General features: G+C 40.1%; 3 protein-coding genes across 13 annotated transcripts; all 3 read right to left on the bottom strand.

Annotated features, from left to right (window-relative positions):
* Window positions 1-25254: 25254 nt before the first annotated feature.
* Window positions 25255-31371, bottom strand: LOC141643390 (UDP-rhamnose/UDP-galactose transporter 6-like). Of its 5 annotated transcripts, none has more exons than XM_074452539.1 (6): window positions 31058-31371; window positions 29678-29915; window positions 28219-28403; window positions 27785-27985; window positions 27536-27697; window positions 25255-25955 (listed from the first exon to the last, which is right to left on the bottom strand). In XM_074452539.1, the coding sequence occupies exons 2-6, from the start codon at window positions 29805-29807 to the stop codon at window positions 25623-25625; spliced, it is 1011 nt and encodes a 336-aa protein (XP_074308640.1). In that variant the 5' UTR covers window positions 29808-29915; window positions 31058-31371; the 3' UTR covers window positions 25255-25622. The 5 variants fall into 5 exon arrangements, with proteins under 5 accessions (XP_074308640.1, XP_074308642.1, XP_074308641.1 ...); XM_074452541.1 differs by lacking the exon at window positions 31058-31371 and adding an exon at window positions 30001-30305 and having other exon boundaries at window positions 29678-29927; XM_074452540.1 differs by lacking the exon at window positions 31058-31371 and adding an exon at window positions 30001-30305.
* Window positions 31372-48555: 17184 nt separating this feature from the next.
* LOC141643389 (uncharacterized) lies at window positions 48556-58235 on the bottom strand. 7 transcript variants are annotated; one of them, XM_074452531.1, is made up of 13 exons: window positions 57838-58234; window positions 56825-57244; window positions 56524-56597; window positions 56062-56205; window positions 55829-55982; window positions 55636-55745; window positions 55292-55467; window positions 54511-54574; window positions 54179-54297; window positions 53281-53370; window positions 52931-53111; window positions 52268-52481; window positions 48556-49183 (listed from the first exon to the last, which is right to left on the bottom strand). In XM_074452531.1, the coding sequence occupies exons 1-12, from the start codon at window positions 58115-58117 to the stop codon at window positions 52302-52304; spliced, it is 1992 nt and encodes a 663-aa protein (XP_074308632.1). In that variant the 5' UTR covers window positions 58118-58234; the 3' UTR covers window positions 48556-49183; window positions 52268-52301. The 7 variants fall into 7 exon arrangements, with proteins under 7 accessions (XP_074308632.1, XP_074308636.1, XP_074308633.1 ...); XM_074452535.1 differs by having other exon boundaries at window positions 52997-53111; window positions 57838-58233; XM_074452532.1 differs by having other exon boundaries at window positions 56539-56597; window positions 57838-58233.
* Window positions 58236-58986: 751 nt separating this feature from the next.
* LOC141643388 (uncharacterized) lies at window positions 58987-64096 on the bottom strand. Its single transcript, XM_074452530.1, has 6 exons — window positions 63567-64096; window positions 63416-63442; window positions 63191-63253; window positions 60295-60373; window positions 60162-60207; window positions 58987-59295 (listed from the first exon to the last, which is right to left on the bottom strand). The coding sequence occupies exons 1-6, from the start codon at window positions 63606-63608 to the stop codon at window positions 59286-59288; spliced, it is 267 nt and encodes an 88-aa protein (XP_074308631.1). The 5' UTR covers window positions 63609-64096; the 3' UTR covers window positions 58987-59285.
* Window positions 64097-72089: the final 7993 nt, after the last annotated feature.

Raw genomic sequence — 72089 nt, 5'->3', positions numbered from 1 at the left:
GACGATCTAGCAGCTTGTCTCAAAACCTCTCCTTTACAAATCCTTCTCCTATCACATAATCACATAATCACAATCTAACCTTAACAAATCACAAAAACCCCCAATCCCAAAATTAGGGTTTAAACAAAGTCAACCAAACGCTATAAAATTGGTATGTAGGACTTACCCTTGACGCAAGGAACACTATGATGCCAAGAACAATGAAATCCGACACCCCTAGCTCCGGGATTTGTCAACAATGCGATTAGGATTAAGAACAAACTTGCCTTCTCTCTTAAACAGTAAATTAGGTTTTTGCAAAAGTGATTTAGAAACAATGACGGAAGGTTATATATCTTAATCGCATAATTAACAAAACCCGAGAAAAACTCCCCGTAAACCGGCTACTCGATCGAGTACCCAAGGCTACTCGATCGATTACCCCCTTACTCGATCGAGTACCCTAGTTACTCGATCGAGTACCCAACAGGTCAGAAACTATTTTATTTCGCAAAACTCCCTTACTCGACAGAGTAAGGCCTACTCGATAGAGTACCCCAAGACTAATAAATACGGAGTATTACAGTCTTCCCTCCTTAAAAAGAACTTCGTCCCCGAAGTTCAACCCATACATAAAAACAACCATACTAGCTCGACTAAGACACAACAACATAACTAAGAACTCAAGAACTCGACCAAACATAAAACATGAACTTTTAACACCCACTCCACCAACTATGTTTACTTCCCTAACATGACTCACGATATCGTATCCACCACATATATATCTCTCACGACACCCACTCCATACATAACCAACTACCATCCTCTAACGCTGCTAGCTCCATAATATCATCCACTATCAAATCCAAAATCAAGACACTCATCATAGACATCGAACGGAATGTTACATTCTACCACCCTTAAAAGGAACTTCGTCCTCGAAGTTTACTCACACTCATAATCTCATCACCCAACCAAACACTATCGAAGTATTCTCGCATTCCTAACATCAAACTACTACAAGCATGTCCGTGACCTTTTAACACTATCAACCACAACATATACAAATCCATATCTTATGCTACACCAACACTCTACTTCCAAATATACTACCATATGAACAATCATCAAATCATCAAAATCTCTTTTATCGCATCCTACTCCTCTTAAGATAAATGTTACGTCCTCGTAACCTACTAATACTATATCCTTAGTTATATCTTCTCATTATTCTCATCATCATCACATGTCATAGATAACCACCTATACTCTAAACACTCGTCATGCATATATCCAAGGCTCTCTTACTTAAACAATTCTCGTACTTCAATTCACTCGTCACACCACCTAACCTATACCTCAAAATCTTTATCTTAACCCAAAACTTCAACTCTCCACATTACCGCAACATGACATACCTCTCTATATAAACTCTATGAAACTCCCATCATCAAAAGCATAACTCACGATCCACACTTGTTATGTACACTCACACTAGATCCTCAAGTTCTTTCATTCATTACCGCAAGACTCATACATAACGTAACACGACACTTATTATTCAACACCCTACACTCACTGTTTCAACAAAGGATTATGAACCACCTGCATCTTTCGGGTCATTACCACACATGTTCTACGACTCACTTGCCATTACCATGTCTACTGAAACCTTAACTAGAACAAGATCATAATTATTGTAACAACCTCTCACAACCGTGTCCCATTAACAGAATGTCACTATACTATGAGTCTATGACAACAACGAAAACATATACAACTCTATGTATATCATACTCTACCCTCATTCCCAACTTAACCAGGTAAAGAAAACATCAATAAACAAGACAACTCGTCTATCTCGCACAAACCGAAACTCGCAGGGAGCAACATCAAACAAAACAACAATCTATGTATAACTGGTATGCACTTTCGAAAACTCGTATCATAATCATCCCGCCTACTCCACCACAACCGGTGACGGCATCACAACACCGCCACCAACAGCCACACCGTAGTGCGAAAATACCCGCATCACAACACTATGTACCGTGCCCGGATCACCACCCGAGGCACCTCAACCACACCGATAGACATCACAACTGCATACGATTCCCATAAACACTGACTGAGCATAACTTCTCAGACAAGAAAAACTTACTCAAATCCACTTTATTAAATCACCACGCAACATATTATATGGATAAACAGATAAGCATCTCATGAACATCATCTCTACCATTTCACGGAATACACATGTGTTATTAATACACATAAAATTATAACTAGCCATGTCAAATTAATCAAATTATTACCCTTTTTAAACATCATTCCATTACGTTCTCGTATCCAACATGTATATTACAGAACATTCATGAAACAACTTTATAATTATCACACCATACCACTTCTTGTGAGGTCAGAACCTCACACAAACATTTACACAAATCATAGACCCGTAATCACAACCAACTAGTCAATCCTGACCACGTAAGTTACCACTCGATAAAGGTTACCTGTCGCCCGAGTTTAACTCATATGCCCCTCATAACATATTCCCCATTCGCACAACCATCACTTCCTGCCAAATATAACCATACCTTTACTATTCAACTATTAGCATCTGCCTCATCTAACCACATCTTATACCCTCTCACAATCATACACAACAATCAGGTCCCTACCAAATCAACCTCTTTAGAATTGCTACCTTTCTAATATACCATCACTCTTAACCACTAGTGACAACACCACAATACCACCACTGCTCGTATATCAAACCTCTTACACTCATATCAAAATAACACGGTTTTTCTCCTATCTTTGGTTATCATTCCAAATAACGAATATCAAACCCATCCACAAAATTACCTCAACATTATTCCCAATACTATCTTACTTGTGTTGTCATCCAACTCTCCACCAAATACCTCGTATCGTGCCAATACTCCACCAACTTCTTGCTCCCTTAATTCCTCGAAACTCATTATCAATCATGTTATCCTGAAACTCCTATATAACCTTTAGCTAACATCCTCGTGACGCTATCACACATTTCAATGATTCCTTACCTTTATATCACATAACTCCGGTGAATATTTTCCTCAGCTTACTTTTATCCTTCTTTTCTCTTTACACTCAATAATACCAATTAATAGTTCAACCCCTTATTCCTTCTAGCTAACTCTTTAGAAATCCAGTTACCCCTTCGTTGCTCAAAAACTCAAATTCCATTATTTTCTACCGACATCATCTCACTCTTTCTTACCATGGATCTTCTCTTATTATGCTATCACTCACACTTGCCACTAATCTATCCATAAAATCCACGTTCACTGTTTAAACAATTGCATCTCCTTTTTACATCTCTAGAAATCAAAATTCTCTTTTTATACCGTTAATTGCCCAAGGAAATCACACATTAGTTTCGTCGCTCGGTGACACAAATTTCCAAACTCAGTCACTATCTGCAAATCCACGTCGCGACATGTCCCATTAAGTTCGCTATATACCACTATTTCCAAACGACCTTTCATTACATATGTTCTTACTCAACACTATTTCTAGCCATCTCCCTCCATAATTTATTATACATCTCAGGTTGCTACTATCCACATCCTTTCTTTCAATCTTTTCATTCTCACGTTCCTTAAACTTACATCATGCCTTGCCCACATTCACTTACATTTTCATTACTCAACATACAAACATGTCACTCATCTCGTCTCACAAAACATGCTCTATGCCTCAATTAAGTCTTACCAATCCCAACACATATAAATCATGTCCTCCCCACCGAACTCATACTCATCATAGGTGTCACTCTTTACACCACAAAATTGGGTAACTTACGCGTCAAGACCAACATACATGTAAAACAATGCATAAAGAAGCAATGTAACAACTTTGAATTAAACAAAATATGCAACGAATTCAAAAGATAAGCATATGACCCAAAATAGGGGTCACTAGATCGAGTACAGGCCACTCGATCGAGTAAGGGACTTACTCGATCGAGTAGGTGAAGATCGAAGCACGTAAAACAAATTACCAGGGGACACTCGATCGAGTAATCGACGTACTCGATCGAGTACCCCCATACTCGATCGAGTACCAAGGCTACTCGATCGAGTACCTACGCATTTCTCAAGACCTTTGTCCGGTTTTTCGTAAAAAGCCATAACTCACTCATTTCTTGGTCGCTTTGGGCGTGTGACCTATCGTTAGAATCGTAAAAGAACAAGATATCACCTCCAATTGGAATCATATTAAAATCATTTAAGCATCTCAAGTTATAACAGTTTAAAGACAACTTTGCTGTAGTCAGACGACATAACTATTCGATTTTCTCTTTCAAACAACTTAAACATCAACAAAGCGAATAAAAGCGACTCAATACTTGTAAAACCACTATCCCTAACCACATGTTACGACCTACAAAAAGCCAAACAATAACATTTATCATGCACATAATTCATTTAACTTGCCAATCATGGCTTCCCACATGCTTTTATTCTCTCACTTTTCGTAAACAAAATCGCAAATACATGACATCAAGTCCCCTATTCACATGTTACTAGCATAATAACATTATAAAATAACTTTCATTATAAAAATCATATTATCATACAACGATTATTCATCTTTTTCCACTAATTCATCCATCATGCCACATATTTATCCACCACATTCGTTCAACATATTCACCCAACACATGTTCAATTCACACTCCCAACTTTCTGTACTCTTACACAAAACGACAACAACAACATGTATACTTACGCATTGCTTTATATGTATATAAACAGAACACTTTCCCTTACATAATTATAACATGCCAAATTACATGTATCAATCATTATACTTTCATGCTTTACAATCAACCAACATACGATTCACGCCATCATCATCAATTCATGCAACATACTACTACATAGATACACACAGCACACAATATGCACATAACGATCCCGACACATATCCCATGGTGACCGGTTCAAAATTGTAGGGCGAGTTCGCGACTTTAGGACGTCTCCCAAGTCTTTGCATTAGCTCCTACAACCTTTACCCCGGGTTCATTTTAATTGACTCCCTATTTTCATTGGATTTATTGGTTACAGGTTTCAGGATCGTCGCTCTGATACCATTTGTAACACCCCCATACTCCAAGTGCCTTACCAGGACCACTCAGGTATAAGGATGCTACCATCTCGGTTACCCGAGGCATGATAATCATAAGACAATGAAGAAACATACTTTATTAAATAAATTTAAGTGATTACATTACCAAACCAACTGTAAGCAAAATACAACTGTTCTCAAACTATAAACCAACTGAAAGGAACTGTTCTAATAAATACAGCGGAAGACTAAAGACTCTGATATGTGATGACTCCATCCCCAGCTAGATCCCACGCGTATCCAAGATATACCTGCCAAGCAACTGCTCACCACCCCCGAATGGATCACCACAGTTTTTAAAACATTTAAACGGGGTCAGTACTAATCACACAATTTATATATATATATCAACAGTAAGATACACAGACAGCTTAACCGTCACAGATACACACAATTACTCTAATCCCATCAATCTCAATCACCGATCGTCCACTGGACCCAGCCACCTGGGGGACCGCAGCCGTTCCCACCTAAGCCCCGCTCATCATACCGAGCGATAACCCTGTCCCATTAATGTGCACATCCCCTTCCGTGGCGGGTTCCACGAAGGGCGAAACTAGGGCGTGAAGCCACTCCCGCAAGTGACTCCACTCAGCCGAGAACGCATCTCGAGAACAAGAGACAACAATCACAATCACAACCGTCACAACACAATTACGATATTAATCAATAATCACAATCAACCACCGTCACAACACAATTACGATATTAAACAATCAATCTCAACACATCAACAATCATCCCATTATGGGACTAATACGAGTAGGAAATCCTACCCGAAAGCAACACAATCATCGACGATCTAGCAAATTTGTCTCAAAACCTCTCCTTTACAAATCCTTCTCCTATCACATAATCACATAATCACAATCTAACCTTAACAAATCACAAAAACCCCCAATCCCAAAATTAGGGTTTAAACAAAGTCAACCAAACGCTATAAAATTGGTATGTAGGACTTACCCTTGACGCAAGGAACACTATGATGCCAAGAACAATGAAATCCGACACCCCTAGCTCCGGGATTTGTCAACAATGCGATTAGGATTAAGAAAAAACTTGCCTTCTCTCTTAAACAGTAAATTAGGTTTTTGCAAAAGTGATTTAGAAACAATGACGGAAGGTTATATATCTTAATCGCATAATTAACAAAACCCGAGAAAAACTCCCCGTAAACCGGCTACTTGATCGAGTACCCAAGGCTACTCGATCGAGTACCCCCTTACTCGATCGAGTACCCTAGTTACTCGATCGAGTACCCAACAGGTCAGAAACTATTTTATTTCGCAAAACTCCCTTACTCGACAGAGTAAGGCCTACTCGATAGAGTACCCCAAGACTCATAAATACGGAGTATTACAACAACGTGCTTACCATGGAGACGGATATGATTTGCATCGATTGTGGGCTCACCGAACACCGCATTGGTGTTAACAAACGAGGAACTGCCTGCTGCACCGGAGGCTCCACCAGAGCGAGGCTCACGTCCTTCGGGATACCCGTATTTCTCCCAGCAGTGTGACTCACTGTGACCAGGCTTTTTGCAATGAGAGCACTTGAGACGTGGCCTCCCTGCTTAGCACCGGACCCCTGCCCACCGCCTTGAACAGCAAGAGCCATGGCCGTGGTACGCTCCTGGGTAAGATTACACACCTCCTCCTCCAGGACAATGTAACACCCTCATACTCCAAGTGCCTTACCAGGACCACTCAAGTATAAAGATGTTACCATCTCGGTTCCCCGAGGCAATGATAATCATAAGACAATAACGAAATAGTATTTAAATAGTATAAAGTTAAGTGAAAGATTACAATCCGGAAACCAAACTGATAAAATGTGAATACATGTGCTCCAAAAACCAAATGTCTAAAAGCTAAACATAATGTCTGACAACAGCGGAAGACTCTTCTAACTGTAGTGATGACTCATCCCAGCCACCCCATGTATCTCTACTCATACCTGCTCAACAACTGTTCACCATCCCCGAATGGATCACCACAGTTTTTAAAACAATAAACGGGGTCAGTACTAATCACACAATTTAAATAATCCAACAACACAACAAACAACACAGCTCAATCGTCACATATGTACTCCGAACTCCATCACCAACTCCACAATACTGACTACACACTAAAGTGTGTAGCCCTGCCAGAGTGCCCATCGCAACAGGTCACTCCACGCCGCCAGTGGGGGACCGCAGCCGTTCCCACCTAATCCCTTCTCATCTCCGTCGACCGATAAACTCAAATCCATTAATGTGCACATCCCTTCTGTGGCGGGTTCCACAAAAGGCGAATAATGGGCCTGAAGCCACTCCTGCAAGTGACTCCACTCAGCCAGGGACGCGCCCTGAAGAACACAGACAGATACAAACAATCACAACTACTAAACAGCAATCAAAACCAACAACCGTCTCAATACTCGTATGATAACAATCAACAAACACAAATCACCACCAACATATTATGGAACTAATACTGAGTAGGGAAACCCTACCTGGAATACAATACAGTCAGGCGATCTCAACAGCTGATATCAAAAGGCCTCTTCTACGAATCATCCTCCTAACATACGATCATACAATTACTACCAATCAAGAAAGACAACAAAACCCCCCAAATCCCCAAATTAGGGTTTAACTAACTTTACCAAAATACCATTAAAACAGTACGTAGATCTTACCCTCGATGCAAAGATCACAAAGATGTAAAGAAAGATGAATTCTGACCTTCCAAGCTCCGGGATTTGCCAATAATGCAATGAATGCGAAGTACGTAGATTGATTTCTCTTTTGAAAGTAATTAGGTTTGTAAAAGTGTATTATGAAAGTGACAGAAGTGTTTAAATATTAATTCGCATTATTAACAAAACCCGACAAATCATCCCCCCGTAAACCGGCTACTCGATCGAGTAACTGACGTACTCGATCGAGTGCCGCCTACTCGATCGAGTATCAAGGCTACTCGATCGAGTACCCAACAGGTCAGAAACTATTTTAAATCGCAACACACCCTTACTCGACAGAGTAAGGCCCACTCGATAGAGTACCCAGAGACTCATAAAACCGTAGTATTATAGTCTTCCCTCCTTAAAAGAACTTCGTCTCCGAAGTTCAAACCACAACAAAACAAAGACACACACTACTACACTCCCAACTCAACAACCAAAACAAAACTCAACATAAAACATGTTACTAACCCAAACTCAACCTGACTCAACCACAACAAACATACCGACACAACACAAAAAAGGTATAAAAGCTATTAAAAACTCTTTGCGATCATCTCTACCCCCCTAAAAGAAACAAGGTTACGTCGCCGTAACCATACATACCTGATCAAAAAGGAAAGGGTAACGCTCTCTCATAGCCTCATCTGCCTCCCATGTAGCTTCCTCAGTCTCGTGGTTAGACCAAAGGATTTTGAGCAAAACTGTCTCTCCACTCTTAGTCTTCTTAACCTTCCGGTCAAGAATCTGCTTAGGCACCTCAAGGTATGACAAAGACTCATCTAGCTCTAAGCTCTATGCCTCTAATATATGTGACGGATCACTCACATACTTCCGCAGCTGAGATACATGAAACACATTATGCACCCTCTCTAACGCAGCTGGCAAAGCCAAACGATAAGCAACTTCTCCAACCCGCTCTAAGATCTCATAAGGCCCAATGAACTTCTGACTCAGCTTGCCTTTCTCCCCAAATCTCATAACCCCACGCATAGGAGACACTTTCAGAAGAACCTTGTCCCCAACCTGAAACTCTATATCCCGGTGATGTAGATCTGCATAACTCTTTTGCCTACCCTAAGCCGCTCTCATTCCTTCCCTGATCATCTTAATCTGCTCAACCATCTCATGTACCATCTCTGGTCCTAGAACCATTTGCCTCAAGACAAAGATCTTTGTCGTCCCAACAAATCGGACTCCTACATCTCCTCCCATATAAGGCCTCAAACGGTGCCATGCCAATACTAGTGTGATAGCTATTGTTGTAAGAAAACTCTATCAAATCCAACCTCTATTCCCAGCTACCACCAAAGTCCATCACATAAGCTCGTAACATATCCTCAAGAGTCTTGATCGTTCTCTCGGTCCGTCGATGCCGCGGGATGAAATCTTTGTACTTATCTTCAACGTCGTTCCCAAAGATTCCTGCAACTCTTTCCAAAACCTTGAGATAAATCTCGCATCTCTGTCAGATACTATGTCCTTAAGGACTCCATGCAACTTTAGCACATTCTTTCGATAAGCCATAGCTAATTGTGCCTTAGTCCATGTATCTTTCATTGGCACAAAATGAGCCGACTTGGTCAGTCGATTCACTATTACCCATATCATGTTGTTACCCTGTTGACTCTTCGGCAAACCCACGATAAAATCCATGGAAATGGATTCCCACTTCCACTCAGGTACCTCTAAAGACTGAATCTTACCTTGTGGTCGTCGTTGTTCCCCTTTAACTCTCTGGCATGTCAAACAACGGGCCACAAACTCAGCTGTCTCTTTCTTCATCCCAGGCCACCAGAACGTGTTCTTTAAATCCTTGTATAGCTTGTCACCACCTGGATGTACTGAATATGGTGTACAATGTGCCTCTGTCATGATTGTCTTTTTCAGCTTCTCATCATTAGGGACACACCACCTACCATCAAACCTCAAACTACCATCTGAATGAATAGAGAATCGAGACACTGTCCCTTTCTCTACTCCAGCTCTCCACTCAACTATCTTAGGATCCAACACATGTTTACCTCGAATATCATCATAAAGATCAGGCTGCACTGTCAAATCTCCCATGGCATCCCCTCTCTGCATCATATGTATCCCAAACTTCCCCACCTCATCTCTCAACCTCATCAAAGATAAAGTTGTACACAAGGAATGTACACTCTTCCTACTCAAAGCATCTGCAACAATATTGGCTTTCCCTTCATGGTAGATAATATCCATGTCATAATCGTCAATCAGCTCCATCCACCTCCTCTGTCTCATGTTCAACTCCTTTTGAGTGAAGATGTACTTGAGACTCTTGTGATCAGAAAATACCTTAAAGGTCGCCCCATAAAGGTAATGTCTCCAAGTCTTGAGAGCAAACACCACTGCACCCAACTCTAGATCGTGTGTAGGATAGTTCTCCTCATAAGGCTTCAATTGCATAGAAGCATAGACAATCACTTTACCGTTCTGCATCAACACACATCCCAACCCATTCTTTGAGGCATCTGTATAAACCTCAAAGTTCTCAATCCCTTTAGGCAATGCTAAGATGGGAGTTGTGGTCAGGCGCTCCTTTAATGTTTGGAACGCCGTCTCACAACTCTTATCCCAACGAAACCTGTTCTGTTTCCTCATCAAAGCTGCCATAGGTCTAGAAATCTTGGAGAAATCCTTCACGAACCGTCTGTAGTATCCAGCTAAACCCAAGAAACTCCTGATCTCAACAACATTCTTTGGTGCTTCCCACTTTGTCACTGCCTCAATCTTTGCCGGATCCATAGCTAACCCATCCTTAGAGATCACATGTCCCAGAAAAGCAACTCTCTCTAACCAGAACTCACACTTGGACAGCTTAGCATATAACTCATGCTCCCTCAAGGTCTACAATATAATCCTCAGATGCTCCTCCTTAGTCTTGGAGTAGACTAAGATGTCGTCGATAAACACCACCACAAACTTGTCCAAAAACTATCTGAAGATTCTGTTCATCAAATCCATAAACACAGCCGGTGCATTAGATAACCCAAAAGGCATCACCACATACTCATAATGGCCATACCTAGACGTGAAAGCTGTCTTTGGTATGTCCACCTCTCTAATCTTCACCTGATGGTACCCCGACCTCAAATCAATCTTGGAAAAGACTGATGCACCACTCAACTGATCAAACAGGTCATCTATCCTTGGAAAAGGATACTTGTTCTTCACCGTCACTCGGTTCAGCTCCCTGTAGTCTATGCACAACCTCAAGCTCCCATCTTTCTTCTTCACAAAAAGAACCGGTGCTTCCCACAGTGATACACTAGGTCTAATGTATCCCTTCTCTATCAGATCATCCAACTGTTTCCTGAGCTCCTCCATCTCTTTAGGACCCATCCGGTACGGTGCCTTAGAGATTGGCCCCGTCCCCGGTTTCAACTCAACCGTGAAATCTATCTCCCTCTTCGGTGGCAACCCCGGAATCTCCTCTGGAAAGACATCTGCAAACTCACCCACCACTGGTATCTGATCAACTGTCGGACTCTCCATCCGGTCATCTCTCACATGGCACAAGATCAAAGGACATCCCTTTCTCAGATAGGACTTTAAGGTCACAACTGCAATCAACTTAACTTTGGGTTTGACCACAAACCCACGATAAGACACACTAACGCCCTTAGGACCTCTCAAAGACACTTTTTTTTATGACAGACTATCTTAGCTTTGTACTTTCCCAACCAATCCATCCCGACTATCATCTCAAAACCGTCTAAGGGAAACTCTAGCAAATCCACAGGTAGATCAACTTGCCCAACTATCATAGAGACATCCCTATACAACCTCCCACATGATACAGACTCACCTGAAGGTATAAAAACTTTCTCACTTACAGACTCATATACCCTCAAACCCAACCGTTTAACATGACTCGAAGATACAAACGACTGAGACGCCCCCGAATCAAACAAAACAAAGGTATGAATACCGTTAACAAGAAAAGTACCAGTGATAACATGTGCATCGTCCTCAATTTGCTTTCTTGTCCATCATGAACAGACTTTCCACATCGGTCTTCTCCACCTCCTGGACAACGATCTTGGTGAAGTGGTCGGCTTAGCACCGACCCACGATTGTTGTTGTTGTTCGCAGCTGGTTTCGATAAGAATTACGCCATTGCGGTTACCTCCACCCCGGTTGCTCGACCTCCCGGTTAGACCATGACCCACCGGTGATGCATTACTCGCATAACTCGTGCCGGTCCCGAGAATAGCTCCCCGAGCCGATCTCTGCGAAAAGCTCCAAGTACACTCGTGCACTCATGTCTCTTGTGGCCTACATCATTCACCCATAGCAGTCATCCCCAACCGCCACTACCACTCACACGGCCACACCCAAAGGAAGCCCCAAAGATCAACCACGAACCGGAAGAAAACGCTCTGCTTTGATTGTGGTTGCCTTTCTTATAGTTAGATTGGCCACCACCTTCACTCTCAGTCTTTCTTTTCTCACCTACTCTCTCCCGAGCCATCTCCACCAACCTCTCAGCTCTCACAGCCCTCTCATAAGCTTCCTTAACATCAGTAAGGACTCCCACGGGTAACTTATCCATGAACTTGGGGGTCAACCCCCTCTCAAATCTCAGCGCTAGGTTCTCCTCACTCAAACCCATGTCCTCAGCATACCTAGACTTCTTATTAAACTGCTTGTAGTACTCAGCAACTGACATATCAGATGTCATCCTAAACCAATCAAACTCCTCCCTCAGCTTACTCCTCACATGCTCAGGTACAAACTCTTTCCTCATAGCCCTCCGAAACTCTTCCCAAGGTATAGCAGGTAAGCCCTGCTTCGTATACATCTCTCTAGAACTCGCTTTCACCTTGTCCCACCACTCACCAGCTGCCTCCCTCAAGTAGAACGCAGCTTGTTCTACTTTCATCTCATCAGGATAGTGTACCAGGTCCAGTATGTTCTCCATCTCATGATGCCAATTGTCAAGAAGAATTGGCTCCCCGGTCTCCTTGTACTCTTTTGGGTTAAACCTCGCTATATAAAGGCTGATCTTAGAGTGATCAACCTCCTTATCCTTTCCCACTCTCTTTAGGGCCTCCGTAAGAGCATCCTGATGCTCCAACATCTTAACTATATCGTCGATGTTTATGCTCTCAGCTCTCGCATACAAGGCGGTTTTCTTTGGCGGCATCTTGAAACTATATAAGAAAAGGTTAGATATAAACATACGCACTATAACCCCAAAACACGAAAATGGACTGCCCAGAACACACTCGATCGAGTGCCTAAACCTACTCGATCGAGTAGCAGCTACTCGATCGAGTGCCCACCATACTCGATCGAGTGCCCCGACTTCAGACCCAAAATAGACCTTCTGATCTCTAACATACTCGACCGAGTAGCACCGCCACTCGATCGAGTGACCCCCTACTCGATCGAGTGACCCCCTACTCGATCGAATGACCCCCTACTCGATCGAGTGCCCTATATACTCAATCGAGTACCCAAAAACACGATTCTGGTTATAAAACGTCAAAACACCCACTCGATCGAGTACCTCACCCACTCGACCGAGTACCCCCTACTCGATCGAGTCATGCTGACTCATACATACTACCCGCATGTTATCTCTCATAACCTAACATACTATGTAACTTTATAAACTCAACATTATCATATGACTAAGCATGCAATTCTACACAATTCCTCATACCTTCAACAAAACAAACTATTTCATGTTATCAAATGCCACATAGTAAACATCCATCATGCTTCTTTATGCAACCAACATACAAACACACCCCACCAAATTTTTCAATCTCTACTCCCAACATCCAACAATTCATAACATATATCGTCACATCACATACAAACTAGTAAACACCACATACAACTTTGAAATATACCCCCCATGTGACCGGTTCAAAATTGTAGGGCGAGTTCACGACTTTAGGACGTCTCCCAAGCCTTTGCATTAGCTCCAACAACCTTTACCCCGGATTCATTTTAATTGACTCCCTATATTCATTAGATTCATTGGTTAAAGGTTTCAGGATCGTCGCTCTGATACCATTTTGTAACACCCCCATACTCCAAGTGCCTTACCAGGACCACTCAGGTATAAAGATGTTACCATCTCGGTTCCCCGAGGCAATGATAATCATAAGACAATAACGAAACAGTATTTAAATAGTATAAAGTTAAGTGAAAGATTACAATCCGGAAACCAAACTGATAAAATGTGAATACATGTTCACCAAAAACCACATGTCTAAAAGCTAAACATAATGTCTGACAACAGCGGAAGACTCTTCTAACTGCAATGATAACTCATCCCAGCCAACCCATGTATCTCTACTCATACCTGCTCAACAACTGCTCACCATCCCCGAATGGATCACCACAATTTTTAAAACAATAAACGGGGTTAGTACTAATCACACAATTTATATAATCCAACAAACAACACAGCTCAATCGTCACAGATGTACTCCGAACTCCATCACCAAGTCTACAATACTGACTACACACTAAAGTGTGTAGTCCTGCCAGAGTGCCCATCGCAACAGGTCACTCCACACCGCCAGTGGGAGACCGCAGCCGTTCCCACCTAATCCCCGCTCATCTCCGTCGAGCGATAAACCCAAATCCATTAATGTGCACATCCCTTCTGTGGCGGGTTCCACAGAAGGCAAATAATGGGCGTGAAGCCACTCCCGCAAGTGACTACACTCAGGCAGGGATGCGCCCCGAAGAACACAGACAGATACAAACAATCACAACTACTAAGCAGCAATCAAAACCAACAACCGTCTCAATACTCATATGATAACAATCAACAAACACAAATCACCACCAACACATTATGGAACTAATACTGAGAAGGGAAACCCTACCTGGAATGCAATACAGTCAGACGATCTCAACAGCTGATATCAAAAGGCCTCTTCTACGAATCCTCCTCCTAACATACGATCATACAATTACTACCAATCAAGAAAGACAACAAAACCCCCAAATCCCCAAATTAGGGTTTAACTAACTTTAACAAAATACCATAAAAATAGTACGTAGATCTTACCCTCGACGCAAGGATCACAAAGATGTAAAGAAAGATGAATTTCGACCTTCCAAGCTCCGGGATTTGCCAATAATGCGATGAATGCGAAGTACGTAGATTGATTTCTCTTTTGAAAGTAATTAGGTAATTTAAAAGTGTATTATGAAAGTGACGGAAGTGTTTAAATATTAATTCGCATTATTAACAAAACCCGACAAATCATCCCCCCGTAAACCGGCTACTCGATCGAGTAACTGACGTACTCGATCGAGTGTCGCCTATTCGATCGAGTATCAAGGCTACTCGATCGATTACCCAACAGGTCAGAAACTATTTTAAATTGAAACACACCCTTACTCGACAGCGTAAGGCCCACTCGATAAAGTACCCAGAGACTCATAAAACCGTAGTATTACAGACAATGCGGGAATACACGGAATCTAAAGAGGGTAAAGGATCAGTACCCAAAATGCTAGAACGCGTAGTAGCATAGAACGAAATAAGACCCATTATGATTTGACGGGTCTGCCGAGTCTCACGACGCTGCCGCAGTTTCACATAAATATTGCACCGGCAACCGGAGCAATCACGAGTAGGAAGGGCGTCATAATCGTTGACGTCATCCCAAAACTTCTTTAAACGGCCATAAAAATCCATCACGGTCTTTTCGTCTTTTTGCTTACAGTCTGCAATCTCCGACTCCAAGTGATAGACCTTAATGCCATTACCACGAGAAAAACGAGTACGAATGTCGTCCCATAATTCGACAGCCGTGTCTCGATATGAGATCGATGATCGAACTGTGGGATCAATTGTATTGAAAATCCATGCGATCACCGTGTAATTGGTCATAGACCAATCATCCAGATCCTCCGAATCAGCCTGGGGCTTCTTGAGAGAACCATCAACGAAATCGAGCTTCCTTTTTGCCCCCAAACCATTGCGAAAAACCTTGGACCATTCCGCATAATTAGAGCCTTTCAGCACTACGTGAGTAATTTTGGCTGAGACCCCATCTCGGAATTGGAAAGAGCATAGACAGGTTTGGTGGTATGCGGCGTGGAGGAAGACAGTATGAGTTCATTGCCTGGCATGATTTAGGGTTCGTGATTTCGAAACCGCTCTGATACCATAAAGAATTTGACAAACGTTATTATGAATATGATTTTTGTGTGTCTTGTATTGCACAAATTAGTTGTCAATATATACAACCTAGCCAAGATTATTGCGCGGAATCAATTCTGATTGTTTCCGTCATATGCACATTATCTATTCCTAAAATACAGGATTTACAAACTAATTTTATCCTATGTGATGATTTTGTGCCAACTAATAAGATTGCAATATTCCGAGAATATTGCCTCCAACACACGCTTTACAATCAAAGTAGAAAGGGGCACTACAAAAAGAATTAAAACAGGCGACTGATTTTGGCGACTGAAATCAGTCGCTAAAATCAATTTGGCGACTGATTTCAGTCGCCAAACGTCAGTCGCAGACTTTAGTAGCCTTTTCTAACTTTGGCGACTAATGACGGTCGCCAAATTTGGCGACTGACAAATCAGTCGCCAAATGACAAAAATAGCGACTGAAACGGTAGTCGCCAAAATGGCGACTGATTTGAGGTAGTCGCCAAATTGGCGACTGAGTTTCAGTCGCTAAATGTGGTATTAGTCGCCAAATTTGGGTGACGTAGCCAATATCACTGAGCAAATTTGGCGACTGAATAAGGGATTTGGCGACTGAAGTTCAGTCGCCATTTTGGCGACTACTCCTAATCAGTCGCCAATTTGGCAACTGAATTTCAGTCGCCAAAGCCACTGTATGTTTTGGTGGTTTTTTTCGTTTTCATTGCTAGCCAAATATTTACAACCTGCATACAAACCGATGTTCCACAGCGCCATACATCCCAAATTTCAACACACACAACACCATACATTTCAACCCAACACCTCCCATTTTCTCAAACTTCATTTCATATATTGAAAATGAAAGTTTTACAAGCTAAGCTATTCTAATGTTCAAGTCTAAAGTTCAAGTTTTACAAGCTTACATGCTAAAATCATCTTACTTGGAAGCCAACACCGGCTCCACTCCCCCCTTGTGGACCATGCGGATCATTTGGATCGTAGTTGGGTCTAGGTCCGGGGTTACAACCTTGCCACCAATTCTCAAACATTTCCATTCTTTCCTTCATTTGGCGGAATTCTTCATCACGTTTGGCTTCACGTTCATCACGCTCTCTTACTTGAGCTTGAAGTTGACTAATAATTCCCGGTTGATACGTGTTGCTGGGAATTGTTGAAGTCGATCTCCTACGCGATTTCTCATAGAAAGCCGGTGTTGAACTTCCGGTACCATACACGTGCCCTTTCTTGAAGCCATTCACAACTCATACCATATGTCATTATCCGGTTTTTCTGGATTGGCGGCTTTTTCTTGTTCAAATGCTTCCTACAATATTAAACAAATGGTTGTAAGTTAATATGGTAACCACCTTATATACGACATTTTAAAAGAGAATAAATTAACAAAAATTAAGTGTTAGGGAAAACTTACATATAATTGCTTGTCTTTTGGCTTAGTCCAACTTCTAACCCCTTTGTGGTCAACCCTGGAATGCGTGTCCGAAAAGCTCCGTACCGTCGCAATCGGCTTTGACTTCTTCTTTCCTTTCTGAATGAAAAAAAAACATACATGTTAGAAAATCAACAAAAAATCTAACATAAAATAAACATGCTGCGTTGAAAACCAAAAAAAGTGTGAAATAATCAACAAAAAGCTAATTTCTCTTAATCCAAAAGACGGTTCCACTTAGCTAATTCCATTAATGCAAAAGACGGTTTCACTTAGCTTAATATTAATAATAATACGACGGTTTCACTTAACTTAGTAATAATAATAATATTAATATTAATTAAGATGGTTCCACTTAGCTTAATACTAATGTTAATGAGACGGTTTCACTTAGCTACCAACACCAAACACCACCCCACCCACGCCCACCACGGCCCACCCACGGCCGAACCGCCACCAACCGAACCACCCCCCACCCATAACCCTAAACCAAGACAAAAACTCCTTAATCATTCCCTTTTAATTCAAACACAAATTAAACTAAATCTAACTACAAATTAAACTAAATCTAACTACAGATTAATCTAACATACTAACTACAAATAAATCTAACCAACTAACCCAAATTAATCAAACTAACTACAAATTAATCTAACAAATTAAGGAATATAAACTGAAATTAAACAAAAAAAACTAACCTAATTAAAGAGGGTGGATGTGGCGGTGGAAGGGTGGTTGTGTGGTGTTGTTCGTTGGTGTCGTCGCCGCTGTTTCAATCGCTCATCCTTTTTTTTCGTAAAGAGTAAAGTAGGAGAGAGGAGCGCTGGTTTGTATAAAAAAATTTGGCGACTGAAATTCATTTTGGCGACTGAATTTCAGTCGCCAAATTGGCGACTACCCATAAATCAGTCGCCAAATTTAAAATTTCGGTCGCCACGTTTGATTCCCTTTTTAAAAAAATCAGTCGCCAATTTGGCGACTACTTCTTTCAGTCGGCAAATTTCGGTCGCCTGTTTCATTTTTTCTTGTAGTGGGGACATTATGATACAGTGATTATTTTGTATGTGTAGTTTAGTGTCAAGAACTTAGTAATTGGACAATTGGATTGCGGCGAATAGGTTGATTTTATTTCGTTTGAAATAATTTTATCTTTTTCCTATATCACTTAAAACATAAGACCAAAATTATCCCAATAGGACGGTTTGACACATTATTCAGAGGGGGTGTTTGGTAAACGGCATATTGGTCGCTTTTTGAGCATATTCAAGGGTTTTAATGTGTTTGACTAATCAATATGCTAATTATCGTGTTTGGTAAATAGCATATTGAAACAACATATTCGGAGTTAAACCATACGCTCTTTTACAATATGTTGCTTACCCCCAACATGTTGGTTAACATGTTTTTAAATAGGAAATTTTACACCATTTTACGAAGTAAACTAATAATCTACTAATCTTAATCTGCTAATTACCAAACATTCGGGTCCTGTTTGTTACTCAGCAAATTATAATTAGCAGAAGCAGATTGGACAAGCAGATATGACAGATTTGATTGACATGTTTGACTAGTATATAATTAGCAGACTTAGTATAAGTGCTTGGTAATTAATTAGCCGGTTTAGGTTAATAAATTGTTGTATACATGTCTAGCTAAATTATAGACAAATTCATTTTTTATAATCTACTAAAGTGAATATGCTGGGAGAGTGGGAGGAGCAGCATACTGGAAAAACAGTAGATTAAAGCTCAATCTACTGTTTCAATATGTCATTTACCAAACACGTAATTTAGTCGATTGTTGAGTTAAACATACGAAAAGCCTTGAATATGCTGAAATATCATCAATCTATTGTTTACCAAACACCCCTTCAAACTAATTCTGCTAACTGAAATATGTTGGTCAAACCTTCTAATAAAATCCAACATTTATAAGCTGTTTTTACAATCTGCTTATGCTGAAATTAATCCGCTAATTACCAAACAAGTCTAGTACTTCAATATCTCCTCCGTCTTAACAGAATGAATTATTGTCCTCTAAAAATGGAGTGAGGATCCTCTGTTCCATTTGGTGTCCCAATGTATGTGTCACCCCAATCACTTTCTAACACATCAACAAATTAATATAATTATTGCAATATTTTATTTTGCAACAAGCGATGTATCAAGAGGTGAGTGGAGTGACACACATAATGAGACACAAAGTAGGACAGATAATCCTTAATGCTAAAGATGTAGACTACACTTTACTCGTACTACATGATAGCAAATCAACGATATTCGTGTATATATTCTCCGTCTGAAATATTCCAAACAAACAGAAACCTATGTTATAGTATTACTTACATACCTACCTCATTTAGCTACTTTATTTCTCATTTTATCACATCCTTGAAATAATAGAGTTTCTTTCTATATAAACGCTAGCTAAGTGTTGTTGTGTTCATGTCCCAAATTATGGCAAACCAAAGTTTAGTCAATGAATATCAAGGGTTATACTCACAATTAGGGTTTAGTCTAAACTCCTCCAACTTCAATAATACATATTCACCTAATTCTTTGAACTATTTATCTTCTTCTACCTTAGATCACTCTCCCTTTTCTTCAACAACTTCAAAGCCTAGAGAAGATCATCACTTGTTATCGCCGTCTCATGATGTAATTATTCCACCACTATTCTCTCCTCATAGACCTGCCTCAAATATATGGTAAGAACACACAAACTATTATTATTTATTTATGCATCTTTGTGTTATTTGCAATTTTCATCTTGCTGGTCATTCGGAAACAACCTTTTTTATATTGCTCATAAAAGGTAAGACTGCATACATCTGCCTCCTCTTACCAGCTAATAAGAGGTTTAATTTAATTTTGTATCATACAAACCTTTCCGGGTTTAAGTAGTTCTTTCACATGGTATCAGATCAACACTTCTCGATTTAGCTTTGTCAATATATAACAATATGATATTTTTTCAGGGAATGGGGAGAGGAGAAGGAGTCCCATGATCATGGAAGAAAAAGGAGTGTAGAGGATTTTGTTGGGAGTTCACCTATGGCTATGAAGATGAAGAAGATAAAAACAAGGAGGAAGGTGAGAGAGCCTAGGTTTTGCTTCAAAACTATGAGTGATGTAGATGTCTTGGATGATGGTTATAAATGGAGGAAGTATGGCCAAAAAGTTGTCAAGAACACCCTTCATCCCAGGTATACTACTATTCATTCATCATCCTTTTCTTCTCGATCTATGTGTCTCATAATAATAGATTGAATATGGTCAAACTTGTTAACTCTTATTATGAATGTCTCTAATCTTATACTTCCTCAAAATCAATCATTTATTTACCTCTAATTAAAAAAATTCTCGCAAAAAATAAAATAAATAAAAAAATAAATGAATAACTAGAACGGATAAATGAAAGAGGTAAAATATGAGAGAATTTAAGAGTGGTAGCATATGGCTCGCCAAATTATCACAATAAATATAAAACTAATCTCGTTTAATTTATAACAACAGCTTATTTCAGATCATAATATTGAAATATCATTTAAATGTGCATTATGAGTAATACCCGTTAAATTTAATCTAGTCGATAATAAAAGGAAAAAATGTTCAATTAAACTAAAATAAGTATAATTAATTGGATGCTTAATAAATATTGTTATTGTTAGTTTATAATGTGCATCCCTAATGACATGACATGATATTATTATTCCTCTCTTCCTCTCATTATTATTGTGATAATTCAAGAGCTTGTTTTCAATAACTATAAAAAAAAAGATCTTTATGGAGCAAGTTATGGATAAATTATAGTACTCCGTAGTAAATTAAAAATCGATTTTTATGGTAAAAGGATTTAATTATGGATTTAAAAAGACACAAATTATATGATTGTATAATTGTTGATGGATCCAAGATTTGTGTTAACAACAATTGAACAATGATTCTTCACACTAGGGGAAAATAATAGTGGTGGATGGTAGATCGTTTGACCTTTGTAAAAGTAACATTACGGGGGTGGACCTCAAGTAATCATATTGGTGTCTGACGAACCATTAAGTTAAAAAAAAGTGAATAAAAAGGAACTTACATTTTTCCAAAGAGAGGGAACACATGGAGTACTTCTTTATTTAAATTAAATAAATATTTGGAGGAAATTAGAATTCACCCAAAGAAATTAAAACAAGATTAAGAAGTCAATTTCAAATAGTTTGATGTTACCACATTATAACAAATGTATTACACGTGATAATATTATCTCATACTTTCTCTGTCATAATCATTTGTTTATTTTTTATTAAAATATTTTTTACAATGAATATATAAAAGAGGTAAATAAGTGACTGAAACGAAAAGAGTATGTATAAATATGATTAGAGAAAATGTAGATAATTCTCACTCAAATAGGACAACCCGGATACACACCCTCACTCAGAAATTTAGATAAGTGATGTAAATTCAAAGTATAATAATGTATGTTACTTGATGCATGTTCTAACACATTCTTACTTTTTGTTTACTATTCCTTTGTTGTTGTTTTTTTTGGTGTGAACTATTCCTTTGTTGTTATAAACATTAATTTCGGAATATATTTGGAAACTTAAAATCGACATTGATCAACGAATAGATGCCTTACCTAGATAGGTTTACAAATAAATTTGGGAAAAAAGGATTACACACCGGATGTGTTATTTGAGTATTTAAAATTTACAAATACATATATTTTATTTGAGTATTTAAAATTTATAAGGTATATAATAATTTTTGATGGCAAAAGTCAAAATGAATTGGATTTATGATTATAAAACTCAGAAAGTACATAATTCGATGTATTAATATGAACTGATGACATGCTCTCTTTAATTTTAAATATCTCAAGTAGAATAAAAAAAACAATATGTATATACACACACATTCTATTAGAAAGATTATTTTTGCATGCAATTAAAAGATTTTATATTGCTAGGTTTATTTACAATGATAGTTATTGTATGGACCCGAACTTTTTTTTCTCTGAGGGAAAAACCTATTAGTTATTACTATTAGCAATGATGTCTCATTTATTTATTTACTTTTTTATATCGGGAATTTCTTTGAAGGATAATTTGAGCTTCACATAATCTATTCACTTGTCACTTAATAATAACACTCATAAATGGTCTTCTCCATTCTTCTTGGTCTTTGTTTTTGGTCAATCGAAGTGCACACTTAAGTCGCATTACAATATAGGGGAGGGGGGATTCGAACCTGTGACCTATTGTCCACAATACCTCCGTCTTAACCACTAGACTAAGACATCTTCGGTTTTTCTTGGTCTTTGTGCCAAAACTAAAAGTAAACAATTCAAACAAATGATCGAGACGGAGAAAGTATATAAAACGGTTTAGTTTGATAACTATTTTCCCACTAAAGTAATCATGATTTTGTTAGCTACTCTTTACACAATATTAATATAAAACCGTCTTAGACTCTTAGCACCGACTAAGTATAGCAAATGGCAGGAGTTATTACCGTTGCACACAAGAAAAGTGTAGAGTAAAGAAGAGAGTAGAAAGATTGGCAGAAGATCCGAGAATGGTGATTACTACTTATGAAGGAAGACACGTTCATTCTCCCTCCCATGATCTTGATGATTCACAAACTACTCAACCCCTTCTTAATAACTTTTTCTGGTAATTATAAATTTATATATTTATATGTTACATAATTAGACATAATTATTCAGGTTGCCTGGTTATTTTAGATTGTACAATAGACATATTTGTACGCTTATTAATGCGTAGTTACCTTGATTTAATTTGGGTGCATTTTTATGTCATTCCAAATTTTGTACGTCTTTCGGAAATAAGATCGATTATGTCAAATATGTATAACAAAACTTAATTTTCTTTCCCTTTCTTGATCATTTGTAATGATTTCAACAATGTTTTGTGAAGTTGTAATTTTACTCACCTACTGATTTCAATGTTATACGTTGTAATGTTGATGGCCTTATTGAGATTAATAAGATTACTAGTTGAGATCCCGTGCTAAAGCACGGCATTTGTGAGGGTTAAATTAATTGAGCTTTAATTTTTACATAGATGAGTTGTAGTTATAATAGTATGTTGAAACGTACTGATTATAATGTTAGTAATATTATAAAAAAAAAAATTATTATTTAAAGGACTTTTAGATTAAGTTATTTTTGTGTAACCTATTTTTATTATCAAAAATAATAATAGCTGACTATGATGGAATAACATAATCTAATATAGGGTCAGTACTATGTTATTATAAAGCGCATATTGATTTTATAACCCGGAAACATATATAAACAGTATACAACACATCTAGAAGGACGATTTACAAACAATTAAAAATACCTTTTTTTTCTTAGCTTAACTTGAATGACTAAAGTTTATTAAAATTGGGTATTGCTCTTTCACATACGCATTTTACTCTTTCACATACACAAATTACCTTATTAACCTCTTCATTTTTTCTACTTTCTCTCATCCCTCATCAGTCATCTCTCATACCACAATATTAATAATAATTAATAAAACCAACCACCCCTGCCACCACCTCCATTTCCCTACCTGACCACCACTAACAAGGATAGTAACTTCAAGAGGATATCGAAACAATTGAACTCCCAAACAACAATCTCATCCAAATCTCCACCAAAAGACCAAAAACCATACCATTAAAACCCACAAAACAGACAGACACTAAAGAAACCGATTTTCCATCCTTAACACCAACCTGAATACACTCAATTAAATCAACAACACAAGAAACAAAAGCCTTGAGAAACCCGACTGACCCATACTGATACACAATCACCGAGATTCAGAAATGCATGCAAGGAAGAACACAATGAAAATCATTTAGAAAGCCATTCATGCACCACAGTCAAGGACACGGCAGGTGGGGGAAGGGGCGAGGGGGAGGGGGAACACCATGTCGGACCCTCAACCATCATCCATAAAAGTTTTGTTTTTTAAAAGAAAAATCAAGTTTTCATTGTGAAACTTACCGGAGAAGGGGGGGGGGAATGGGGGGATCACCTTCAACTACATGCAAGGCATGTAACGATAGATCGGGACCAACATATAGGTATTCGGTCAGGACATCAAAACAAAGGACTGATTGACAACAAAAACCATGCAACAACGGTGAAGGATAGACCGGAATCCCCAAAAAAATTCGATAACGAGTGAGCTAAAACGGAAAAATGAAGATTTTGGGGTCAGGATCTGAGCCGCCAGAGATTGGCCATTGAACGGCTGGATCTCCGGCGGCCGAGATGTATTGCAGGGAGTGTTGGTGGGAAGAAGGGAGGCGGCGGTGATTAGAATGTTAAAGTGAAGTATAATTGACCGCGATACGATTTAAATTGGTGTAGATGTTAATAAGTTGGTATGGACAATCTCAATATGAAGCAGCTCCATTGCTCGGAATTGGTCTACGATGTCAATGAGTTGGTCAGTTTCTGAGGCTCTATTTTTGAGACGACCACCCATAGTTCATCTGCAACCATGTGGACCATCTATCATGTGTGCTGCACCATTGCCAGACTTTACCCAAGATGACATTAAAACTTGTCCAATTATGCAATCATCAAAGCTCACAAGGTCAGATTCTTTGGGTCACTCACTATACCATTTTATCAGTAAACATAATTTGCACAAAAAACAAAAAAAAAAAAAAAAAAAAAAAAAAAAAAAAAAAAAAAAAAAAAAAAAAAAGAATGGTAGATTTTCAGGGAACTTCACAACTTCTACTGAATTCATTTCCATACGAGTTCGGTAACATCTGTGTATAATATTACTACAATACAAGCATTTGAGAAGAAATCAGCAAAACAGAAGGAAAACTAATTAGCTCATAACTCATAAGCTATCACACCTCTGTTCAGTGTTCTAGTAATTGAATTTCACTAGACAAAACAATGGTGGTATTCACTATATATCTTTAATATTCACTATTAAATAAAATAGAGAAAAACAAAAAAATTGAACTATAAGATTAAAAACTATCACCAAAAACGGAAATCTTCTTTTGTTCCACATCAGTCTTTTTTTTCTCCGGCACAATTATTTATTTTCATGAACCTCAATGAAACTTCATACCTTGTCATTAGGCTCATTGTTGGAGTGTAACAACTTGTCTAGATCTTGATCCTTGACATCGGACAAGGGAGGAGTAAACCGCTCTTTTCCACCGGGCTTGGATGAAGCATTGCCATACCATATCATTCCGAAGATGGCGATGATCATGCCCAGAACGACGTGCCAATTGAGGCCCTCTTTTCCAAAGAATGTAAACCCTAAAATCAATACGAGGATTGTCTTCATGTGACCGAGTACTTGGAAGGTCACGGCCGAGAATCGGCCAATACAGATGAACTGGCTGAGGTTTGTGCCTATCGCGATTGTGCAGGAAAGGATTAAAAAGAACTGCATATCAACAGAATAAATTGATCAGAGGTCAAGAAAAACAAACAAGTTATGTAGGAACATCGAGTCATCCATGAACCACACTAATCTTCAAATTGACAGAATCAAAGCATATCTAGGTCAGTGGACCAGCTAATGGGTCATTGTGGCATACTGGCATGTCATGCCAGGCCCAAAAATTTCAACGCACGTTATAACTTTATGGTGTTGGTAGTTTGGTACCCATGTCTGACTGTCTAATGTCCGAAATGGTTCCGTTAGAAGAAATGAAGTGTCAGCAACATAGCTCTCGAAGATTCAAAAGTTAAACAAGCTATAAGGGTGCAATTTCTAAAAGACGTGCTAGGTTCTAAGATTCATATTTTCATGCTTACAAACTTGTTCACTCACAAAAGAGCATCTTAAACGGTAGCAATTTCGGTGCACTCCATCATAACCAAAAGCTGAAATTTACCGAAGATGTCTTAGTCTAGTGGTTAAGGCGGAGGTATTATGGACAATACGTCCCAGGTTCGAATCCCCCCCTCCCCTTTATTGTAATGCGACTAAGTGCGCGCTTCTTTAGACCAAAAAAAAAAAAAAAAAAAAAAAAAAAAGCTCAAATTTACAATTTAGGATTTGGTCCATCTTAAAATTAATTGGCAATTAAATTAGTACTCCACTATAACATGTTGACTACTGCTAATCTTTCAACATGAGACACCAACTACTCCAACCCCAGGTTTGTCACGTCTATAATTTTCACTTTAATTAGTGATTTATCTAGGCAAAAAAAACTCTACTGAGTGATTTATGGAGGATAAAAATCACTTAAGTTAGTGATTTCTCATATGATAGGGAGAATGACAGGAGTCAGCTGTGAACTTTAAAGTATAAACTTGAGAACTCACCCTAATACATAAACATCACCAGGCACTATCGTAGAACCGTCTTACCTATGACTGGCTATTTAACGATGGCAAGCTTACAAGAAGACGAGCTAGGCTAATGCCAGACACCATCTAGGTATCCAAGAGCTACCTCAATGATTCCAGTGGCAGTGGGTCATGGGTGAGCGGTGAGCCAATTGTGAGTATGACAATCACACAATTACTTAGGTTTTAGTTCATCTACATACACTTACAGGCAACATAAAGTTGCTTTGTATACTAATTTGTCTACCACACAATCCTTAAAGTCTCGCTTGGGATGGGGGTAATTATAACCAGAGTAATAGAGCCTAAATGAACTAAAAAATGGAGGAAAGTGATGGTGGTTGGAGATGGAAATGAGGGAATGAGGGAAGATAGTGTAATAGTCCCTCCATTAAGGGAGTAATAGTTACCCCTTTCCTTCTAAGGAACAGCCTAAATTCAATTCGAACATACGGAACGCCCAACTTTCCATTCCCCCTTTTCCTCTTCCTATCTATAATACAGAAGATCATTTTATCTCTACAATTAAACAATCTAATTATTGTTAGGGACATTACTTTCCACCAACAGCCTTTATTGAAATTTACTTTCTGCTGAACTTATGTTCTTCAAAACCATACAGATCGTAATGGAAAACAAGGCAGAAAAACAGAATTCGATACTTACCAGTGCAACTGAACTGTAATCATAAGCATCGACCCTCTTCTCAGTCAACCAATAATCCATAAAAGGGCCCACAACCAGCAAGGAGGCAGCCTGAACTGGAGCAGTGCGGCCCAAAAGGTTGAACGAACCAATGTTGTACTTGCGTTGTAGGTAATGTACATACTGAAAAGTGCAAGCAAGCCAATTAAAAATATAAAATATAAAAATAAAAATTCAACACTAGATCAATCAGAAGTTTCTAGAACGTACATATTGTTGCAAAGCAGTGCTCCAAACTGCCACAAAAGCGGCAATAAAACCCTTGCCATTGACAGAAACATCGGTGACTGTGCAAACACCAACTCCGAATAGGACTAACAAAATGCTAAGCTTGGTATCTCTGGAGTATCGTACCTTGTCCAATACAACTTCAAGGAAACAAGATACTGGGATCATACTCAGCTTTGCAATCTGAAACACGTGCAAATTTGAGTCAGAGCATTCCTTCGAGAACTACTATGCTGCCACAGTGCCACATTATCATGTTTGTTTGCGAATATTATTTGAGATAGTCTCACATATCAGACCAACCCAAATATTAATGTAGTCTTCATTTACTTATTTGGTTGATGGGTAGGTCTCAATTGTGAAACCGACTCATAAATTTTTGTGCATGCGCTCAGTTGTAGGAAAACTCAACTAACCTGATAAAATCCCACCGAATTCCACATCAAACTCACATTCATTCCAACAATTGAGAAGTTTGCAAATATAACAAACTTGATAATTTCTGAAAATGGCAGTTGTGATGGCTGGATATATCCTAGCCATCGGAACACGATAGTCATCAAAGTGGTTGTGGCAAAATGGAGACCGGTCAACGTTGTAGCTGAAAATATAAAATGAACAATTATTAATTCAGGAATTGAACATGTTACAAGTACAAAACATGACTCAACACTATTACATAAACATCCAGTTACCCAACACATCCAAGTGTCCAACCTAAATTGTTCGAACTCTGCTACTAGAATGTGACATGATAACATGTCCTACCGTCCCAGTGTGATACATAAGTACAATGATTTCCTTTCCCCCAGTTCAATTTCTGCAATTTCTAGTATTTCAAAGAACAATTTGAATAGACAACTCTCAGTTGATGGCTCATACAGGGTATTAGTTGCTGGAATGGGGAAAAAAATATCTAAAAAGCTTTAATGATGGAGTAAAGGATCATAAACTTTCTTGTCAACACCCACTTAAAAATTTTCACAGATTCATACAGCATTCCTCTCGATTTAAATTTTAAGTTTTTATAAAAAAAAATCCGGAATTCGAATTTAAAACCCCTAAGTTTACCTTGACTTTCCATTACATTTTCGTTCTTCCTTTTTGTTTTTCATTTTGCCTTTTTTTATTCGCATTTTGAGGCGTGCGTTCAGCCATGAACGGTTCGAAAGGATGATTCATGTCAGCCGACCCCAAATCATTTTTGGATTAAGGCTCTGATGTTGTTGTTATTCATACAGCATTCCTGAATTACCAAATCAACGCCAAATAACGTACATTTCCTATTACGTTTTCTTTTGTTCCAACAAAAAAACTGTGGGTAAGCTTGTTCGGAGCAGTTTAGCGAATTCCATTCCAAAATTGTAAGATGAGCTTCCATAGATGAAGTTAAGAAGAAAGGACAAGAAAAGCTGTATCTATTCGACAAATTGAGATGATATCTTCTCAAACAATATAAAAAAGAAACGGTAGTGATCTTTAACCTGGAAGGTCTAAGATTAGATAAAAAGAATTCTAAGTCAAGCAAAACTGAGCATATGACATTGTGATAAAATCATTACTTAGGAACTAAAGACACCAGCAGCTCCCAAAGAACAAACAACCACCGAACCTGGGTTCTAGGGAACCAATATGCAATCTAAAAGGTCCAAATTTAGATACGCAATGACATAATGATAAATCACTACCTAATAACTAAAGAACAAAATGACTGAACATCCGATCTTTCATCTTCAGGAATCAATATTATTCAATTTAACGGTCCATAAGTGCATAAAGAAGATTTACAATATGAGCAACAATTTTGCAATAACATTATTAGATACCACTGTCTCATATTTAATATAAAACGAGGAGCAAAATGCGGAAACTAACCAAAAGTAAAGCCATGTGTTTGCATCAAGGCTTTGTTAACGATGATGATCCCAACAGAGGTGACAATGTTAAACCCCCATGCCCCCAAATCGAGTAATTGTTTTCGGTCAGCCTTACTTGGGGAAGACATGGTTAGATGTCGGAAATAGCAGCTTTTCTGTCAGCTGTCTATCTAGATAGAAATAAAAAACCAGATTGACTTCCCCAGAATTTATTAAAATCTTCCTTGCAAAGCCTCCTGCAAAAAATTCTAGTTCCTATTAGATTGGAAGTAAAACAAAACATGAAGCAGACGCTAATATATATAATTGGCATCTGCTCACCACTTGCAGGAAGAAACCGGCAAAAAAAACAAACTGAAACGCGATGAATTATTTTCAATGGTTGACCAGTATTAAAAAATTACAAGCTTTGAACTATAATACTTGTAAAGAAAGCTATTTCTTAAGCCGGAGGACCGGAACAATAACAAGTCTCTAACTCCCAGGCACCTTCCTAGTTCCCACCTTGATCTATAACATTTTAAAATCATTCCCCAATCAAAGTGCCCAATTTTAGATCTTGCATTTCCCTTTCATATTTATTGAAGATACACACCGAATATTAATTTTCATGTACAACATGATTCACAAGTGGTACCATGATTTATACAGATATTTTAATAGACTAACAAACTTCGGACCCAAAACATGTCACCATCAAAAAACAAATTATCTTGGAATCATTAGGCTGGACTCACTTGAAAAACAATTAAACTTAGCCTCCATACTTTTTTTTTACTCGAGTATGGGGGGTGGGGGTTTTACTTCAAATCAATATCCGCTAAAGCCAAAATAGCAAGCGGCATGTCTAATAGCACATTTCATGCTCTTCTACATGAATTAACAAAATTTCACTGGTAAAAACTAAATAGATCACACCATTCAACCTACATTAAGATGTAGGTAACATTACCCCAGTGCCTCAAGGGCTCCCACAAATTGTAGGGTAATGTGGGTCAGATGTACGCAATCTTACTCTTGTGTTAGCAACACAAAGATGTTTCGGAAGGACCCAAGATGAAAATTGCATCAAGAATTACATCAAAAATAGGGTTTGAGAGAGTTCTACATTTACTCAAAACCATACATTGAGCTACTTACAAGCTAATTGAGAGATTACCCATTTACCCAAATCATCATAGCAACAAACATACACCAAAACCCAACAAAAAAACATAAAATTAAACACAGCCCAGAAATTAAAAAGGGAAAAAACACCAGTTACAGCATTAAACATACAATAAACCATCATAAATAACCTTGATTAATGCATTACACTCAATTCAGCAAGCAGAATTAAATCTTGATCAATGTAATTAATTAAAACAGATGAACTAACCTTGATTAATGCATAAAAATGAGATTAAGAAATGAAGAATTGAAGGGGAAAATAAGTAATAAAGAGTGTAAAAGAGTATAAAGGGGTTGGTATAAACGTGCGCAAGAGAACTCGCAGATAATAGTAGCAGGAAAAAATGGGGAGGAATGTCAACTAAACAAGTTGAATTATTTAATTAAAATTTAATGGTTTCGTAATCGCCATTAAAGAGTGAGAGAGAGGCGTAGATTGAACGTGTTCACAGAAATAATGCATTGGTAAAAAGGTTTTTTTTTTTTTTTTTTTTTTTTGTGTGGGTGTAAATTGAAGTTTTTTCTTCAATTTTTTTGTGTTATTTAAAATCTTTCATCAACCCGATATTTGTTGTTATAAATTGACACAAATCTTTATTTAAGAGAGTAATATTTGGCTTAAATTTAAAGCCGTTTAAGTATGGTCAATGAGACAAAAGAGGAGATTAGGGAGTAGTGAGTAGACTTGTTAAATTGACCCGACCCGACATCCACACTCAATGCCTGAACTTGATGTGGACCTGAATTTACTCGACTCAGTATAATTCGGCCTGAATGTTTGTTGTTGTAAACTTATTATTATCAATAAATCAGTTGATGTTGACCCGAAATGACTCACACCCGATATGATCCGGCCTAACTCGACTCCCCTACCCGAAATGACCCGACACAGTTAAACTGTTTGACAGGTCAAGTGGAGAGTAACAAATATTTGTCTTATATATGCAAAGTGGAAGCATATTAGACTCGATTTCATCTTAAGATTGATATATTAAGCAAGACTTATCATAATTCCGAAGTATAAATTATACAGTAAGTGGATTATACATCCGATGTACTACCACTAGTTTATACTTTCTGGGCATTATAATAAAGTTTTTGAGTTTTGTTTTAATAATTATGAGTTTTACTATAAAGTTTATGAGTTCATTTACTAAAACATTAAGCTCAAAAAAATTACAATAAAACTCAAAAACATTACATATAAAACTTACATAAATTTAAGTTTTGATGGAAAAAAATTTAAAATCTAAATTATAAACTTTATTAAGCTCAGAAAATATACACATATGCTCAAAAACAAATAGAGTTTGAGGTAATAAGCTCCGAAAAAATAGAAAAATGCTCAAAAACAAGTAAAATCTGAGGTAATACATCCGATGTATGTTCCTTTTTCTCATAAATTATAGGGAGTAGAGTAATAGATGTGTAGAAATTGATGTGTATTTTTTGTTTTTTTGGTAAAAATAAGGAATGAGATATGACGATGATTGTGGTTAAATAGGGGCTCGGGCAATATGTAGGCTGAATTTACATGATTTTTGTGTCAAAATCATTCATGTTGGTTTGGGATGGTTTAAAGGGACATTGTTTATAATTATAGAAAATATATTGTACATACCTGCTTATTTGCATATCGGATTGGTTGGATTTAATGAGTTGTCTCGTCCCTGAACAAGTTATCTAACCTTAACTCCAAAGGGAATTGGTTGAGTTCAACCTCAAACTATAGAACTAACTTAAAAAAATTGAATGTCGAGTTCAACTTAAACCTCGGCTAAAGCTTTATTTGACTAAGTTTTCGTTCATTTTCTTACTTATTATCAAAACCTATTTGAAAATAAGTATAAATGCAAAATACTTGAATATAATTAAAAACTATAATCGTAAAACTGATTGTTTACGAATAGGGCTATATTTTAACTCGGGGGTGTTTGGTTGGAGCTTTTGAAATGGATTGGAATGGATTCAGGCCATTCCAATGTTTGGTTGGAGCATTTTGGAATGGAGTTAGATACCTGATGGATTCTAACTCCATTCCAACCCCTTGGAATCCCATACCCATCTATCTCCCCAAGTTTCCAACTCCATTCCACCCAACACATTTGATGGGGCATATTCTGCACCGCTGACCAAGTCAACACATTGAGCAAGGTCAAAGATATCCACAGCAAAGTCAACGACTTAGACAGTCTAGCCGATGCAACCCATCGGCCTGTCACCTGGGTCTCGGCCTGGCAACTAGCCAGCCGGGGCACATATCCGCGTACTCATATCCAAGACCCTCGGCCGGCCTGCCGTTGGTCCATCGGCCAAGGGTAGAACGGTCTTTCCACCTGCTAGCCACTTGGCCACTTGGCCACTACGTGACAAAAGGTGAAAGTCTATAAATACTCCTCAACCTTCATTGAGGAACGGATCCATAAATTAACCTAAGAATCACTATTCACCTGGTAATATCTTCCTTATCTCTCTACAATACATATACTTAGGCCAAGCAACAACTTACCTCTCTAAGTTTACTGACTTGGGCGTCGGAGTGAGTACGCTCGGCCAAAGCCGAGCCCTCAGTTTGTTCATCGTTTCAGGAGGCCGCAAGGAGGATTCAAGCAAAGACGTCATTCTACAAGCCACGGGTGGTAACAATACTTGCTCTGGAATTACACCCGGAACAATTGGCGCCGTCTGTGGGAAAAGACACTAGAAGCTAGTCACATTCATTCCCAAACCAAAAAAAAACCCACCCCAAAAGCTAAGAAGATGTCGAAACAACAAGAGGTATTCGTTACTGACGAAACCGAACTACACCAAGATAATACCTTCCAAAATTCTGGAGTTGCGCAGCCCTCCACCGGCGGAGTAATCCAACCGGAATTCGGGATGCCAAATATGCCGGATACACCGCTGCCCGCCGACCAGGTCACCATCATGGGACATGTGGTTGACGCAGCAAAACTGAAGATGCTCCTGGACCTAATTGGGAGTACGCCGGCTCACACTGTCACGCCGACAAGAGCGGCGGAAACCGTCCAGGAGACCAGGGCCCAAAATGTGACCCCAAGAAACTTGAACGAAGCATTAGGAGAAGCTGACCCTGTCAAGACACCGGAGGAGCCCAAAGTGGTCGTGGTAGACCTAAGTCCTTCTCGCACTCGTGAGAAGACAGCGTCGCCGCGGCACAAACGAGGCACACCCCGGAGGAGCGAAAGAAGCCCAACTCGCCAGAGTTGGAGAAGAAGCCCGACTCACCAGAGTCGGAGGAGAAGTCCTTCTCGCTACGAGGAGAGAAGCCGGACTAGGAATGCGAGGAGCCGATCGCCGCGTGTCGTTCGACATGTGGTCAGACAGTCCCTCAGCGCCTACGTCCTAGAAGTCCAGGTGCCAACTAAGCTCAAGTTGTCGCCCATATCATACAAAGGAGATAGTGACCCAACCGACCACGCCGAGGCTTTCGAGTCTTACATGTCGGTATGGGAGCAGCCCGATGAGGTCTGGTGCCGAGTCTTCCCAACAACTTTGCATGGGATGGCTCAAAATTGGTACAAAGGGCTGCCCGACGGCTCGGTATACTGTTACGCCGACCTAAGGGACGCCTTTTTAGCCCAGTACTCTTGCAATAAGAGGAGGGTCGTGGAGACGTCGGATCTCCTAACTATTAAACAGGAGGGGGCGAGTCTCTACGAAGCTATGTGAAGAGGTTCGACGGCAAGGTTCAGCAGATTCGGGAGATTAATCCCGAGCTGGCGGCTTTCGATGAAAGGCCTCCCAAGGGGAGACTTAAAAGACGAGCTCATCAAGTGCGGAGGCCTGGGCCTAGACGCCGCCAGAAAACTGGCCGACCAAGCCATCAAGGTGGAAGACTACCACAAAACCTGGGTAGGCCCCAGCGAGGCCGAGCACTCAGAGAAGAATAACCACCGGGAGGACAACCCGGATGAAGAACGCCTTGACAATAATAGGTCACGGTCTGGCCAGTCTGCCAGGAAACAGAACTCGGCGGGCGCCGGGGGGAGTTCGGCACCGTACTACCGAAAGCAGTACAATAATCACACCCCCCTGGTCGTATCTGTCGCCGAGGTCTTCGCCCTGAGCAAAAACGAAGGTCAAAAGTGGGAAAGGCCCCCTAGGGCGAGGAGTGACGGTGACACGAGCCAGTACTGTGAGTACCACGGCCACACCGGCCACTTAACAAACGACTGCCGGCATTTGAAAAATGTCATTGAAGATCTGATCCGAACGGGGAGTCTCGGCAAATACGTAGCCGGAGGCCAAAAAACAGATGCCGACGGGTCAAATAAGAAATCTGTTTTTGAGCGGGTAGGAGTAGTCAATGTCGTCATCAGGGACAACGAGAACGGTGGGTCCGCTCATGGGCACAAACGGCACCTGAATGAACTATATCAGGCCATCAACATTGTGCCCAACACAGCAACCCCCGCTTCCAACATCCCCGATATGACCATTGGAAAGAAAGACTACGAGGGAGTCATCGCTCCTCACAAATGACCCCACTTGTGGTCCACCTGGACGTAGCCAACCACTTGGTGAAGAGATGCCTGATTGACACGGGCGCCTACACAAACATTATGTACAGAGAATGTTTCCTCGGCCTCGGTCTGAAGGTTGAAGACTTGAGCCCCTACACCAAACCGTTGTACGCTTTTTAGGGGGCCGGCCTGGTACCCCAGGATCAATCAAGCGCCCGTAATGTTCGGCGAGGGAAGTGCGGCCAAGAATGTTATGTCCGAGTTCGTGGTTATTGACGGCTCGTCCGCCTACAACGTCCTCATAGGTCGGGTCACTTTGAGCGAAGCGACGCCGTGATGTCCATCCGGTCCACGACATTAATGTATGTCTCGGACCGGGGGGAAGCGCATAAGCTCGTCTCGAAGAACGAGGAGGATCCCGGCGTATGGGAGGTTTACACTAACGGCCCTTCCACGACGAATAGCTCGAAGGCCGGCATCGTTATTATCAGCCCAAACGGAGACGTGTTTGAGCACGCCTTGAAGCTTACCTCATTGGCCCCAAACAATGAATCCAAGTACGAGGCGGTGATAACCGGAGTTGAGCTAGCTAAAGCCGCCGGGGCGGAGCGTGTCATGGTGAAAACAGATTCACTCTTAGTGACCAACCGGATCGAGGAGAGTACGAGGCTCGGGACTACGGGACGATAAAGTATCTAGAGAGGGTGAGAGCCGGCGCTTCAAAATTAAAATCCTTCCGGATACAAAGACACCCCCGGATCCGGAAACGACCGGACCATCGGCATGGTCGAAGGAGCAGAGACCGAGGAGGTAGAGATTGATCCAGGCCGCACCGTAACTGTCGGTGTCAACCTGGAACCAAAATTCGAGCCGACCTCCTGGACTGCGAGGAAGAATAAAGATGTTTTCGCCTACTCAGCGGCCGAGATGCCGGGCGTGAGCCGGGAGGTGATTGTTCACAAGCTGAACGTACTCTCCACCGCTCGCCCGATCAAGCGAGAGAATGAGGAACTCCTCGGTAGAAGGATGAGGCCATCAAAGCCAAAGTAGATAAATTACTAGCGGCGGGCTTCATCATGTCTTGTACTTATCCTGAGTGGTTAGCCAATGTTGTAATGGTGAAGACGTCATCGGGGGCATGGAGAATGTGTGTAGACTTTACCAACCTTAATAAAGCATGCCCCAAAGATTGTTATCCCTTGCCTCGAATAGATAGTTTAATTGACGCCACGGCAGAGCTACACCATGCTTGAGCTGGGGACGCCTTCTCGGGGTATCACCAGGTATTCATGGCCGAGGAAGACATGCCTAAATGCGCATTTATCACTGCTAACGGCACATACATGTACAAAATAATGCCGTTTGGTTTGAAGAACGCCGGAGCAACGTACACAAGGCTGGTGACAAAGTGTTCCAAAATCAAAAAGGACGAAACATTGAGGCTTACGTCGACGATGCTATTGTAAAAAGCAAGTCTGACAGCGAGCACTTGGCCGATTTACACGAGACATTTTGTTCACTAAGGAAATACAAGATGAAGCTCAACCCAATGAAATGCAACTTCGGTGTCCGGGCAGGTAAATTCCTCGGCGTACTTGTCAGCGCCAGAGGAATTGATGCCAATCCAGACAAAGTCCGAGCAATCTTAGACCTGCCGGAGCCGAGAAATCGAAAAGAGGTCATGATACTGACCGGGAGGATGGCGGCCCTAGCCCGCTTCATCTCTCGGTCCGCCGACAAGAGCACCCCTTTCTTCAAAGTATTGAAGGGGAATAAAGATTTCAGGGGGGAGGAACAGAGCACAACTTTCAGGCAACTGAAAGCTCACCTTCTGACACTGCCAACCCTGTCTAGGCCAATGCTGGGGGAGACGCTATATCTATACATAGCAGTTACCTCGGCCACGGTCGGTCTTAGTGATCGTCGAGAAATAAGACAAGCAAGAAAGACCCAATCTACTTTATCACCATACATTACTACCCGCCGAAAGAAATTACCCGCTGATTGAGAAAGCGGCCTTTGCTGTCGTCATAGCCGCAAGGAAACTGAAACCTTACTTCGACGCACATCCCGTGACGGTCTTAACCGACCAGCCATTGGAGAAGGCATTAGAAAAATTCGAACAATCTGGTAGGCTTATCAAATGGGCGGTAGAACTATCCGGCTTCGGCATTCAATACAAGCCGAGGCCCTCGATAAAGGGACAGGCACTTGCAGACTTCCTGGCCGAATGCACATATCAAGAAGAAGTACATCCCGGTGTATGGGAAGTATTCACCGACGGGTCCTCCACAACGAACAGCTCGGGCGCCGGCATCCTTATCATCAGCCCAAACGGGGACGAGTTTGAGTACGCCTTGAAATTTACCTTCCCGGCCTCAAACAACGAATCCGAATACGAGGCGGTGATAACAGAGTCGAGCTAGCAAGAGCTGCCGGGCGAGCATATCGTGTTGAAGACAGACTCTCTCTTGGTAACTAACCAAATCAGAGGAGAGTATGAGGCTCGAGACGACGGAATGGTAAGATACCTGGAAAGGGTGAAAACAGACACAACAAAATTAAAGTTCTTCAAAATTCAGTGCATCCCCAGGTCCGAGAACAACCGAGCCGACGCTCTCTCAAAACTTGCCAGTTCAACCATCAAGAATATCAGCCGAACCGTGCTAGTGGATATCAGGACCGCTAAAAGCATCACTGACGCACTCTGCACGGTGGGCAACATCGAAGCCGTGACAACATGGATGACTCCGATAATGAAATACAAACTTGCAAATGAGTTGCCGGAGGACCGCAATCTCTCGGCCAAGATAAAGAGGATCGCCGCCAGGTACTTGTTGTTTGAAGAAGAATTATACAGAAGGTCCGTAATAAGACCACTCTTGAAGTGCGTCGGCCCAGCCGACGCAGAGCTAATTTTGACAGAAATTCACGAAGGCATCTGTGGTCATCACATGGGGGCAAGAACGCTGGCCCACAAAGCTCTCCGAGCCGGCTACTTCTGGCCCACCATGCTTGCGGATTCCAAGGCTAAGACCAAGAAGTGCACGAACTGTCAAATGCATGCTCCGGTGATACACGCTCCTTCCCGGGACCTACAACCGGTGCTTAATCCCCTCCCTTTCGCACAGTGGGGGATGGATATGCTAGGGCCATTTCCAACGGCCTCCGGAGGAAGAAAGTTCCTGATCGTCGCCGTTGATTACTTCACCAAATGGGTTGAAGCTGTAGCAGTACCAGCGAAGACCACAGCGGCCGTCAGAAAGGTAATCTGGGAAAATGTTATAACTCGTTTTGGGTTACCCCAAGTCATGGTATTCGACCACGGCCGGGAGTTTTGGAGCGACCTGATAATGAACTGGTTAGAAGAGCTTGGCATCAAGTTTGCATACTCCTCCGTCTGCCACCCACAGAGCAACGGGCAGGCGGAGGCAGCCAATAAAACAATCCTCAACGGTTTGAAAAAGACAGTTGAAGATCTTAAGGGAAGATGGGCCGATGAACTGCCCGGCGTCCTATGGTCCCTTCGGACCACGGAGAAAGAAGCAACGGGATACACTCCCTTCCACTTAGTCTACGGGTCCGAAGCAGTCCTACCAATTGAAGCGACGGTGCCAACATTCAGAACGGCTACTTTTAACCCAGTTGAAAATGAGGAAGGCCTGAAAGCCTCTCTGGACCTGGTCGAGGAAAGCCGAGATACAACACGCCTCAACTTGGCAGTATACCAAAACCGGATGAGAAGAACCTACAACCGAAGATTCCACAAAAGGGACTTAAAAATAGGAGATCTAGTCCTAAGAAAGTCGGCCGCCACCAACAAAGGAAATATTCATGGTAAATTAACGGCCAACTGGGAGGGACCCTACAAAGTAGTTGAAGAGATGAGGCCGGGTACATACCGGCTGACAGACATGGAGGGCGTGCCCTTGATGAGCCACTGGAACACTGACAACCTAAGGAAATACTTTGTATAGCGGCGGAGGTGTCCAAAACTATTGTCGGCACCCCGGCGCGTGTTTATATCTAATGAAGAAACATCCAAGCTTTCCATCAAAGTGTTTATCCCCTCCGTGGCCATATCGAGGTGGGCGCCACGGTTGCCACCAGGCAGTCACCCCAAGAAGAAGAAACGTATACTCAGTGCAGTTGAGACGCAAATCTAGCGATCAATATGCCTACACAGTTACGAACGCTATCGAGCCGTAACCCCGATTACCTCGTCCAAAGCCGAGAGCGACGGGGACACATCGACCGATACGCTAGAAGAAACGTATACTCAGTGCAGTTGAGACGCAAATCTAGCGATCAATATGCCTATACAGTTACGAACGCTATCGAGCCGTAACCCCGATTACCTCGGCCAAAGCCGAGAGCGACGGGGACACATCGACCGATACGCTAGAAGAAACATATACTCAGTGCAGTTGAGACGCAAATCTAGCGATCAATATGCCTACACAGTTACGAACGCTATCGAGCCGTAACCCCGATTGCCTCGGCCAAAGCCGAGAGCGACGGGGACACATCGACCGATACGCTAGAAGAAACGTATACTCAGTGCAGTTGAGACGCAAATATAGCGATCAATATGCCTACACAGTTACGAACGCTGTCGAGCCGCAACCCCGGTTACCTCGGCCAAAGCCGAGAGCGACGGGGATACGTCGGTCGATACGCTAAAGACGTTAAACACAGTTGAGATATGCGTTCGAACTGCCTCGGTCATACCGAAGGTAAAAACGAAGGCACTCAATTAATAACGCAAGAAGACAAGTGAAGGATTGTGATCAAAGCCCCGGCCAAGCCAAAGGCCAATAAGACGAACTTTATTGAAAACAATTACAAGGAGAATACAGACGACGGTCGTCCCCATAGGGATAAGCCTAAACACAACCTACCAAGGGTTTTACTAACAAAACAAAAGAAAAGCAAAAGATTACAAACATGTCACTTGAAGCGCCAAAAGATGGCAGGGAAGAAAGGCTCAATAGTTGGCCCCCGAACAGCTAAAGCTATCCGAGACGCCGGGTGAGTCTGGTAACGACCGCTCGTCTCCCTATGCCTGTTGCTGCCCTCCGTCGGTAGCAGCAGCATCTTCGGTGGCCGGCTTAGGAGAAGGCTCGACATTTTCAAGCACCTTTAGCCTCTCACCCTCCTTCATCTTCGCATCATAGGCCGCCTTGGCCTCAGCTATCTGAGCCGCCTTCGCCGCCTCCGCCTTCTCTGCAGCCGCTGTTTCCGCAGCATCGGCCATCTCGTCCAGAAGATGGTCGAATTTATCCCACGGGAAGGATCCGTCGGGGAAGAGCTTCTTGATTGCCTCCCTGGCCGCTTCCTCGGCCTGGTCTCGGAATTCGGCGCACATTTTAGGGAGAAGCTCAGTTTAAAGCATCTCAATATCTTTCTCCTTTTGAGCAAGGATAGCCTTGTGTGCCTCCGACTGGGCATCGTACAGACCCTTCCACTCTTCCCTCTTGGCAACCACGGCGTCATGAGCGCCCTTATACCTGTCCCGCTCCTCCATCAACTTGGCGGTGGCAGCATCAGCATCCTCAACTTTGGCCCTCTCGGCCACCAGTAGCTTCTCAGCTTCCTCCACACGCTTCTTGGCAGCAAGGAGATCCAGCTTAGCCTTCCCGGCTTCCCCCTTCGCAGCGGAGAGATCAAGCTTAAGCTTTGCGATCAGCGGCCCAGTTTGGGCCATGGCCTTTTCCTGCTCCATGATGTGGGAGCCGGCTAGACGGGTCCACTTCGCCAGCCTCTTATATATTCTCTCACCCTCCGCCACGAGCTCGGTGGGAGGAACCTTCTGGACTGAGGAGTCAACGGTGACATTTCTATCACCCGTCTTCTCAGGCTGCTTCTCCAACCGCCGCTCAGTGAGAACGGCAGCTGCCGACGGCGGATCTACAAAAAATTTACACCGAGCATCCACGTCAACATGCATCGACACATCAGAGAGTCGGTCATCGGGAATGTCCAACAAACCAGCTAAGTCTGAACCGCAAGTTAGATCCGTACCAGTCTGGACCCTCTTAGTCGGAGGGCCGGTTGGGGCAGTCTTCTCCCCGGCAACGGTGGAAGCAGACGGTGGCTCTTTTCTCTTCTTCAGAGGAGAAGGGCCCTTAGCAACGGTCACCACCCCTTCAGCGACATCGATGACCTCCACATGATCCTTCTCGACCACTGGGGTCGAAGAGGGAGTTGGCACTGACGCCGCCGCCAACCTGGACGCTGCCTTCTTTGTTCTCTTCGGCACGCCTCCGAGAACCCGTGCATGGGCCGCCTCCGGATCCAATGCCTTCAGCTGCTTGTCCATCAGTTCGTTGGGAGCCAGTCTGCGATCACGCGCGTCAGCCGTAGGATGCCGTTGAACAACCTTCCCGTCCTTATCAAGCCCTAACCTCTTTAAAGTCCTCTCAGACAGATCCTGGCCAAACCGGTCTGCAAGAAATCAAACAAGAGTTACATAAAGGAAGTAAAACAAAGCTCTAAAACAGGAATATAACAGGCAAAGATGGGCCTCACACCGACCCCACTCACCCTGATTGAGGGCCGGTATGAGGCCGACGTGGCAAAGCAGCTCATCCTGAAGGATAATCTGAGTCGGGGGCAGCCATCCCTTCTCAGCATCAAACAGCTGCATCGCCCGCTTCTCCTCCGCAGTAAGAGGGACCATCGAAGCGTCCATCTTAACCTTACCCCGGGAAATACATTTCTCATATTCTTCCCGGTTCTCACACCGCAAGTAAACAGGGCTCTGGAAGGACCGAGGCAATGGGTAGTCCTCCGGCACTTGGACGTACACCCATCGCCGTTGCCAGTCCTTGCAAGAAGTAAGTTTGGACACGGAGACGTAGTCTGGCTCCGTCTGCACGCTGTACCACCCCACTTTACCGGCGATTGACGGCCGAAGATGTTGAAGGCGGCGGAATAAGTTAACTGTTGGGACCTCCCCCCTAAAGAGACAAAGCTACACAAAGCCAACTATCGTCCTCATGGCCAACGGGTGCAGTTGAGCCACAGCGACGTTCATAGCTTTGATGATGGCCATGACGTGTCTATTCAAAGGAAACCGGAGCCCGTACTCCATGTGCCTGATATATACGCCGACGTGACCCGGGGGAGGGCAACAGACCGCCTGACCCTCTTCAGGGATAACAATTTTGTACCCCTCACCGAAGGAGAAATGGCCTCCGAAAAGAGTCGCACCGGAACAGCTGGCGAATTTATTGGTCCAGACACGGTCAAGACCAGTCCTGCAGGCCTCGCCATGATCCGGGATAAGCGGCCTCTCACCATCAGAAGGAGTCCTCTCATCATCATCAGCATCATCATCTTCATCCTCCCATTCCTCCAAAATTGGTGGATCAACTACGGGAGAAGGAGACCTAGGGCCCCCAGATCTTATCGGAATGGCATCTAGTACACCCTCCTCGTCAAGACGCGACGGGGAACCCCCCGGTGCAGAAGTGCTAGTCCCGGCGTCAGCAGAAGACATGATAGCAATGATTACGTAACAAAATAAGAAGTGAGAAAATTTGTTTGTTTACCTTGAAGAAAAACACTCGCCGGAGTAACAACTCTGAAAATTAGAAGACAAAGAAGCCCTTGAAAGTTTAGAGATGAAAATTTCGGAGAAAATTTTTGGAGAAAATGAAATTGGTGGCCAAATTCACGGAACAACTGCCCAATTTATAGGGAAAAGCCCATGAAGAAGGACCAATCAGGGCACAGCCCATGAAGCGTCAACCAACCAGCGAACAGACACGTGTCGGACATGCAACCACGGGATGTCAATCGTTGCAACAGTTGAACGTCAATCAATGCAACAGTGATCAAGCGTCTTCAACACGCCCCTTCATGTCTCTGCCTATTCATCTTCCTCAGCAAATTCCTAAGTATCTGCTCTCCGCCGGCCACATGGTCAACCAAGTTAGAAAGCACCGGCCAGGGGGCAATCAAAAACAACTGGCACTCTCAACCCTGGTCTCGGCCAGCGTCACCTTCTTTTCCACATCGGATGCCCTTTACACATCCATGTGGAGGGGGGATATGGTACGGCCTAAGCAGAACCAGGCCGAGGTAAAAGAAGCCGATACAGAAAAAGTTAAGCCGATACAGAAAAAGTTTCAGAAATTACTTGCGCAGAATATACGCTCAACATACATCGGAGCCCATACCACGGCATAGACTACGCTGGGGGCAAATTGATGGGCATATTCTGCACCGCTGACCAAGTCAACACATTGAGCAAGGTCAAAGATATCCACAAAGAAAGTCAACGACTTAGATAGTCTAGCCGATGCAACCCATCGGCCTGTCACCTGGGTCTCGGCCTGGCAACTAGCCAGCCGGGGCACATATCCGCGTACTCATATCCAAGACCCTCGGCCGGCCTGCCGTTGGTCCATCGGCCAAGGGTAGAACGGTCTTTCCACCTGCTAGCCACTTGGCCACTTGGCCACTACGTGACAAAAGGTGAAAGTCTATAAATACTCCTCAACCTTCATTGAGGAACGGATCCATAAATTAACCTAAGAATCACTATTCACCTGGTAATATCTTCCTTATCTCTCTACAATACATATACTTAGGCCAAGCAACAACTTACCTCTCTAAGTTTACTGACTTGGGCGTCGGAGTGAGTACGCTCGGCCAAAGCCGAGCCCTCAGTTTGTTCATCGTTTCAGGAGGCCGCAAGGAGGATTCAAGCAAAGACGTCATTCTACAAGCCACGGGTGGTAACAATACTTGCTCTGGAATTACACCTGGAACAACATTATTATTCCCATACCCTGATTGAACCAAACAACTTTAAACAGGTATGGGGTTCTAACTCCATACCCCCTTGGAGTTAGAATCCATTCCATTCCATACCTAATGTTTAAACCAAACGCCCCCTCAATGTTCATCAAACCTCTGCTATTATAGTGAGAAGATAGACACTCTTTACTATTGGGTTAACCCTTTGTTGATTCTAATCCACGCCTTAATAAGTCTTAAATATTGATTAAAACGGAGGATATGACTTGATTTTGATACCACTAAGCATGGTGGTTTTCATCAATCAAATGTTAGTTGCCTAGTTTGGGATCTCAAACAGATTTAATGGGTTGGTTTGTCTCTCCTTATGCAATGATCTGTACTTGTTTTTTTTTTTTTTGGTACATAAGAGGGCAAAGCCCAAAACTAAGGAACTAAACGAGGAGTAGTAACACCCATAATGTCTTCGCGTAGAATAGATCGTAGATCATCAGCGGGATCATCGATATGAATAATAGATGTAGATGACAGAACTCCTTGGTTAGCTAGCCAGTCACTTGCTTTGTTGGCTTCTCGGAAAACATGTAGTAGCTTGACCTTCCACCCGGGTTCGCGAATTAATTCTTTACTCCGATGGACAAGATGACGGAGGCTATTGCTGAGCAACTGATCTTCCAACACCATTTTTACACAAGTAACATTATCCATATGAACGATGAGCTTATCAATATGAAGTTCCTTAGCTCTTTCGAGACCAGCGACTAAAGCAAGCATCTCGGCTCGCATCGACGTGCAAACACCACCCGAGAACATATAAGTCGAAATAAAATTACCTGTTTCATCTCTAAACACCCATCCGCATCCCGCTGGACCCGGATTTCCCTTTGACGCTCCATCAGTGTTTAGTCAACACCACCGGTGCGGAGGTGGGTGCCACCGTATAAAGATCTCGTTTCTAATCGATCCGGGCTTAGGTACGAACAATGAGAATTTATCAAATGCATTCTTTGAAGCTTCAAATTGCTGACGGAGAAGATCAATAGGATGAGTTGGGTTTTCGTTAGGTCGACTAAACGCAATGTTATTCCTCCACCTCCAAATCCACCAACACGTAATCGCAAATTTCATAGACCAATCTTGCAAATCCACGATCAACTTATTAGTAGCATTTAGCGAAACCCGGTCCGAAAAGGATGATAAATAGAAAACAGCAGATGAGTTGGGGATGCCAAGCGAAGACCAAATTTCGCGTGAGGTTGGGCAATAAGGTAGAACATGATCCATGGTCTCAAAGTCTCTGGGCCCGTGTTCTTCGAGCAAAATATTGTAATGGACGATGCGATGTCGATATGTTTAATTACAAAGCAAATATGTCTAATGTGTGGGCGGGTATCTCATCGCAAGCTAGCAATATCATTAAAGGAACTACTTCGGCAGTGGGAAACGGTCAAAGAACTCTTTTCTGGGATCATTCTTGGGTTGAGGCGGGAACCTTATCCGACTCAACTGTGATGCCAATACCAGATAATCTATTAGGAGCGACGGTCAGTGATATGTGGGATGAAGAACACGAGTGGAAATAGGATGTCTTCGCAAACTTCCTGCCACGCGAATGCCTATTAAAGATTGCCTCATACTCACCATCATCAGATCCTATTTTAGTTGATTCTCTCTATTAGAACGATACTTCTCACGGTAAATTTTCTATTAAATCCGCTATGAATATTATTAAAGCTCTCGAGCCTTTTCCAGAAACCAATCAAGTACAGTGGCATGTCATTTGGAAGCTCCCGGTCCAACAAAAAATTAAATTCTTTATTTGGTTAGCGGCACATGGCCGAGCTATGTTCAATGTTAATCGAGTCAGGCGTAATCTTTCGGATGATCCTAGCTGCCCACGATGTCAATGATCAGTACTTGTCATGTGTCATGCCGAGACACCGAGTGATGAAGTTTTTGGCCTAACAATACTTAAATTGACCCGACCCGACACCCACACTCAATACAATGATCAGTACTTGTCATGTCTCTCTTTATTTAAGAGGGTAATATTTGACTTAAATTTAAAGCGGTTTAAGTATGGTCAATGAAACAAAAGAGGAAATTAGGGAGTATGGAGTAGATTTGTTAAATTGACCCGACCCGACACCCACACTCAATGCCTGAACTTGATGCGGACCTAAATTGACTCTAATCACTCTACCTAGTATAATTCGATCTGAATGTTTATTGTTGTAAACTTATTATTATCAATAAATCAGTTGATATTAGTTGACCCGAAATGACTCAAACCCGATATGATCCGGCCTGACTCGACTCAGCCTGAAGTCTGCAGACCCGAAATTAACCCTACCCGAAATGACCCGACATAGTTAAACCGTTTGACAGGTCAAGTGGAGAGTAACAAATATTTGTCTTATATATGCAAAGTGGAAGCATATTAGACTCGATTTCATCTTATGATTGATATATTAAGTAAGACTTATCGTAATTCCGAAGTATAAATTATAGGGAGTAGAGTAATAGATGTGTAGAAATAGATGTATATTTTTTTTTTTTTTGGGTAAAAATAAGGAATGAGAGATGACGATAATTGTGATTAAATAGGGGCTCGGGCAATATGTAGGCTGGATTTACATGATTTTTGTGTCAAAATCATTCAAGTTGGTTTGGGATGGTTTAAAGGGACGTTGTTTATAATTATAGAAAATATATTGTACGTACCTGCTTATTTGCATATCGGATTGGTTGGGTTTAATGAGTTATCTCGTCCCTGAACAAGTTATCTAACCTTAACTTCAAAGGGAATTGGTTGAGTTCAACCTCAAACTATAGAACTAACTTAAAAAAATTGAATGTCGAGTTCAACTTAACCTCGGCTAAAGCTCTATTTGACTAAGTTTTCGTTCTTTTTCTTACGTTATTATCAAAACCTATTTGAAAATAAGTATAAATGCAAAATACTTGAATATAATTAAAAACTATAATCGTAAAACTGATTGTTTACGAACAGGGCTATATTTTAACTCAATGTTAATCAAACCTCTGCTATTATAATGAGAAGATAGACACTCTTTACTATTGGGTTAACTCTTTGTTGATTCTAATCCACGCCTTAATAAGTGTTAAATATTGATTAAAACGGAAGATGTGACTTGATTTTGATACCACTAAGCATGGTGGTTTTCATCAATCAAATGTTAGTTGCCTAGTTTGGGATCTCAAACAGATTTAATGGGTTGGTTTGTCTCTCCTTGTGCAATGATCAGTACTTGTCATGTGTCATGCCGAGACACCGAGTGATGAAGTTTTTGGCCTAACAATACTTATTGATGGCCTATAATTGATCACATATTCGATCTATATATTTCAACATTCACTATAACTACCATGTTCTTATGAAGAATAGGTCATTATCTTTAATAGATAGTTTTACTATACTTGTTCTAAAATCGTTTTCATAAGATTTATTTATGAGTGATAAGTAATAAGATGGAATTTCCTTCCTTGTATAATCGAAAAGATTTTACCCTCCGTTTCACACCAAATCGTGTGTTTGGTAAGTTTTTTCTATTTACTTTCTTTTAGATTGCATATGAAAATTCGTAAGTACCTTTTTCCCTTGAATTTGTTTCTTAAAATTTAAACTTCTATTCAATTTTAAATCAATTTTCAATTTTTTTTTGGGAGAACTCTTCTATAATTCGATTGTAGAATTTCAAGTACATGATGATTTTTCACAATCTTTTGAATTGACATATAGAGATTCAATGATACAAAGTATATATTACTCCTTCCTATTTTCAAAATTTTAACTAAAAATATACTAACAAAATATGAAAAAAGAAAAATATGATGCAAACATATACACCTATTGTATAAAACTTGTTAAAACTATATAAATTTCTTTTAAAAAAATGTAATATATAAATTAAGAACAATATAATCAACATGCAGTCTTGAAGATCGCATAAAGTTATATAAAATGGATTAGATGTGAGTGAGGACAAATGGCGAGAATGAGAATGTTATTATCATGGACGGTGATGAGTCCGATAGCTGATATATCGACTACGAAAACTACAGTGTGAATATTTGTGTCAATCGAGATAAGAGAAAAATACCATTTAAAATCAATATATTAAAGGAAAAAGGTCTGAGAAAATAATTTTAATCTTCAATCTAACATTAATTTTTTTTTTTTTTTTTACTTCATAGTTATAGGTTTGTACCACTACATAATCAAGGAATCAAATATTGGTATGTAACTAATCACAAATAAAGGTCAGACCTACCAATCGCTCTGTCCCAGTAAATAATTTACATTTACTTTATTTTGTGAGGGGCAAACAAAGCAAATGTAAACTATTGACTTGGGACGGAGGGAGTACCTCTTTAATTTAAAACTAGGTAGGTCGAATCGTAAACATAATCCATAAAATCGAAAGTAGTAGTACAAATTACTGTATTATAGAATTGATATTTCAAGGAGACTCTTAAGAGGACAAAACGTGATATTCAGAAAGATAGCATACAGATTCAGCAGCCTAAACCAAACAATCAAATACAAAATCCACAGACAATACTCTTTGCTTATACAAATCAATATACCATCACCAAACTGTACATGTAGGATACTCTTAACAGATATATATATATATAGTATAGGACACAAAGAAACAAACCACCTTAATGATCCTCAGATAATAATTGGGCAATAATCAAAACCAAGCTTTACTCATCAATAATAATCATCAGTAAATTTACTCTTAATCCACTTGAAGCTGCTCCGCATAGATGATTTCAGCTTACGCTCCATAGAATACATATTGTACGATGCCACCCTCTTCTTCCTCTTCGTCTCCGGATTTCCAGACATCCCAAACTCATCCCCGTTGGCCGGTCCGTTAAACGAGTACGCTTTAGTTCGGTCCTCAAATGCATACCTTCCTTTCTCATAGGAAGAGTACTCGGGAAATGATTTGCTCTTCTCCATCACTTAAAAAAGCTCCTCCTTTTGGGTCAAAAAATATTCCGGATATATATTCTTAAATGTAGCAAATGAACACGGCCAAACTCTGCAATTATATAGAGGACAAAAGGGTCACTGTCAAAAATTCCGAAAAAAATAAAGCATTAAGAAAGAAGAATGTGTTACGTGTGTATTTAATGAAATGAAAGGATTTAGTGGTTAGAAATTATATGAAATCCGATGGGGAAAGCATATGGTGATAGATGGTGGGTAAGGAACAGATGGGGCTCATATTTGATAGAATAGAATGATGGGAATGGGAGACCATATCCTCATATACTACAAGCATTAAGCTGTTGCCTTAATGACATTTATATAATTATCTCCCTATCTTATTCTAAATGCAGACGCAAAATGATGTAACAAAAAGCCTTTTAATTGGGCAACATAAGTTTGACACTTAGATGCTGAAAAAGTAAACGGCCTCTTGATGAAAATCACCATAAAATGAGGCAAAGCAGCACAATGTAGAAAATCAACGATAAATCTAAGTTTCAAAGATTTGTCGTTGGTTATAAAGATTTCAGATTAAAAAGTTCCTAACAGCTTCTATAATTTTCCCTATCCAGTCAGGCAACCATAATATTTATATTCCTGCTGCTTATATTTGTTAGTGGTCGTTTGGTTGTCCACAGAGTACGAGTACACAAAATCACCCACAATTTTTTTTTTGTTTTTTGTTTCGAGTGAGCCACAAGGGCATTACTACATAAGGGGGCGGGGGGATTCGAATATGGGACCTAATGTCCACTATACCTCCATCTTAACCACTAGGTTTAAGACATCTTCGGTAAATCACCGACAATTTTCAATGCTTTCAAAATGAACAGTTAGTCTTGCTGAAGACGGGTCGGAGCAAGTGACGGGTAATGCCACTCACAAAACGGATAGGGGGACAAGGTGGGGGCACCCCCATGTGCTTCCCTCTCTCCTCTATTTGGGTCATTTGTGAGAGGAAATGGTATCTGTCACTCCAAAGTGACGGATACGTGCCGTCTTCAATAAGATTTTGTGCAAAATGAAAGACGCTACTTACCTAGCACCTCTATGTAAGTGAGAATTTGTGGGACCTCATTCCTATATGTTACCAAACAATTTTCTAGTGAATCTAACGATCACTTACTTTCCAAGAGTCATTCATTATAAATTTCACAAAAAAGGTGGGGTGTACTAAAAACACAAGTACATCACATAGAATAGTACTTTCACTAAAATATTTCATAAATTTTGAGGGGGTGAAATGCTATAGGATAATAACAGAAAAAGGGGGAAACAAACATAGGGAGTAATAGGAAAGGTGAAAACAAGTACTCAACAAAGGCAACCAGAAGTCAAGTGAAGTTGTACAAGGGATGTGTGTGAACAGTTGAACACTACTGGGTCCAACATCAATAAGTATGAAAGTGGTGTATATCGGAACACGAGAGCTGTATTTGCAGGTAACTTAGCCTTAGGATTAATGATCACATTTAATGGTTGAAGCAGAAAGCTACTCTTGCTGTCTATGTGGACCTCCTTAGTTGGCTTAAAATCTAAATCAATATTGGGAACATGGCTTGATTTTAGTTCAGTTAGTTTAGTTACTCCGTGTCAGAATAACTATCTTCAATTTTGAAATAAAACACTAAAGACAGTATTTCTTAACAAAAAATATAATGAAGAAATACTAATTTGAATTGGATTATATCAAACCTAGGAAGAAAATCTTAGTCCAACTCCAATGAGGGCAAAGAGTCATTATTCATCAAATCTGAAATATGATGGAAGAATAATGGTTCACTAAACTCACTTTGATAGAACCGAGTATGGCGTATGAGGCATAAAGTATGAAGTTCCTCTACTTTGAGCCTTATGTTTCATATACGAGTATAATTTAATTTCGCTTTAATCATTTCAATATTTCCTATTTTTGATCAAATTCAGGTCTTAAAGACGTGTCCAACTCGGGCACACATGTACTTGTACCCTACACGAGCATCCGTATTCAAATAACACAAACCACGTCAATTTTTTTTTTTTTGGTAACGAGGAACATCTCTCATTAGCAGCCTAGGACGATACACCTTTGAGAGACCAAACTTCTCATTCCCCTCCATCCCACCCCCACCTCCTTCCCACATGTGTGTGCCTGTGTCTTCATTTTCAACAACCAACAAGATGTTTTCAGTACGTTACTAACTACAAACTTGTACTCTTCAATCAGTTGAAGGCTTTCAGGAATTTGGGATGAGGGATTTAGTTTGTTAAAAAAAAAGGCGGTATTGGCCTTTTGGCATTGACCACTTGCTGATCTATTATTTGTATATATTCAATTATTTGGCCATAAATAAATTTTAGAGTTATTTGGTCATTAATAAAATAGCTACAACCCTTCCGAGAAAAAAAAAATTGCCACGGGACCGAGACACGGTTCGTGAAGCTTGTCAAGAACGACACTGCCACTACTACCATCGAACCGTGATCTAAGCTATAAATTCAGTTGACTGTCGGTCATTTTCAGTTCGGTCATGTTACTCATGTACCTTCGAAGGTGATCCCAGGAATAAGCAAAAAGTTAAGTAACTGCCTCGCCTCGGGCTTAGTGGTCTAATCTCAGTCCACAGCCAAAGGTGTAAATAAAAAAGCTGTGAGTCTGTGACCTCTACATACTAAATATTGTCTTCTGAAAAACAAATAAGAAACTGAGAGTGCGATTCATATGGATGTTTTATAGCTAAATAGTGTGAAACTGTGAATTCATTTGCTAGACCGAATTCCTGAACTCCCAACATACTGTCACACACCATCTTGCGACCCAATTTCACAAATCCCCATGAAACCAACACTATAGCATAAATCTTAGACAATCTAATTATCTCCGCCAACTCTTCACAACATTTAGCCGGTTTCTTCATATAGGAAATCATGGCTACACGCCTACACCTAGTGACCTAAGATTGCTACTACTTCTTCACTCTTGATGGTTAGACAAATGTTAGATCAATTGGACAGTTCAAAAGCTAGTATTTCTAAGACAAATACGTATCATAACAACAGCTTCGGGCTAAGCTAAGTGGTACACCTAGTAACGCAGCTCGGGTAAAGATCTTGAAGGGAAATAACAATTAATTAGATGAAGGTACGTACTCACCTATCCACCTTTCAAAAATTTTGCTAGTGAGATGTCATGTTTGCTGCATGAAAAAATCAGCACCATTTTCCACATCATCTGTATTGATGCTTCCGTTTTGAGCCATGAGTATCCGGTACACCCTCTTTGAGCAAAGTTCACCTAACCTTCTGTCCTCGTTTCCAAGTAAGCATTCCACCTGCAAATCTTTAAGCAAAAACTCCTTCTCGTGCACCTAGTGTTCAATTTTTCATGAACAAAAGTGGTTCAGAGCTCGAAAGTAGAATGAGAACAGAAGCCTCCTACTTCTAATCTACCTTAACTATTAATCACTGATCAGGAAGCATAAAAGGTTGCAATTTTTTTCCACAGACTTGCGCATTTTCATACACACGGGCGATAATATAAACCAGATCATAGATTCTATGTACGAAGCACCAAAATCACACAGACAATCAAGCTTCAGAGTTCAGATTTAAAATGTCAAATATTTGTAGAGCTGGAAATACAAGATTCAGTGTTTTGAGGGGATGGCCTGGTGAGGGTTCTTCTATAATTATAAGTTCTAACAAATTAAGTTGACCTTTCCAGAAACCTTATAAAAATTTGAGTGGTTAGCTAAAAGTGGATTCCTGAGCTGTTTCTTAATAGTGCATTTCCAGAACTTCTCAAATGTTGAATGACCTTCATTAAAGTGTATAATCCCTTTGCAGAGAAACTGAAACAGTGGACCATGGACCATATACTCACTGACTTAGTTGGATCCAGGTATGCGCTTAACAAGGACTTCATATTGGGATACTTCTTCCATATAGCAATAGCAAATCTGGGTTGAACTTTTGGGATGGAAACCAGTGCCTTTAACCTGGACAAAATGAAAGTAGACCTTACTCGCAAAATGAGCAGAAAACATACGTTACTGATTTTGAGTTTCTGACATGTAGAATAACTATTTGGAGTTGGAGATTGAGATAAATTTCAATATTCAAACAAATGATAACATTATGTTATTTATGCCAAAAGAGGCCACTAACCATGGATGCTTCATGATGAGTCGTCTGTCTACACAATCCTTTGGAACATTAGATCCATTGGCATTCACTGTTAGGTGCGTCAACTTCTTACTGCCGAAAAAGTAGAGAAGTTCCTTAACCCTCATGTTTCGTAACATATAATCATATCCAAGAATTCATACATTCCAGCAGACATGCACATATAAGATTAATAGGGAACAAAGAAAGGTACATTTGGCTATAAAATGGTAGGACCTTATCAGTGCAATTTACAAACCATCAATATGTAAATACCTTGGGAACTTTTAGCTTCAGGGTTCAGACTAAAAGATGTTAAAAATACTTTACAAAATACATCATATGCCATGGTGGTGCAACCAAGTGCGATAGATATTAAATTTTAAGATTTTTCTTAAGCAATAGATTCCCAAGAATTTTAGCAATGCCCAGTTTTCTAGAATTATATGGAATTGTCATCAGCAGGTTCACAAAGTTCACCACCATTTGTCTATCAAAACAAGCTGACAAAGAGGAGGGACTCCGTAATATGTTGAATTACATGACACAGACAACCAAATTATTCAACAACTGATAAATATTGATGTCAGGCCCACATTGAGCCCTGGCTTGACCAACTATTGTCATTTCCCACTCCATAAAATGTAGATGCATCTCTTCATTCAAGTAAAATTGCCTAGTACAAGACATCTGGGACCAGCCAACCACCACCAAACATCTCAACAATAGTTTGACTGTTTAAGAAGGCATAGGGAGGGAATACTAAATACAAGTCTATCTCGACTAATTTGAGGAGACTGGTAAAAAGGCACTAGTGAATAGCAGGAAAAAACACAAGTCAGCAAACAGTTGACACATCAGATGTAGAAGAGCTGTAAGCTAAACAAAAATGCAGACTTACCGAGAATGGCACTTAGCAAGGTTGAGTGTCAATCCAACAACATGTTCAGCTAACTCAGCTTCATCAGCACATTTCCGAGAGTGCACATTGGCAAACTGAGTAGTTAATTTTGCAAACACCTGCTTGAAGGAATCAGTTAACAGGCATGTTCAGTAAGACGGCAATACAACTATACAAGTACTCCCTCCGTCCCAATCATTTGTTTACCTTTTTTATTCATTGTGAGCCGGTAGCCAGTAGGTAACCAAATGATTGGGACGGAAATATACAACAAAGTCCAAGTCCCAAATTGATTTGGGCTCAGTTAACAGCAGAACTTTAATAATCCTTACCTCTTCTACAGGCGGACGCTTCCAGCAACTTGAATCATTTCGGTTTTTATATTTGTCATTTTCCCTACCATAGCACAAATCTCAGTAGCTGCGGCATTAGAAAGGGAAATTGTAGGAGGGCAAATAGATCGCTTCATTTACCTCCAATCCAGTTTACTAATGAATTAAGAAAATTGTCCCTCCCCTTTCGATTACAATCATCCACCCAAACAAGGGGTCAATACTCAATACCACCCCCAAAAGAATAAAACAAAGAAAATGAACACAGGAAACAATGCTTTAAAGATATGTTTTCATCTATATCGTCATAAGATGTGTAACAAAATGGAAATAACAGTAAGATCCCAAAGGTCAATGGGTCCATATGCTTTAAAGTTAGTAAAGAAACTACAATGAGGTGAATGAAAGGTGAGACATAACAGGAACAAGTTTGGCTGAGCCGAAAACAATAGACAAAAGTGGTCAGAAGAGTAAACAGCAAATCAACGATTACTTTACACATAGCAGCAGCATATTCACAATTTCTTTCTCTCAAATTTTCAGATAAAAGGACTTCTGTATCAGTCATTTATGACAGCATCACCATGAACACTATCTTCATGGCATGAGAGCCAAATTTTATTGCTTCTAAAATACATAGAACGATAGAAGTGGATGATTGATAATTCAGAACAAACAAAGCAATTCCAAAATGCAAGACCAGAATATCTTCCACATTCAGCGAAGGGGCAAATATCAATTAAATTAACGAGATAACATATATACTCGAAAAAACTCTCACCTTTTATTTATGTAAGACATCAAACGATTTGTGAGACAGCAAATTTTGTAATCCGGATAACGAGTTTGTACAGAGGAAATGTGATTAAAGAAGGATCCATCATTGACAATTTTACAGAATTCCTCAGCTTCATAGACAAGCAATATGTAAGGAATTTCAGATGTCGGTAAAGAAAGCTGCAGCAAACAATTACTTTTAATTTAACACTACTCCACCGAAATACAAAAAAGAATACATAACACAGTGATAATATGGTAAGACATGAACAGGTTGTCTATAATGAGAATCAAAAGTCAGGTTATGACTAGGTTCAGATATAGAATGCTGCATTTAAGTTATATTACCTGAGACGTTCCTTCAGGAACAGACATGCTCCAGATAATTGATTTTTCAACAAGGTTCGAAGTTAATTCAAATTTCAGACCTTTGTCACCAAACATTGTTACAAGATGCCCTACATCATAAAAGGATCTGTTTTATGAGGTATAATTTGCATCATAAATCCACTGATATAGAGTAACGGCCTAGTGGGGATACCTCCAATTTTACCCAGCTGGATAACCTTTGCGTCAATCTTAGCTACAATGTTTTTCTCGCTAAACTTGAATTTCTCCAACTTCTTCTTCTCCTTCTCTAGTTCCTTAAGCTTGGCAGCTTCAGCTTTCAATGCTGCTTTCTGCAACTTCTCTTGCTATATCACAAATTACTCAGTGAGTTAGCATTCAACATGCTCTCTAATATAATCTCACAATAGCCTACACCTGACTAACCTCCTTTCTTAGTTTCTTCTCTTCCATTTGACGCAATTTTTCCTCTGCTTTATTCTTATTTGGCCCTTGTTCTCTGCTCTGCTCCTTATAAATGGCTTTAGAACCACTTCTTGCTCCGTTATTTTCCGTGTGAAAATACTGATCCTTGCCAAGAACAAACATATTGGTTCATAAAAAATATCCAACTAAGAAACAAGAAAACAATATTAGCGGCCAAAGATCAATTGCTTTGCGGGTTATAGGTTAGTATTGAACCAAAGCTAAGACAAAGTCGAGGTGACCATAGTATTCAGTCTCGGTTTTAGTCATGATTATCAAATGTTACAGCCTAATCTTGCTAAATGCGGTGGCAGTGATCTACAAAAAACTTTACAAAACGCTGATGTTTTGGCGCTGTAGAAATGATTTGATACCATGAATGTAACTGACAAAGAAGCAGCAGAAATTTCATAATAATCTTACAGGAAGCTGTTGTACCTGACTGGTGCTATCTTGAAAATAAGAAGAGTGATGCGTCTTCGTTGACTGAAAGCTCCCTGGAAAAAAACGTGATTCCAATAGTTATCATGAGATCCCACAAAACAAGAGTGAATCAATGTTGCATTTGTCTTTAATTAATCTAAAGTCCCAGAACCAGGACTGGAGAGGTAATATGGAGGCTAGATGACAATAACTCCTCCCAAATTGTGTATTTAAAGATTAAATTCGTGTGTGAAGTTCCGTTTACATACACAGTAATACATTAGTAATCACACAAACTTACCAGATTCAGATGTTGATTGAACAATTATTGGGCTTTCTTCCAAGCATTCCACATGTATGTCAGCACTAACTCCTTTCTTCTCTTGACAGTTCTTCACTCCAAAAACACAGCTATTTTCTGAATAAAGTTCCGAACAAGAATCAGGAAAACTTCCTCCATCGTCCAGTGAAATTATTTTTCCAATATCTCCATTCTTATTGTGAACATTAGATGGCACTGTAGTGTGAAGATAACACATTGAATCTATGTCTAACCATTGTTGTAGTGCTCCATCGTCCTTCTCCTCCACAGAAAATACAGATTCCAAGTTCTTCCCCTCATCAAAAACCGAACGTGATCCTAAATTATTCGCACATACCCCCTTCATTGGGTCCTTTTCATCCTTGTCTTGAGATTCCACATTTATCAACTCAAGATCACCTGCAATTCACATAATCGGAGTAGACAGCTCTCAACAACATTACAGAGTGCATCAAGGGCTCCCACAAATGGGATAGTAAATGAAAATATGACATACGCAACCTTGCACAAACATAATGAGGATCTTTTCGAAATCTAAATGACGCAAAATAAAAATCACTATTAGTTTAAAGAGCCATTTTGGTTTACCGTGCTAAAACTCCCTTTTTGCCAATCATTTGTTTACCTTGTTATATTCTTCGTGAGGGGCCATAAACAAATGATTGAGACGGAGGGAGTAAAAATTACAAGAATTCAACTAATCAACTAATTTAAGATCCTTTTGCATAATTCAATCGTGATCCATAATCAACAAACACATAATCAATTGGCTTGATTATGTCAATTATACTACATTGTTCAAGTTGCTAACGACGACCTCGTGCTAAAATTAACAAAATTACGGCAATTCAAGCACGCAACCAAAGAACACCGAGTTTTTTTTTGGGGGGTCGGTTGGACATAATAATATCTTGACCGTCTCTATCATTTGTTTACCTTTGATTAAAATACCGCTCACAAAGAATAAAAAAAGTAGAGAAATAAAAATAAACCTGGCAGCGAAGGTGGGGAGGAAGAGGAGGGTAAGGGTCGTTGTTTAGGAGGCAACTCAGAAAACGGCGTTTCAGGAATAACCAACGGCGTTTGGGAATTGCGGAGTGTGGGAGGGGTGGGGTCGTCGTCGAGGGGGATGATAAAGAAATCATTAGGGTTTAGGGGTAATTGGAAATTAGAACGACGACGTTTGTTTGAAATTGGGGTTTTGTATGATTTATTGTTGATATCGTCATCGTCGTCGTCGGAGAGGAGTTCGATGGGGGTATGGTGAGACATTGTTGATTGTGAAGAGTATGATAATGGCGGTTTTTTAATTTTTGAGAGGTTCGGGGTTTTTCGTGTTTCACAATGGCGGGATTGTTTCTGTCTTCTGTTTTTCTTTTACAACTCGGTTTTTCTCCACGCTGCTAGTTAGCCTAGGCCCTACGGGTTGAGACGGAGACATCGTGATCGTGATAATAGGTCACGAGTTCGAATCTCCTCCCTATATGGAGTATTATATTGACGTGTCATTTGAAAGAGAAAAAAATAAAAAAATATTATGTAAACGGATTTATTAAACTATTATTAAGGCTGATTAAACAAAAAGTCAATTATTTAGATTGATAAACTCCTCTTATCGGATATTATTTCTTTTTGACGTGAATCATGGCATTACAGACATAAATTGAACTTTTGACCTCATGATTAAGGAATGAGATGAGCAACCACTAAAACAAATACGCTTGGTTAACCTCATGTCTTATCCAAGGAGAACAATACGAAATACAGGTTAGCTCTATCATAGAATCACCCGTTCGAAATTTTGAATATTGTTGTCCTGGGCAGTGAACTTGGATATCACGTGTAAATTGGTCGCTCATCTAATGTAACAGAGCGATAGACAATAATATCAGCCTAACCGGAGGAATGTGACTCTAGTGTAACAGATCGATAGGCAAGACCACTCCAGCATGAGCAGTTGGATCCTCTCCATTTCCTCCATTACGATTTCCTTCCATTTCCCTTCAATGTACGGATTTTGATCCGGGAAAACTAATGGCCAATTGTTTGATAAAGTAGAGAAGAAATAATGATTTGAACTTGTTTCATTAGAGAAAATGAAAGGAAACGAAAATAAGAAGCTGGAGGATCCAAACTCATGAGACAAGAAAAAGAGGGATTTCATGACAACGGTTCCGTAGTAGCCATGTCAAGACAAGTGCACATTTCATAATAGAGAACGATATTGCTGACGGGAACTCAAATGACAGAGATCTTGACCAAGAGCGAAACTTCCAATTACTACACACAAGTCATAAAATAGACTTAACATTGGAGCTAATATACTACGAACTTCGGAGTACAATACTGAGCAAGTTTTCACAGAAACCCTCTACAATGAGCACGAAAATTGTTGTTGCTTAAGAATTGCCACCACTGAAAGAATTCGTTCCCAATAAGCTCATTTCCCCCTGCACAAAAACAAACATGATAAGGAAACAGCAACAACATAACCCAGTGCCTCAAAGCACCTGTACGTTGCTAAGTAAGGGAGAATCCCATGTAAACAACTATATCCCTGTGTTGCTATCCGTGTTAGCACCACATAGAGGCCATCTTATGAATCTTGTGAGTCTTGCAATCCATTTTATTTAATTCATCACAAAAAAAAAAAAAAACAGAATAATAATCTTTGGATCCATTGGAAATGGAGATTCACACAATATGTAAGCAATGAGTTTGAAACCGCATAATCTGTACCGAAGTGCACCTTGCATAAGGCGCATTAAGCAATGTGTACTGCTCTGCAAACTCTATTCTTTTTTAATTTCTTTTATTAGCCCCTTCTGTTTCCCCATTATCGCTATCTTGCACCTGTATACTTCTTTAAAACGTCCCATTTATACCGTTTTCATTTACTTTTTGGTTCACTTCAAAATAATTGTCCCAATGTCATACCTAGTAAAATAAAAAAGAAATACTCCGTATGAATTTCCTATACTGTCCCTTGTCTTCTACAGGTATATTCTACAAAGTCCAATGGGTAATAATAATATTTCATCACCAAATCTTATGTTGTATTATGTACGACTTCTAATCAAATGGAGAAAATAAAATGAGATGTATTTTATTTTTGAAAATAGGAATTTGTTTGTAGAAACAGTATGCCTTGTGCGCACGAGGCACATGCCTCATCACCACAGTCCCCATCGCCTCAATCCACTTCACGCCTTTCAATACTAAGACGCCAAGAAGAAAAAGATAATGTACAAGACAAGGAAATAACAAAAAAACAACAAACTACAGAAACAAGAACAGAAAATAAGATTTCACATACGTGTTCATCATCAGAGTAATATTGTCTCCTTTCAGAAGGATCCTCCCTGAAAAACAAACAGAATAAAAGGTTCAATAAGTAGCGCAAAAATTAACTACTTTTAAACCCATCTTCAGCATAGCACAAATCTTACCCAGTGACTTTCTGGTCTTCTTTTTAATGTTAACTTCTTCAGCATCGTCCAAAGTCAAGTTCATGTACTCATCGAAGCCCTACACAGGACATCAAGGATAAGTATGGAAATGCACAAGCAGATTGACAGATATAGCAGCGGCAAGTACTGACCAGTAATCCAGTACCAAAAAAAATAATGTGAATTAATGACAATTGTGGCACCTAATACCCGTATTACTATAGACTCAAAAACAATGTCACAGCATACAACTACATTAAAAAAAAAATACAAGAATTGCTATACAATCTAGCAAACATAAAGACACTCTAAATCTAATTAAAACTTCAATACCTTGAGAAGCTAAATAATATACCTCAACAAGGTTCAAATGTTCAATATTGCCAAAATAGCAAGAAAGGCAAGTAATAGGGCTGTAGCTTAAACAAAAAAAGGGTGCTTTTAATGTTTTACAAAAAGAAAAGAGAATTGGATCTGTTCAAGCTACAGGGTAATTAATTTGATTAGACGTAACCCAATTATTTCCTCTATCCAACATGAAAAATCCAATAACAGCAAAGCTTTGGTCCCGTGATGATTTTGGCCAGAATAAATAACCTCCATACGGAACCGTCTCACATGTGTAACAACTCCAAGCTGCAAAATTTCCACCTTGCTTTTCAGATGCACTAAACCATATTGAAGCATAACGAGTTGAAATTCTATTTTAAAACAGTATTACATTGTGGCTTTTTGGGAACTTACGAGAATTGGAATTGAATTCCGTAATTGAGATGTTCAAGCTTTCAGGAAAGCTCCTGATCTGGAAATTGGAACTGAGCTCAATAATTTTCAATTCCAACCTAGATAAAATTTGGGGCTCCCTACTCCCATAGTAGTCATTTCAATTACATAACTAACCAATCTCATATTAACTTGTCAAATAGGTCGGGATGTGTCATATATATATGACACCCACCCAATCGAGCCCCGCCAAGGCGCCAACCCGTCCTATTACTATTCCAATTCCATGTGTTTCCCAAACATCAATGAGAAATTGAAATACATAATTGAATTCAAGTGATCTCCAAACATGTTTTTCAAATTGGATATGGAATAGAATTACAATATTTTAATTTCTACACCTGAAATCATGAAAATGGTATCAATTCCAGTATTCCACATTTCCAAACACTATCTTACCTTGTTTCACCTATAGACAATCCTCAAACACAAACGGCTAACCACCTAAAGGTCCATATCTATAATAGTAGCCTTTGTTGCATTATTCTTGTTCTTTGTATCCATATTAAGGGCGCTAATGTTCGCTAAAAAAATTTACATAGACAATAAATTCTAAAATATTACTTTAATAAAATCCTCAAACCTGATTTGGTAACACAGATTTCAAATTTTCAGCACAGTTACATAGCACACATATATTGGTATTACACCTTTATTTGTTCTTCTCTCCTTTATTACACCTTTTTTTTACCAACCACTTTCTTATATATTTTACTTGGTTTACTTTTAAGGCATTCCAGATCCTAATTCTATTTCGGTTTTCAAAATCGTTTTAATCTCTTCTCTCGATTTAAATTTTAAGTTTTTATAAAAGAAATCCGGAAGTCGATTTTAAAACCTGTAAGTTTACCTTGACTTTGTATTACATTTTCGCTCTCCCTTTTGTGCTTCACTTTTCCATTTTCTATTCGCATTTTGAGGTGTGCGTTCACCCAGGGACGGTTCTAAAAGATGATTCATGTCAGCCGACCCCAAATCATTTTGGGATTAAGGCTCTGATGTTGTTGTTGTTGTTGTTGTTGTTGTTGTTGTTACATAGCACACATATATTTAAGTAAAGAATCTGAATTGTGGAAGCACCAAAAATGGCAAATAAGATGATGCAGCCAAGAAGTTGATACTATAAATATGAAGTTAAGAACAGTTATGAAGGCAAAAAGCTCTTTCCCAACTTTTCTATTTCTTAGTTAATGGGAACTTTCAGCCATAAATTAAAAATTACAAGAAATGGAGGTTGCAATATAGCTAAGTGGATGACTACCATATGGGCTGCGTTATTGGCTCAGAACTCAGAACGGTATTTTCTCTATCACAGTTGGAGTAAAAGATAGCTTGAAAGAGATACAAGAGCATACGCAGGTGATGAAATAGTAAACTGTTCAATAAAATTCTCTTAGAAGGCACCAAAGATGACTATGGCCCCCAAATCCCTCCACCTCTATTCTACTAACCAAATAAAAGAGATCGCATCCCTCCATTTGCCTTCCCTTCCTTTCCCTTCAAAATCTCCCCATACAAACACACCCACACAGTAGGGCAAAGAGGAAACGAGGTCGTCTACATCATTCAGGTTTGGGTACAAGAGTTGCACACGGGTTTGTATCCAAGCATCAGACCCGACTAATATTAATGTCCTAAAATTAAGGATACGGGTGTGGGAAACAAAACTAAAAAGTATAATTATAATTTGAATTATTTAGTGTTTTAAAAGAAAACTAGAGTGACATAAATTAAACTTTGAATCATTAAATGTCAGACTAAATGCTTATAATACAGGTCTAAAACACAGGTACAGTCATACACTCCAAAATGAAGCATCAGCCAACTAAATGAGATATCAATTGCCCCAGACTACTTCACACAGTCGGGCTGGTTGTTTGCCAGTGAGACAGTCTCGGCATGACAAAATAGCGTATGATTCTGATCCTAATTAACCGACTAAGTCTCATACCATAATCTACGTAATTTATCAATAATATCATTATTCATTATAACAGATAATTCATCAGCAATCAGCATAATATTCAAGAGCAACAATATAAATAGCAAGCGGCAAGACATATAAAAATCATCGGCATTAAACTAAACCATAGTAAGAGGCAAGAGAGATTACAATAATACGGCCTTCAATCCGCAAATCCTTCTGTTCAAACAACCATATTTGAATCCGAGCTTTCTGCAACGCCAAAACAAATCCAAACAATCAGGAAACATACAGTACTATTATACTCCCTCTGTCTCGGCCAATACTCGGGAATTTCAAACAAGGATAACTATTGACCGAGACGGAGAGAGTAATAATTCGACAAACAGTAAAAGTAGAGAGAAGTGAACATACGCTTTGAAGAAACCTGAAAATCAGATTCTGGAAAGTACAAATTCCGCAACGCATCACATGAAACAAGTGTATGAGTGAGATTAACAAAGCATAATAAAAAGATAATTAAGAAGAAATCAATAAATTAAGTAGAAGGCGAAGAGATACTTACGATAGGTTGGGTCATAATACGTTGGACTTTTGCGCTCGCCATGGTTGCTGCTTCTTCGTCTTCGTCGTCTTCTGCTACGGCTTCGTTTCTCTATGTCAGAGTTGAAGATGAACACACTATTTGTATTAACCCTAATTTTGTTTCAACTCGTGTTTGCGTCTTTAGGTCTTTTAAAACTTTTGGGTGGGTGAAATTTCAAGGGGAATTTTGTGGGGGGTTTTTTATTCGATTTTTTTTGGTACTAAAGAGGGGCTGAGCCTTGAGGATTAACTGTTTGCTATTACATGGGGAATAGCCGATCTCAAGTATATCCTCCTAAAGAATAGGACGCAACTTATCAATAGGAGCATCTAAATGTGGCGGACTAGTACTAGAATTTACTCCCTTATTAGCTAGCTAATAGGTCCGCAGCTTTATTGGCCTCTCTATAGGTATGCTCCAACTTGACCGTCCAATGATCTTCCTTAATCAACTCTTGCCAGTGTTTGACGATAAATTTCAGGCGGTTGCTTACCAACTGGTCTTCCTTAATAATATGAACACATGGTGAATTGTCCATATGAACAATTAATTTCGGCAGCTTAAGAGCTTTTGTCCGTTCCAAGCCTGCTAGTAATGCGAGAAATTCGGCTTTCATGGAGGAGCAAATCCCGCAAGAAAAATAATAAGATGTGATGAAGTTCCCCATCTCATCACGAAAAATTCCACCTCCTCCTGCTAAACCCGGGTTACCTTTAGAAGCCTCGTATGTGCTGAGTTGAATCCACCCGTGAGGTGGAGTAGTCCAACGAATAAAAACTTCCACTCCATAATGTAGGGGTCGTACTTTTTCACATACGGATTTTACTTTTTCACATACGACTTTTACAATTATACCCTCGTCATTTTTTCCTCAACCCCTCCTCCCTCGTTCAATTGATTTTTTCAACTCCATTCCCTTCACTTCCCATCGATGACCAGTAGTCCGGTCAACCATACTCCCGCCGATCTCAGGGTCCCCTTTCTCGAACTGCCCTTGTTCGGCCTCCCCTTACACTTGCAGTGCCTCTCCCGCAATCTGACGACCACCCATTTCTCGTCCTTCCCCGACTCTCCCTCGCCGGACCTGCGTTCCCGTCAATTTGTTTGGTACTAAATTTGCAGCAAAAAAACAATTAATTCATTATTTTTATCATGGTAATTGTTTGGTGCTATACTTGAAATTTCCCCCCAGCAAGTTGTTTGGTAGTTTGATAGTACGCTTGAAATTTGGCACCATGTTTTCCTCTATGAATTATTTTTGTTCATTTATGCGTAAATGGCGAAGTTCGATTAAATTCAAGTGGGTGTAGTTTTGATGAGTTGAGTTATTGTTCAGTATTGACATTGGAAACAATTTTAATTGGAAATTTAGAAGGGCGAATCAATTAATTGGAGGATTATAATCCATTATTGAAGTTATTAGTACAAATTCGATTTTAGAGAAAAAGCTAGACTTAATTTGGTTAGGTTTAGGAAAAGGGTATGATATGGAAAATTAATGGAAAAATGTATGTGAAAGAGTAAAGTTCGTATGTGAAAAAGCAATTCCGTGGTAGTTGAGGTATAAAGATGTCGAATTTGTCAAAAGCCTTCTTCCAAGTTTCGAACTGACGAAACAAGAATTCTTTTGGTGCAGTCGGATTCTCACTCTCCCGACCAAAAACCACATTGTTTCGCCATCTCCATATCCACCAACAAGTAATGGCGAAAAAAATTGGCCAATCCGCTTCAGACGTCGAGACCTTTTTAATAGCACACTTTGTAAACCACTCAACAAAAAGTGTGTTATAGAAAAAATTGTTAGAATAGTCAATACCCACCAAATTTCAAATTTGCTTCGAAATAGGACAAGAACGGAGAAGGTGCTCTGTAGTTTATTCGTTCCCATCGCACCGTGGACACTTCGGGTCATCACCCATATTTCGTATGACCCGATTTACATTCATCATTAACCGGCCATAGGCAGCTAACGAAAGAAACATACGGATTCTCTGTTGTATTGGAAGACGCCATACTATTCTCCACACGAGGTTTGGGGAGGATGTAGGATCATTTCCTCGAAGATAGCCAAGGGCGGATTTTAGTGTAAATCTACCCGACGAGGTTCCTTGCCAGTAGAGCGAGTCCTCCATGTCGAGGTCATTGACTAGTGAAATAGATGCTATTTTTTGAAGGATATTTTGAGGCATTAAATTAGAGAATGAGTCTCATTTCCAACCGTAATTCTCGCACCACATCTCATCGACTGTCGCACCCAACATATTACCCAGAATCGGAGCGATATTATGGTCGCTTAGACAAAAGCCATCAACCCAAGCATGGTCTCAGAATAAAGTTCTATGTTCATTTCCCACAACTGTTGTCGTTCCTCTAACTATGGTCCCATTTTATGACTTATAAACTTCGAGCATGTTATCATCGGGAAGCTTACCTGGTATATGTAATTTGGAGGCTATCATATATACCCAAGTGTTTACCCAGAGCGCACCGAAGGTAGCGGATGCGGGTTCCTTCGTCACCCAAAAAAACCTTCTGGGTTACGACAGTCCAATTTTTTTTAAGGATTATTTAACATGAATAATTGTAATTATAAGTCTTCTTAGAATAATCTCGATTTCAATTAATCTCTTAGAATAAATTGTACTATTAATTACATCTTCTCATAATGCACTAGGTAACTGGTTACCCTTGTCAATCACCATATTTTAAAACAAAGGTTTTTTTACATGGTAACCCTGTATTTTTTCCGATTTTACATGGTAACTTTCCCTTTCTAAAACACACACGTGGTAACCCTGAACTCTATTAATACGTATTGGCATGATCCTAAACTTGTATTCTGTCAATTTTTTTCGTAAAGTACCTAATGGAAAGTGAGGTGGCTAATTTAATTTTGAATTTTGTCTACATGGTAACCTTGTGTTTTAAAAAATTATACACGATAACCCTATTTTTTTACAAATCACGCATGCTTACAAAAATACCCATTTGATTAATTGTTTTTCTCTCATTTTCACTCGATTACTCTATCTGTTTTTTATACGCTCATGGTTCGGAAGTTGGGGACATTTTAACGAATTGTTCCATCTCCACATCCTTGATGTTATTAATTTCATTATTCAGATTGTTTCCGATTCTCAAACAATTAATCATTTCCCTCTTTTTGTCGGAGTTATTCATTCGGTCAAAGCTCGCTCCCAGCCAACAAATGGACGAGCGCAGTGAGGGAGACTATGTTATTCACCTTGTAGACAAAAAGAGATATAGAACGTGAGCCGCCCGAAGAAAAATAATTCTATCAAATACATTCCTCCAATATCCTTCATATAAACGAGTACTGAAATATCGTTTTTCAATATTGTAAAAGCCTTAACTAATTCTTTTAAATTCCAAAGTAAAACCCCCCATAGGAGCGAAAGGAAGGTGATGTAAAAGATTAATCATTATTTAGTGTAATCGAGTGAATGTAACACTACGGATTTTGTTAAGTTGTATACTCGACCGAGTAGAGCCTACTCGGCCGAGTAGTGTTAATTGTGGAGTCTGTTTTGGTTCTGCCGAGTAATACTCGGCCGAGTATGGAGAATACTCGACCGAGTAGATGATACTCGGCCGAGTATAGCTTTACTCGACCGAGTATCCGGTCTGGCGAATGTTATTTTATCGGTTTGATTAGGGAATGTTAGGGTTATTTTATATTCGACGTCAGTTTCTAAAAACATCACTTCCAACCCTAATCATTCTACGATCTCTCCCTAATCACTCCCTAATCATCCTCTAATCTCGTTGGGTGTGCAAATCATCGTGATCCTTGCGTGTAGTCTCTTATTCTACTGTTGGTAAGTTTCATTCCCTCGTCATTTGTATTCTTTTTGGGTTACTGTATATATGGAATTGAGGAAAATGGGATTGTGCAATGTGTAATTGTATTATGTGATTATTGTTGTAGGTGACGATGTGATATTTGTTATGCATTTGTATGGTTGATTGCAGCGTAAGCGGATTGCGAAAAGGTAGAGTTTTCCCTACTCAGTTTACTGTTCTTTGTAAGACATGTTTGTTGTGATTATTGTTATCTGTTGATCATCGGAGTATGGAGATTGTTGTGACGATGTTGGTGTGAGGGGATTGAGATGGCTGTGATGTCATGTGATTGTGATTGTGATTATGGTGGAGTCACTTGCGGGAGTGGCTTCACACCCTAGTTCGCCCTCCGTGGAACCCGCCACGGGAGGGGATGTGCACATTAAGGGACAGGGATTGTTAGTCGCTCGTTGATGAGCTGGACTAGGTGGGGATAGACTGCGGTCACCCACTGGCGGCGAGGATTACCTGTTGCGATGGGTAATCTGGCAGGGCTTCACACTTCGGTGTGTGGTCGGTTACTATGTGAGATCGATGATCAGCCGGTTGTATTGTTTGTTGTCTTATATTGATTGAGTAGTACTGACCCCGTGTTGTTGTTTGTAAAACCTGCGGTGATCCATTCGGGGATGGTGAGCAAATTGTGACAGGTGATACATTTATTGAGATTGGGGCATTCATGGGAGAGTCACCACGCTGGATTAGATGACACCATCACGAGCCTTAGTTATTGTTTTGGTAGTTGTTGCCATTTGGATAATTCGTTTATTAGATTTTGGAGACTATGTAACTTTTATAATTACGTACTTTAATAAATGTGTTTGGACTGGTGCTTTTGATATATACTAACCTCGGGCAACCGAGATGGTAACAACCTTTCATGCTGGGGTAGTCCTGGTAAGGTATCTTGGTATGAGGGGGTGTTACAAAGTGGTATCAGAGCCGACGATTCCGGCACCTAAAACTAATGAACTCAATGAACTTAGAGAGTCGAAATAAAATGAACCCGGGGAGAGTTGTTTGGAGCTACCGCAAAGACTTGTGAGACGTCCCGAAGTCACACTATGGCCCTCACAATCTCAAGCCGGTCACCAGGGGGAATTTGTTGTGAGTCTTTTCGATGTGTGTGTGTGGCATGTGGAACTTGAATGGTTGAATCATGTGAAAGGAAGTGAGATGCGTGGAAACATGTTTAAGACATGGTGAAACTTGTTGAAACGGATTTGGTATGAAATATGTTGGCATGTTAAGTGTTTATTATGTGGCTTTCAAAAGAGTAGTGGTACATGGGTACATAATCATGATAATGTTAATGTTTGGTTGTTGGTAGTAGCATGTGATTAAGGTCATGCGCCTATGCATATGAATGTCGTGTTTAATTTTCATGTGGGTATGATAAAAGTTCACCTCTGTACTGGTTTTTAGAAGTATTGGGTCGTTATTATTTGTTTTATGCATGTTTAAGTTGTTTTGTTAAGGAATTTTGAGTTGTATACAAACCGATGTTTGGAAGGGTTGTCTTAAAACTGTCATAAGTCGAGTTCTAGAAATGATATTGCTGTGATTCTAAGTTGAGGTGATAGCTTGTCCTCTTACGATTCTAACGATAGGTCACACGCCCAAAATGACCAAGTAACAAGTGAGATATGACTGTTTTACGAAAATTGGACGGTGCTGAGAACTGCGCCGATACTCGACCGAGTAGTCCCTACTCGGCCGAGTATCTTTTATACTCGACCGAGTATTCCGTATTCGGCCGAGTAATCTCTCTGTGATAATACTGTTTACCGTCTGGAGTCGTGAACTCGGCCGAGTAGTCTCATACTCGACCGAGTAAGGTCTACTCGGCCGAGTATTCCCAATGCTCGACCGAGTAATCCTTCTGCGACAATTGAGTTTGCTTCTGGAGTCCAAAACTCGACCGAGTAATATAGTTGCTCGACCGAGTACCTTGTACTCGACCTAGTATGTTATGTACTCGACTGAGTACCTCATTGGGCGGCCACATTGAGTCGGTGGCTATGTTCTTACTTTTGTTTTGAGCCGGTGGCTATGTTTTTACATTGTTTTGAGTCGTAGGGTATATACACATGTATGTTTTGAGTCTTAAAGTATTCTTTTATATATGCGACGGTCTTGATACGTAAGTTACCAAATGCTATGATAGGAAGAATGCCGGCTTATGAGAGATAAGTGTTGGATAAGGAAGACATGTGTTAATGTGATTGTGAGAAATAGTGGAAAAAGGAAAGGGAAGAATGATGAGCTAATCGAGGTAAAGAGCATGTTTTGTGAGATATGATGAGTGATATAGTCGTGTGTTGAGTAGTATAAAAGTAAGTATATATGGGCAAAAGTAATGTGAGTTTAAAGAAACGTGAGAATGAAAGATTGAGATGAGGGATACGAATAGTGACATTTCGGGATGTGCAAGGACTTATAGAGGGAGACGGTTAGCATTGTGTTGCTTAAGGATATATGTAATGAAAGGTTGCTTTGGAGGGATGGAGAAGAGGGGTATATAGTGAACTTAGATAGAGTTATGTCGCGACGTGGATTTGTAGATACTGACCAAGTTTGGGAATTTGGAATATCAAGAGGTGAGCCTAGTGTGTAATTCTTTGGGCGATTAACGGTATGAGATTAATTTTTTTTGGTTTTCTAAAGATACGAAAGGGAGATACGACTAGTTGAATAGTAACTGTAGAGTGTGGAGTTGATGGTGACAAGGTTGAGTGAGAAACAAGATGAGAGAGGATAAATGATAAGAAGAATGATAAGATATTGATATGAATTAATGGAATTAGAGTTGTGGAGCTATGGGAAAATAAACAGTTTACAAAAAAAAAAAAATTTGGTAGAAAGAGAAAGGAGATGAATTATTAATTGGTATCATTGAGTAAAAAGGAGGAAAGATGGATGGATGGAAGTTGAGAGAACGTTGACCGGAGTTAAGGAGCATGAAGGTAGGAAATTATGGAAATGTACGATAGCCTCACTAGAGGGTGTGAGTTAATGGTTATATAGGAGAACAGGACGACATGTTAGCCGTGGGTCTCGACATATTAAGGGAATAAGAAGCTTGTAGAGTGTTTGCACGATCTGAGATTTTGGTGGAGAGTTAGGTAACGATATGATAAAGGATAGAATTGGGAATAATGTTGAGGTAAATTGTGTTGATGGATTGGATGTTTGTTATTTGGGATGATAACCAAAGAGAGAAAACGGATTGTGATATTAAGAAGTGATAGTAAGAGAGTAGTCACATGAAGGATGTTGGTGTCATAGTATTGTCACTAGTGGTTGAGGATGGTGTTACTTTAGGGAAGCTAGTTGTTCTAATGAGGTTGATTTTGTAGAGACCAGATTGATATGTATGGTTGTGAGAGAGTATAAGATGTGGTTATATGAGGCGGTTGTTAGTAGTTGAGTATTAATGGTATGGTTACACTTGGCAGGGGGTGATGGTTATGCGAATGGGAGAATATGTTATGAGGGGTGTACGAGTTAAGCTCGGGTGAGAGGTAACTTTTGTCAAGTGGTAACTTACGTGATCAGGATTGACTAGTTGGATGTGGTTATGGGTCTATGATGTGTATAAATGTTTGTGTGAGGTTCTGACCTCACGAGAAGCGGTATGGTGTGATAGTCATAAAGTTGTTATATGAATGTTATATATGTTGGGTACGACAATCTAATGGAATAAGGTTCAAAAAAAAAAATAATTTGATTGATCTGGCATGGATAGTTAAAATCGTATGTGTATTGATGATACATATTTTATTCCGTGAAAAGGTATGGATGATATGCATGAGATTCTTGTATGTCTATTCCGTATAAAATGTTGTGTTATGATCGAGTAAAGCAGTTTTAAGTAAATTTTCTTGTCCGGAGAGTTATACTGAGTCAATGTTTGTGGAAATTATATGTGGGTGTAATGTTTATCGATGTGGTTGTTGTGCCTCGGGTGGTGATCCGGGCACGGTACTTCGTGTTGTGATGCGGGCATTTTCGCGGCTGCGTCTGCGTGTTGTTGTGGCGGTGTTGCGATGTCGTCACCGGTTGTGGTGGAGTATACGAGGTGGTTACGATTTGAGTTTCGAAAGTACTGACCGATTATGCACGATTGTTGTTTTGTTGTTGTTGTTTCTTGTGAGTTTTGGTTAGACATGTAGACTGTTGTTTTGTTTGTTGATGTGTCTTACCAGTTTCAGTTTGGGAATGAGGGTAGAGTATGATATGAAAGAGAGTTGTATATGTTTTCGTTGTTGTCATGGTATAGTGATATTCTGTTGATGGGACATAGTTGGGATAGGTTGCTACAGTAATTTTGATCTTGTTCTAGATGAGGCCTTGGTAGACATGGTAATGGCAAGTGATTCGTAGAACATGTGTGGTAATGATCTGATATATGCAGGTGGTTCATAATCCTTTGTTGAGACAGTGAGTGTAGGGTGTTGGGTAATTAGTGTCGTGTTAAGTTATGTATGAGTCTTGCGGTAATGAAAAAAAGGAACTTGAGGATCTAGTGTGACTGTACGTAATAAGTGTGGATCGTGAGTTATGCTTTTGGCGATAAGAGTTTTATGTAGTTTATATAGAGAGGTATGTCGTGTTGCGGTAATGTGGAAGAGTTAG

Source organism: Silene latifolia, chromosome 2 (genome assembly GCF_048544455.1).
Source record: "Silene latifolia isolate original U9 population chromosome 2, ASM4854445v1, whole genome shotgun sequence".
NCBI classification, from domain to species: domain Eukaryota; kingdom Viridiplantae; phylum Streptophyta; class Magnoliopsida; order Caryophyllales; family Caryophyllaceae; genus Silene; species Silene latifolia.
The sequence above is the reverse complement of the archived record's forward strand: the minus strand, read 5'-3'. Positions and strand labels throughout refer to the sequence as shown.

What these genes read in the sequence shown, in the direction of transcription:
- LOC141643390 (XM_074452539.1), bottom strand. Translation starts at nt 29,807, where the DNA reads ATGTCTTCCCCAAGTAAGGCTGACCGAAAACAATTACTCGATTTGGGG. An exon ending in AACACATGGCTTTACTTTTG is followed by an intron (nt 28,404 to 29,677) that starts GTTAGTTTCCGC and finishes TTATATTTTCAG; the next exon opens with CTACAACGTTGACCGGTCTC. An exon ending in ATTCGGTGGGATTTTATCAG is followed by an intron (nt 27,986 to 28,218) that starts GTTAGTTGAGTT and finishes CACGTGTTTCAG; the next exon opens with ATTGCAAAGCTGAGTATGAT.
- LOC141643389 (XM_074452531.1), bottom strand. Translation starts at nt 58,117, where the DNA reads ATGTCTCACCATACCCCCATCGAACTCCTCTCCGACGACGACGATGAC. An exon ending in AGCGTCCGCCTGTAGAAGAG is followed by an intron (nt 54,298 to 54,510) that starts GTAAGGATTATT and finishes TCCTTCAAGCAG; the next exon opens with GTGTTTGCAAAATTAACTAC. An exon ending in GATTATACACTTTAATGAAG is followed by an intron (nt 52,482 to 52,930) that starts GTCATTCAACAT and finishes ATTGAACACTAG; the next exon opens with GTGCACGAGAAGGAGTTTTT.
- LOC141643388 (XM_074452530.1), bottom strand. Translation starts at nt 63,608, where the DNA reads ATGGCGAGCGCAAAAGTCCAACGTATTATGACCCAACCTATC. An exon ending in GTATTATGACCCAACCTATC is followed by an intron (nt 63,443 to 63,566) that starts GTAAGTATCTCT and finishes TGTACTTTCCAG; the next exon opens with AATCTGATTTTCAGGTTTCT. An exon ending in GAAGACCAGAAAGTCACTGG is followed by an intron (nt 60,208 to 60,294) that starts GTAAGATTTGTG and finishes TTTGTTTTTCAG; the next exon opens with GGAGGATCCTTCTGAAAGGA.